Here is a 60,948-nt window from a genome sequence, read left to right on the forward strand (position 1 = left end):
TGGAAATCACCTCAGGCTTTCATCTGAGATGGCAATAATATGAGCAGAAACCATTTCATGAGCACCAAATGCTCACAGTTAAGTCCCTGACTCAGAGTGAACACTCAGGAAGTGCTAGCTGTATCTCACCCACATGCCTCACATTACAAATTGGGAAACTGAGGCCCAGAGAGGTAAAGTGTAAAGTTCTAAGTTGTGTAGCATTTTAGAAGCAGAGGTGAGACTGTACCCCAAATATCTAAAACTCTCCCATCCTGGGCTCTGTCTTCTCATTAACTTGGGTTCTATTTTTGAGATTTCCTCTGTACTGTGTGTTTACATACCAGTGGCTGGGGAAACAGATCAGTGTGTCCTTTACTCTGTGGGACCCCATGAGGCAGTCTGCCCCTCCTGCCTCTCCTTCTTCCACCTTCACTGTGTCACCAAAGCTTTCCTTCTGCTAAAGTACACATCTGTGCTGCCATTCAGGATGTGTCCTCCTATTTCCTGGTTCAGGTCTGTTTTAGAAATAGTTGCCAATTTTATACTCGTAACCTTTTCCTCCCTTTTTTCTCTCCTTATCGAGATGGCAAAACTTGTTCACTGGACCATTGGATCTTTGTTCCCCATGTTTCCCCCTGGATCCTGATGCTCTGGCCCAGCTCACCTGTGCATGGTGTCCACCAGTTGTTCTGCCTCTGAGTCTTCCCATGGGGCCCAGGACTTTTGTAGACTGAGAGGAAAGTCTGGGGCTCCGGCCACAATGCAAGGGAAACACATTTCGAGGCGGAGTTGCTGCCCAATCCCAGGTTTCCTTCTGTGTCCTGTCACAGTATAAAGGGAGAGACAAACAGGCAAACTCTCTAAGAACATCAAGCAGGATTTTCTTTCTAGAATTAATTGGAGGAAGTTCAGGGGCTATGAGCCTTTAAAGAGGAAAGAAAGCTCTGTTTGCTGTATGGACTGGAGATAAGTGGACAGCCTCCATCTCACCAGCCCTGTATTCCTGGTGGCAGAGGTGGCAGTGAAATCCCTGGGTCTTATAGAAGCAGGGGACCCCAAGGGGATTGAGGCCTTGGAGGGAAGTACTTTTTGGATTCTGGGCATAAAAAACTTGAGATAAAAAGAATTAAATAAATTATGTACTTTACTTGATCTCTGTAGAGAATGGATAGCTTTGAATACTATGATTTTTTTCCCCCACAGGTCATTCATTTTGGCTCAAGGTCCCATTTGCTCAATGAAATAAGGCAATATAACTCACTTTATCATTGGCCTCATAGATTCTGCATATAGATTAAGTGTTTTAAGGGATTACATAAATGCCTTCTTTGACAAATATCATAATTTCCTCCTTTTTCAAGTGTGCTTGTTGAATAAACCAGATAATTATTTTTCTGTATCTCTCCTGCTTCATGCATCTTTGCTATGCTTGCATTCCAAGGGGGCACAAATTCTAAACTTTTTGACATTTCTCTGTTAGATTCATCTTTTCACAGACATGTTTTAATTCAGATATTCAACTATGCATCTGTCAATTCATTAATTTAATCATTATGCATTAAGTACTAATGTCATTCCAGGCACTCTGGTGATTGTTTTGTGGGGAGGGCTTCGCAAAGAGGGAAATGACATAGCCCATGATGGTGGTGGTTCATGGGCCACATACACATGAGCTTCCTGCAGTTCATGGGAAGATGCCTGTCATTGGATTTACCCAGGATCTTCTGGGTAAGAAGTATTTGGGGTGGGGTTTGGGAATAGTTTGTACTTGGTTCAAGTGATTTCTTTTCCTCTTAGCATGTTTAGAACTACAGTCCTTTGTCTGAAAAGAATGTGATGTTTAGAAGGGGAGATGGAGAAATAAGGCAAAGAGGGCTAAGACTGAGGCCCACTGAGGATGCTGCAGCATTACCCATGCCCAGGGGCCAAACAGTGGGTCTCAAACTCCTCAAATTTCCCTTACACATCTCTCCCTTCCAATAGGATGCCTCTTCCTGCATGATTCAGGATTTTGGGGCTATGTAAGGAGGGAAGAAATCATAGATTTCTTTCTTGTTTTAATTTTTAATTTTGAGAAATATAAGGTTCTCATTGATAGACGTATTCTGTGGGCTAATAGAAATAAAGAGTCTTGTCAGTGTTGATCTGATTTCTGAGGAGGAGGACACAGGTACTTGAAAGAATTGTTTCAATTGATAGGTCATTTTAGAGAGGGGGCAAAGGACTGTACCATCAAGGTTTCCTTGCTTCTCACTTCCATACTGCAGCTCCGATATTAAGAGCAGCTTTGTGAGCAGCTACTAGGCACCATCCGTATCCATTCACTAGTGCATATAGGCTTGTGATAAGCTCATCGTTCAGACCACATTATGTGCACTTTCAGAAGGAACCCAAGGAGAGCACAGTGGTCCTGCTGAGCTGAGGAGTGTAAATCGGCCTAAAGTGAAAAAGCTTGAGGAGGTAAAGCAGCTGTACTCTGAAAGCAGAATATGAGGGAGGTGGGCCAATTTAGGGAGAGTGTAGTCACCTTCTCTCACCACACAAGATGATTACACTATTACTGACTCTATTCCCTATGCTGTGCTTTTCATCCTCATGACTTATTTATTTTGTAACGGGAAGTTTGTACCTCTTAAATCCCTTCACTGATTTTGTCACCACCCACCCTCTCCCCTCTGGCAACCACCAGTTTGTTGTCTGTATTTATGAGTCTGAATCTGTTTCTTTAGTTTGTTTGTTTGTTAGTTTTGGTTTTTAGATTCCACATTTGAAGTAATAATTAAAGAAAAAAACATCACACACAATAAGCACAATTTAGAAACAGGTGGACCAGATTATCAAGACATGCTATAGAGCAACACTGAGCCGGTAATAGTGGCATAAGACTAAGCACATGAATCAATGGGACAGGCTGAACAATATGGACATAATACCATGCATATATCCCCGAATGATTTTCAACAAAGATGGTAAGGTTTTTCAATGAAGAAAGGATAGTCCTTTCAACTTACTGTGATGGACATATTGGATGTATATATGAAAAAATACAAATCTTGACTTTTACCAAAAGTCACGCACAATTTAACTAAAAATGTCAAAAAGCTATAACTAATTTCAGGAAAAAAACCCAGAAAATCTGCAACTTGGAGTAGACAAATATTTATTAGGTAGGAGACAGAAAACATGAAATATATAAAGAAAGAGGTGATAAATTGAACTACATCAACATTAAAAATGTTGTTATTCTAAAGTTAGATATTGTTAATGGGTGCACAACTCTGATTATACAGACAACTATTGAATGATACACTTTAAAAGTGTAAATAAAATGTTTTGCAAGTTATGTTTCATTAAAACTATTATGACAAACACATAATTAATAAAATTAAAAGGAGTAGGAGAACATATTTGCAAAGTTTATATCTAGTAAAGAACTTTTATCCAGCATACAAAACTATCTCTTGCAAAGGAAAACAAGGAAGACAAACTTGTTAATGAAAATATTGTCAAAGCTTTGAACACATACTTCATTAACAAGAAACAACAAATAGCCAAAAGCACATGAAAGACTGCCTAACATACTAAGTCTTCAATAAATGCATAATAAAAGTACTGTGAAATGTCACTATCCATATGGGATGTTGAAAAGATGGACAGTAGGTGAAGAAGTGAGGATGTGAGAGAGCAGGATACCTCCTGCATTGCTGGTGGAAATTAGTCACCATACAGCCTTTCTGGAAAACAGTGCCAATTTATAAGCAGCTAAATTTACCTCTAGCAGATGGCACAGCCATTGCTCTCATAGATACTTACCCAAGATAAATGAACATATATATCTACACAATGAATTGGAGACTCATTTTATAAGAGTTTTACTCTGATTAGCCTCAAACTGGAAACAATCAAAATGTCCCCCAACAGTTCAACAGATGAATAAATTGTGGTATATTTGTAAAAGGAATGCTATTAAGCAATAAACAGAAAGTTGATGAATGCAACAACATGAGTGAGTCTCAAAAACTATGCTCAGTGAAAGAAATAAGACACAAAAATGAACATACTCTTTGATTTCACATATATGAAATTATGGGAAAGAGTAAGCCATTCAATAAAAAAGCAAGATTAGTATTTTTTTTTTAAGATTTTATTTATTTATTTGAGAGCGAGAGAATGAGAGACAGAGAGCATGAGAGGGAGGAGGGTCAGAGGGAGAAGCAGACTCCCTGCCGAGCAGGGAGCCCAATGCGGGACTCGATCCCGGGACTCCAGGATCATGACCTGAGCTGAAGGCAGTTGCTTAACCAACTGAGCCACGCAGGCGCCCCAAGATTAGTATTTTTCTAAGGACCAAGGCTGGGTGGGTTTGACCACAAAAGGATAGAAAGGAACTTTGGGGGGTTGTAGAAATGTTCTATAACTTGACTGGGTGGTTGTCACTTGGATGTATACATTTTTTTCCAAACTCAAAAACTGTAAATTTAAATTAGGAACATTTTATGGTACGTAAATTAAATCTCCATAAGGTTAGTTTTCAATGTAAAAAGTATTTTAATAAAAATAGAAGTGCAGGGACTCCTGGGAGGCTCAGTCGTTAAGTGTCTGCCTTCAGCTCAGGTCGTGGTCCCAGTGTCCTGGGACCGAGCCCCACATCAGGCTCCCTGCTAGGTGGGAAGCCTGCTTCTCCCTCTCCCACTCCCCCTGCTTGTGTTCCCTCTCTCGTTGTGTCTCTCTCCGTCAAATAAAATCTTAAAAAAAAATAGAAGTGCAAGGGGATCGCTTCATTTTTTAATTTTTTTAGAGAGCAAGACCACCAGTTGGGGCGGGAGGGGTGGGTAGGAGGAGAGAAATCATCTTAAACAGGCCCCATACTCAGTGCAGAGCCCCACACAGGGCTTGATCTATGACCCTGAGATCATGACTTGAACCAAAATCAAGAGTTGTATGCTTTACACCAGGCACCCTTAAATGGAACACTTTAATTCAAAGTCCAAATGCAGTTTTTTAAAGACTTATTTATTTATTTTAGAGAGAGAGCAGGAGGAAGAGGTAGAGGGTGAGAGAGAATCTCCAGCAGACTCTCAGCTAAGTGCAGAGTCTGATGCAGGGCTTGATCTCACAACCCAGAGATCATAACCTGAGCCAAAATCAAGAGCTGGACACTTAGCCAACTGAACCACTGGGGCACCCCTCAAATAAAATTTTTGAACCAAGTAGTTTTACAAATCTATAAAAAAAATGGGGGAGAAAGAAAAATAGGAAAATGTTATCAGCAGAAAATTTCCAAAAGTTGAATAAGAATAACTGATATATTTATGTAAAATGTTTTACCCTACTAATATGTAATCAAAGAAATATAAAAGGAGACAACATATAATTTTTATCTTTCATCTGCTATAACTGATCTTTTTTTAAAAAAAAAGCACTGTGTACGTCAAGGAGAAATTAACATGTCCACATGTAATTGGTGAAAGTATACATTTACATAGCCTTTGTAGAATTTGTCAATATGATGCATATGGAAATTTGAAATGCAAATAGATTTTGACTCAGTAATTTCATTCTGTGAATAATGTTAAGAAGATGGTTAACAATTGCTCCAAGGACAATTTCATTTTTTTGTTACAAGACCAAAAGTCTGGGAACTTTATTACATCAAATAAAAAGACATTTATAATATTACACATATAGATAAGAAAAACTCAAGCTCCTGTATCTATTACAAAGATTGAGGTAGAATTATACAGAGTTGTTTTCTGAGAATCAATCAGATTCTACTTGTGGTATTTAAAGTAATGAAAGGCTTGATAGAGGAATTAGAAACTTACACATTTATGTACTGAAGGCTGGGAGAGTGAATGTCAGGAGGCTTGTTCTTGACTTTCAGCATTGAAAGGATTGTAGGGAGCCTCTACCTATGGTCTTGGATGATGCAGCCCTGATGAGTGATGCTCAGGAAATCCAAAAGCCAAGGGTAAAAGCCTATATCTACCACCTGACAAGTGCTCACATAACATGTTCCCAGAAAAAAAACTAACTTTCTTTCTCTTCCATTATTTGTATACTTCTAAACATATCTGAAATTCTCCTGGCAAGTGACGGGGTTCAGGAGAGTTTCCACCTCCCACTCCCCCAGAATGTGACACTTTGGCATGTGGGTTATTTTGAGCTGAAGGCCCTTGAGACCCTGTGGGCTCAAGACAAACTTTGGTCCTCCCTTAACCACACAGAAGAATCTAAATTGGGGGTCTTTCCCAAAATATGAGTTATTAACAGATAAATTTTATCTGAATGACCCATCTACATGGTAGGGCAAACATCTAATTACCAAACATCTGCTCTTCTTATCACCCTATGAAGTGCATTCCTTTCCTCTGAAACCCAGAGCCCTACCCCTTCTCCTTAGGTCACAATGACATACATACCTCCTTTTGCCTGACTGTCTTTGGATTCCCATGTCTATGTGGATTTTCCACATGTATACCTATTAATTTTAATTGACTTTCTCCTGTTAATCTGTCTCATGTCAATTTCTTAATCCAGCTAGAAGGACCTTCCAGAGGACAGGAAGTGTTGGTCCCTGACCCCTGACACAAAGAACCAGGACAGACTCCAGGATTTTGATAGGAGAGTACAGCAAAGAGAATCAGAGAAGAATAAGTATGATATGAAGTATCAACAAAATATAACCAGCACAGTTTCCCATTTGGATATTCAACATCCATACATACCCTTCTTTTCATGTCTACCTTTTCAAACAGTAGTAACTAATATCATGCAAATATGTCTCACACAGAGAGTGGCCCCATTCATCTTCATAAAAGGGAGACACAGAGTGTCACAGGTTAAGTATTCCTTGATGGTCTTTCTTTAAAGTTTGAATTATGATGCTTACCACCAGCAACACACCTTATATATACCAGCATATTAAGAGAGGAGGGGAATGGTTAACATATACAAATATATACAAAAGTAAACAAGAAAATAAAACAGCTACTGTAATCCTCATTTCTGGAATTCATCACAAGATTCTCATAGTTATTTATGATTGTTTTCTTTCACCTATTGAACATTCTTTTGAGCTTAGCTAGCACCTTAACATTCCCTAAGGATCTGGTCATGGGTGGCTTTGCCTAAATGAGGTTGCTCCAATCAAAATTTGCCTTTGTATGTGAAGTAATAAAAGGTACCCTACCATCTCTCCTAGATTCTACACATGCTCTTCTCTACCCTAGGACTGTAGTAGTGACCCTATTTTCCTTAAAAAATAGTACCCACAAAGGAAGATAGCAAGAGAGGAAGAAAGGAAGGAAGAAACCAACTACAAAAAAGTAAAAAAACAATGAACCAAAGGGCAAGAGTCTTTCCCTAGTCACTTTAAATGTCAATGGAGTAAATACTCTAAAAATAAGACAGAGTGGCTGAATGAATAAAAAAACAAAACAAAACAAAACAAAAAAACAAGAACCAACAATATCCTGCCTACAAGAGACTTGCTTTAGCTTTTAGGACACACATGGGCTAAAAATGAAGGGATGGAAAAACATATTCCATGAAGGACAGGGGTGGCTCTCTTCATACCAGACAAAACAAGCTAGAAGTCAAAAACTGTCACAAGAGACAAACATCATTATATAATGATAAAAGTGTTGATTTAACAGGAAGATATAACAATTATAAATAATGCTCATCCTACATCAAAGCACCTAAATATATAAAACAAATATTGACATATCTGAAGGGAGAAAGAGACAACAATTCGATAATAGTAGATGTCAATACCCCACCCTCCATAAAAGGATCATTCAGACAGAAAGTTGGGAAAGAAATAGAAGAATAAAACAACAGAATAGAAAAAATAGATCTAACAGACACAGAACTTCACACCCAACTGCAGAAGAATATACTTTTTTTTTTCAAGTGTACATGGAAAATCCTCCCAGATAGATCACATGTTAGGTCACAAAACAAGTCTTAACAAATTAAAGAGCAAAATCATTCCAAGTATTTTTTCTGACTACAATGGAATGAAACCAGAAATCGGTAACAGTAAGAAAATGGGAAAATTCACCAATATCTGGAAACTAAACAATGCACACTTACAATCATTGGGTCAAGGAGGAAATCAAAAGGGAATTTAAAAAATATCTTGAGACAAACAAAAATGAAAATACGATATACTAAGATGTACGGGATGCAGCAAAAGCAGAATTAAGATGAAAGTTTATAGCCTCCACACTGTTTTCCAAATGGCTATATTGATTTGCATTCCCACCAACAGTGTAAGAGGTTTCCCCTTTCTCCACAACCTCTCCAACATTTGTTGTTTCTTTCCCTGTCCATTTTTGCCATTCTAACTGGTGTAAGGTGGTATCTCAATGTGGTTTTAATTTGAATTTCCCTGATGGCTAATGATGATGAACATTTTTTCATGTGTCTGTTAGCCATTTGTATGTCTTCTTTGGAGAAGTGTCTGTCCTCAAAAAGTTAAAAATAGAGCTACCCTATAACCCAGCAATTGCACTACTGGGAATTTACCCCAAAGATACAGATGTAGTGAAAAGAAGGGCCACATGCACCCCAATGTTCATAGAAACAATGTCCACAATAGCCAAACTTTGGAAAGAGCTGAGATGCCCTTCAACAGATGAATGGATAAAGAAGATGTGGTTCATATATACAATGGAATATTAGTCATCAGAAAGGATGAATACCCAACTTTTTCATCAACATGGATGGGACTGGAGGAGATTATGCTAAGTGAAATAAATCAAGCAGAGAAAGTCAATTATCATATGGTTTCACTTATTTGTGGAACATAAGGAATAGCATGGAGGATATTAGGTGAAGGAACGGAAAAATGAAGGGGCGGGGGGGAATGAAAGGGGAAGATGAACCAAGAGAGACTATGGACCCTGGGAAACAAACTGAGGGTTTTAGAGGGAAGGAGGGTGAGGGGATGGGTGAGCCCGGTGATGGGTATTAAGGAGGGCACATATTGCATGGAGCACTGCGTGTTATGCACAAACAATGAATCATGGAACACTACATGAAAAACTAATGATGTACTGTATGGTGACTAACATAATAAAAAAATTAAAAATTAAAAAAGATTTTAAAAAAGAATGTTTATAGTCATAAATGTCTAAAGAAGAAAGATCTCAAACAAACAACCTGACATTACACCTTCAGGAACGAGAACAAAAAGCACAAAAAACTAAGTCCAAAGTTAGCAGAGGGAGTAAAATAATAATAATTAGAGAAGTAAATACTAGCAAGAGAATATAAAAGAAAGATCAACAAAATTAAGAGCTACTTTTTTTGAAAACCAAAATAAAAAGAAAATCGACAAAACCTTCAACAAACTAATTGGAAAAAAAAAGAGAGAAGACTCAAATAAATAAAATAAAATAAAAGAAGAGACATTTCAATCTATGCCTCAGAATCAGAAAAGATAATAAAGGACTATTATGAACAACTATACAACTAAATTTGGATAGTCTAGAAAAATGGATAAATTCCTAGAAACATATAATCCAAAACTGTCTCAGGAAGAAATAGAAAGCTTGAGAAGACCTTACAAATAAAAGATTGGTCAATAATCAAAAAGTTCCAAACAAGAAAAACCCAGGACCAGATGGTTTCATGGGTGCATTCTAGCAAATATGCAAAGAAGAATTAACACCAATCCTTGTAAACTCTTCCAAAAAAAAAATAGAAGAGGGAAGATTTTCAAACTCATATCATGAAGGTAACATTACCCTAACACCAAAGCCAAAGACACCACAGAAATACTATGGACTAAAATCACTGATAAGCAAAATGCTGGGAAACTGAATTCAATAACACACTGAATTATTTTTTTTATTATGTTCAATTAGCCACCATATAGTACATCATTAGTTCTTGATGTAGTGTTCAACAATTCATTAGTTCTGAATAATATACAATGCTCATCACAGCACGTGCCTTCCTTAATACCCATCACCCAATTACTCCATCTCCCCACCCCTCTCCCCTCTGTACCCTCCATTTCTTTCCTGGAGTCCAGAGTCTCTCATGGTTTGTCTCCCTCTCTGATTTCCTCCCATCCAGTTTTCCCTCCCTTCCCCTCTGTTCCTCCATGCTATTCCTAATGTTCCACATATGAGTGAAACCATATGATAATTTGTCTTTCTCTATTTGACTTATTTCATTTAGCATAATCCCCTCCAATTCCATCCATGTCGATGCAAATAGTGGGTATTCATCCTTTCTAATTGCTGAGTAATATTCCATTGTATATATGGACCACATCTTCTTTTTCCATTCATCTGTTGAAGATCATTCCGGCTCCTAACTTACACATCTATAAGCTAAATTTAAATTTTTATATCAAGGAAATGTTTTCAGAAAAATAAAACCAATTCTGTAGCAATCACACACACAAAAATAGGAACAATTACCCTAGCTAGTGTAACAAGACCCTTTCTGCCTGCAGATCACTTGTACAGTAAAACAAAGTAGACTGAAGTGGCCAAGGGCACGTCTCAATTTTCAACTTTGTGTTTCCTACAGAGGCAACACTCCTTTGAGAAATAATGCTTCTAAACTACAAAGCTCAACCTTATGTGTGTCAGTCATTCAGGGTGTAATGGAAGGAGCTGTGTCCAACTCCTCCCACACTGATTCCCAGACTCACACATGCTTGGTGCTGGAGAGTGGGCACAGTACATTGTTTAGAGGATGCAGTAGATTCATGGGGCTCCATCAGGGGTGGTCACACACTTGGTGCTTCTACTGAGCCTTCAGGAAGCCATTTCCTTATTCTACCAGGACATCTCCTTTGTGTGATGGGGTACATAGAGGAGGTCTGTTTCCCAGTATTATTCACTAAATAATCACGGTTTTCTTATTGACATGTGAGGTCATTTCTGTTGTCAAAAAATGCACAGATGCATTTCTGAGCTCTCCTCTCTGTCTCTCTGTACTGTTTATCTCTCCTTGTTGCCACAGCATGCTCTTTTTTTTTTATTACTGAGGCATCTCACTCCTGGGAAGAGTGAGACTCTATATGACCCATCTTTTCAAAATTGTCTTATTATTCCATGTAAACCTTAGAAATTTGATTATCAGGTTGCCTTCGTGATTCATGCTGGGATTTGGACCAGACTTATACTCATTTTGGATTCTCTTGGATGAAAGTGAGAACTTTATGTTTCATCACTCTACTAAAAAACATTTCTAGGGGCGCCTGGGTGGCTCAGTTGTTAAGCATCTGCGTTCGGCTCAGGTCATGATCCCACGGTCCTGGGATCGAGCCCCACATCGGGCTCCCTGCTCTGTGGGGAGCCTGCTTCTCCCTCTCCCACTCCCCCTGCTTGTGTTCCCTCTCTCACTGTGTCTCTCTCTGTCAAATAAATAAATAAAATCTTAAAAAAAAAAACTTTAAAAAAAAACAACAAAAAAAACATTTCTAGACAACAAGCAATTTAATGATAGAACTCAACTAGAGTGATGATGCTTGTTAAAATTTAGCTTTTGGCAGAGTATCTCAATATCCCTAATGAGAATTTCTATGGACAAGAACCTGAGAAGATGAATTGTAATTAAGCCCTTTTTTGACTCTAAGAAACACTGAAGTTGAGAATCACTGGACAGATACACTATTTTCCTTACTTAAAACTCAATGAAAAATTCCCACTTGTTTTGTAGAATACAGTTTCAATTGTGGTGATTTCTCCTACAGAATCCACTATGCACGGACTCAATTTCCAATGCAGACTTGAGCTAATTATGCTCCTGGCTCCTTCTCCCCAGGTTCCTCAGAAAAGCCTACCTTTGAGAACCTGGTGACATTAATTCTCCAAAATAGACTTGATTTCTAATTAACCCCAAGACAACATCTCCAGTAATAGATCTAGCCTCAGGAGTCCAACGATCACAGTACATGCTTCTAATAACCACACTGTATGGTGGTCATCAGAACTTCACCAGACAGTGAGTTTGGCTGGAGAGGCCCCGGGTCCTGATGAGTGGCAGAGGCTTCCTCTATCGATGCAGATGAGAGCTTCTACTTCAGGGCAGATTCACTCTCTTCTGGCGTCATTTCTTCAGTTTCCGAACTCTGGCTTAGAATCTACTTGTCAAGTGGTCCCAGATACTGAATAGCTCCTTCTGTCTGAATTGAAAGGAGGAGAGCAATGTAGGTACTTTCTAAATAGCAGGAATATTGATGTAGTCTGGGGATTTGTGGGGTGTGAGCCTGATTGATGGGTAGGGCTTGTGAACATCAAGCTCCTCAAGGAGATCAGTGATGGCAGTTTCAGTAAGTGGCAGGGTTAAGAAGGAGAATCAGGGGCTACTTTTAACTTAAGGTCCTAAGAGTGATGAGGTGTGGTCCATAGAGTTCTATGAATTTTCACAATGTTTAGACTGGGTCAGTTTGGCTCCCAGTTAGATTTTCTTTTCTTTCTGACTAGTTGACTCATGGATTAAAAGAAACAGATCCTGAATCTCCACTTCTCTCTTTGACATGTACTCATGATGTCTCTTTTTAGCTATAATTGAAATCCGATACTCAGACTCCATTTTAATAGAGCAAGTTCAGGTTTTTCATGTGTATCTAAGAAGATAAAAATTTTACTTCTTTATTCTCTGATGCTGCCTATGTAACTTCGCTCAGATTATTGATTGATGCTTTCCCTAAGATAAATATCTGGATATCTCAAAAGTGTTGCATCTGAAAGATGTGTAGATTTGCCCCCTTTTGGAGGAACCCAGGACCCTCCTATTTTGAGTTACTACTTAAATCCTGATTACATAATATCCCAATGGTGTATCTAAGGAGTCAGAAAAATAAGGTATGCAAGTGTCATCTCCTAGAATTGTAACCTGAATGCTATCCATAGGTTCTAGAATATAAGGGCATGTCAGGGATCATCATTTAGAGCATCTTGGACTCCCCGAGTTGAAAAGACTCTTGGGGTCAGTACTCCACTCTCGCTCTAAGTCAAAACTCCTTCTGCAAGATAGTGCTCAAGGAGCTTCTGCCTAAGTACTTTTCCATGCATCTGGCCAGTTTATTACACTTATTGCTTACCCTAGCCCCTTTAATTTTAAAGTAAGGAGATGGAAAAAAAATAAAAAATAAAGTAAGGAGATGGAACATCCTTAGTTTATGTGTGTCTTAAATGAAGTGTCTTGCTCAAAGTTACACAAAGCGACTTAACCTAGAGATCTTCTCAGGTCAAATGGAGGGACCTTTTACCTTAATTTTATAGCCTGTGGGTATTTGGCTGGAAGATCTTTTTAATTTTTCTGCTCTTATATCTTTCTATGCACAGTACAGATTTAACATACTGTAGTGGTCTCTGATGTTTTCTTGAGCAGATGAGGGCCATTTCCTCAGATGGACTGTGCTTCTGAGTTCCCATATACCACAAAAGGGGTAAATATACCTGTAACACAGTCCATTTAGATGGTGGGGTTATATTAATAGTATGTGGAAAAAAGAGTCCACTTAACTGAAATCAGCTGTTCCATGGGTCTGAGTGACAAATAATTCAGACAATTATTTTGGATTTGGGTAGATACATGTCCTTCAGAATCGAGAGAATTCCAGGCTCTGTGGTCTACTCCATATGTTATACTCAGTGGAGTTAGGGTATGGTGGGAATTGGATGTGCATTAGGTGAATGGAGATCCAGAAAAATTTTGGGAAAGTTCTAAGGCAAGGACAAGCAATGAGTATACATTTAGATTTACCTCAGAGTCTTGAAATACAGAAATCCATTTGTCCCGGTGAGCGTGTTATGTATGCACACTCTCTCATTGATTTGTTTCTCTAAATATAGAAAATACACAGCTATTATACACATACATATTTATATAATGGGTATAGACATGGTAAATATATACTTTATATTTAACAGAACTAGATAGTTATGGCATGAAAAATCCCTATTATTTGTTAAAGAGCTTTAATATGAGCCAATGTGAGTACCTCATATTAACTTCAAATAAATGAATAATTATACCTATTTAAGTTTAGGACCAGTCTCTAGCCAGTAAGAAAAGATGAAAATTTATTATCTCCAAGTTCTAATGATAGATACAATGAGTTTCAGAAGTTTATCATCATTTACCTTAGAATCTAGAAATCTAGCATTTACTATTGTCTAGAAGAACCCAAAAACTCAAATTCTGGTAGCAGATGCAAATGATTCCTCAACAGAAATTGATGTATCTGTATATAAATATACTGAAAAATGTCTAAATAGAAACTGGATGCAACTGATAAATAAAGGCCAGGTGATTTTGCTTACAGAGAACACTTTCTTTACTTTCTAGTCTTGGACAATTGGGAAATACACCCATGAAAAAATTATCTGATATTAGTCCTAAAAATGACTTTAGAAATGATCCTTTCTAGCAGCTTGCAGACTGTGTTTAGTAGCAGAATATTCAAAACATATCTTATATTGTGGATATAATAATCTTGTTGACATAACAATATATAAAAGACATAAAGTCTGATTTATGGCATGGCACTGGTATCTGTAAAACTGACCAATTATCCCATTCTTTTTCATGCTCTATGACAAGCTCTGAGCCATTTCTGGAAAACTCTGTTCTCTGAGTTTCTCTGAGGCACAGAAAATGGGAAAACGGAGGTGAACTGCAAATGCCACAAAAGTAATGAATCTCTTTTTACCACCCTGGTGACTCTTCTCTTCCTGGAATAGGGGACATTCTTCTTTAAACCAGTGCTGTCTTCTGTTCCACTCTTGGCAAGGCTCCCAGTGTGGAGCCTCCAGGAATGTCCCTAATTACTCTGTTAGTCAGTCTGTCAGAAATAACACCAAAAGTTTTTTTTTTTTTCTTGTTGTTTTGGTTACTGCCATAAGATTGTTGCAATGAATAATTGACATGAGTATATGATGTTCTTACCACAGATCTTAGCATATAATAAGTCATCAACAAACACAATTCTCCTTACACATTTGCTAGGGAATTCTTCCTCTCCCTTTCCATTTTTTGGTTGGACAAACTGAGGTTCACATGTTGTGTCCAAACACAACTCATTCCTTCATTGTACATTCTGACCAAGTTCAGATGGCTAAAATTAAACACATTTTTTCACTTTTGGAAAGCTAGTTTCCTTGGGATGCTAGTAAAAAGACAAACACAGTAATCCCTAGGTAAGATACAGGTAAAACCAATGAGACAGATCCTTAATCCTTGGCTAGAAAGATACCATAGTCTTAGTCTTAGAGAAAGCCTCCTAATTGGCTCAGTTCCTCTGTTGTATATTCAGCCTTAATTCTTTTCTTAGCAGACCTTTCTGAGGAGGGGAATGAAGGACTTGACTGCCTACAGACTTTGTGCTGATTTTCCCATAATTTCTACTCTCCTTCCTGGAACCTGGTCTCTGTCTCTGTCTCTGTCCCTGACTCTCCTCTGTGGGGGTGCTCTGCATGGAGCAGGACAATGAGACCCTGGTGAGGGAGTTCATCTTCTTTGGCTTCTCTTCTCTGGCCGGGCTGCAGCGACTGCTCTTCATAGCCTTCCTGCCCCTCTACCTGTTCACTCTGGGCACCAATGCCATCATCATTGCCACTATCATGCTGGACAGAGCCCTTCACACCCCCATGTACTTCTTCCTTGCTGTCCTCTCCTGCTCTGAGACCTGCTACACCTTCGTTATTGTACCCAAGATGCTGGTGGACCTGCTGGCCCAGAAGAAGACCATCTCCTTCTTGGGCTGTGCCATCCAGATGTTCACCTTCCTCTTCCTTGGCTGCTCTCACTCCTTCCTGCTGGCAGCCATGGGTTATGACCGCTACGTGGCCATCTGTAACCCTCTGCGCTACACGGAGCTCATGGGACATCGGGTGTGTGTGGGACTAGTGGCTGCTGCCTGTGCCTGTGGCTTTACTATTGCACAGATTATCACCTCCATGGTATTTCACCTGCCCTTCCGCTCCTCCAGCCAGCTCCATCACTACTTCTGTGACATCGCCCCTGTCCTCAAGGTGGCATCCCATCACTCGCGCCTCAGTCAGTTGGTCATATTCATGATTGGTGTGTTTGTCTTGGTCATTCCCCTGCTACTTATCCTGGTCTCCTACATCCACATCATTTCTGCCATTTTGAAGATCCCATCCTCCACCGGCAGGTACAAGGCATTCTCCACCTGTGCCTCCCATCTCATTGTGGTAACTGTTCATTATGGTTGTGCCTCCTTCATCTACTTAAGGCCCAAGTCCAGCTACTCTTCAAGTCAGGACACCCTCATATCTGTGTCCTACACCATCCTCACTCCACTGTTCAATCCAATGATTTACAGTCTGAGGAATAAGGAGTTCAAGTCAGCCCTTCGAAGAGTAATGGGCCAGACTTCATATCCCTTTAATTAAATTAATTCACTAAAATTAAATTATAACTATTCAGTGAATTGTATGCCTTTTATGTGCTTTTATTTTATCAGTTCTATGCCTATATCCAGTTCCTACTTTAGAGTTTAGTTATTTTATCTTTCAGCTTGTCATAAGTTTTTATTAAGATTTCAGTAATTTTTTACGATTTAATTTATTTGAGAGAGAGAGAGAGAGAAGAAGCAGAGGGAGAGGGACAAGCAGACTCCATCCTGAGCCTGGAGTCTGATGTGGGGCTTGATTCCACAACCCTGAGATCATTACCTAATCCGAAACCAAGAGTCAGACACTCAACCGACTCAGCACCCAGGTGCCCCAACATTTTGATAGTTTTTGAGAAATTTTCCAATTGTTTCTTTTTTAATATCTTTACTTGTGCTTTTGTTGCAAGTAAATATTTCACTTTATACAGTCAAATTGTTAGTTATTACTACTCTGAGAATTTGTCATTATCTTTAAGCTTAGTTTCCAATTTTTTCATTCAGTGATATATTTTTTCCAAGTTTTTAAATTTTTTGCATTGTATTGACATATCCACAAGATTTTTTAACATTATGTGAGTTGAAGATTCAAATCGGTTTTTCTCTATATCTTGAAGAAGTATTTATTGCGTTACTATTGTATATTGGTTGAGATCATCTTATGTTTGAAGATTTATTGAAATTCTGTGAAATAATACAGACACAGTGTCTTCTGAGGCATGGCCCTGTGGTAATATCCTCTATTTCGTCTAAGAAAAGTGACTTCTAAGCCACTTTTATATTTAGTGGATCATATATGGAATTTAGTCTTCTACAAAATTATTCATTTCATCTAGACTTTCAAAATTCTTTGTAAAATTTGTATGAAATATTCCGACATTTGAAAATTTCTTAGAAATGATTATTTTCTGTGTCATTTTATACTAAGTATAATTGTGTTTACTTTTTTTTTTTTGGTTTGTTGTCAGAGAACTTAACATACATGTGAATGAACAGTTGCATTCTAGTGTTTTTTCCCCATAATATTGTTTTTAATTTTATTTGTATTATTTGTATTTATTTGTATTTTATTTGTATAATATTTCCTTTGACTTTTCCTTTAATTTGTTGTTCTATTTAACTTACTGATGCTTTCTACGTACTTTCATTTTTTATGTCATATGTATATACGTATGTGTTAATTATATATGTCTATATAATTAAGCTGTGAGATTTCCTCTCATCTCCACTTTAAACTTAACCCACATAATCTGCTACATGAAGTGTAATTGATATTATTTCCTGGAACTTCTTTCATTTTCCTTTGTATTTCCCTTTTGACCCAACAATTATTTCATAGATTTTTAAAATCTCAGGTGAAAAGCCTTTTTTCTTTGTTATTTATTGGATTGTTTCTTATGCTGGAAATTGGGAATATTGTTTGTATTCTTACCATTTTGTGACCTTGGTTCAAGTTTTTATTGTGACATAATACACAGCCAATATTCATTCTTCATTGTGCCTTGAAAAGAACATGTGTACTCTTTCATTATAATGCAAATTTGAATAAATACCGATCAGATATAGTTCACTATTTTGTTGCTTAGGTCTTCTAAATTCTTAGAGATATTTTTCCTTCTGATCTGTTTGAGCAGAGTGGTTATGGAAGCTACCCATTATTAGTGTATCTCCTTGTAAACATTTTATAGTTTCTTTCTTACGAAGGTTGCGCCTGTGTTTTTGAGGGGGACACAAATTCATATCTATTATAATTTCACTGTGAATTGTAGTTGTTAGCATTAAAAGTGTTTTTTATATTTTGCTACTGTCTTTTGTTGTTCATTGAATACTCCTGGTCTGAATGTTAAACTGTCAAATATCAAGATTCCTCCCTTGCTTGTTTGGTTTGTGAATGCTGGGCATGATTTCCCATCTCTATATTTTTAGTCTTTCCACATCATTTCCATCAGTGCCTAACATTTGCCCTATTTCCAGCCCAAGCGTCTGGACTTACTGGGAGAGGGAGTAAATATGCAATCTGGAAATAGGAGGACATTTTACCAAAGGACACCTCTCAGCTAAAACCCTACCCCCACATTTTTCCCCATAACCCAAATTTACCTTGTTTATTTGTTTATTGAACAAAGGGTGGGGGGCACAGCCAGCCTCCTGCTGACTGCCTGTGGTCTCTGCTGTAACCCCGGGGTGGCGGGGGAACAAGTTCTGTCCTAATCATGCTCACATTATATTCTAAGAACAAGTTTGTTTCCCATGAGTCTGAAACACTTATGCTGCCTCTCCCATTCTAATATTCTGTCCTTTGTCTGAACCTTTCTTCCCCTCTTAGAGATGTCAGAAATGAGAATGCAAGACGTACATTTTCCTCCAAACTGAGAATGAAAATTTAGATTCGTTAGGTAAGGAAACTCAAAGGAGCCCCTTCCATTGATGTTTGTTTTAACAAATGGTACCCAGAAAACTTTCAGCTTTCTATGAGTCCCCAGAGAATTTTAAAGAGGAAATCAACTAATCCCCATGGTGTATTAGAAAAGGACTTCTGCACCCAAAACCATAAGATACCTAGGAATAAATCTAACCAAAGAGCAAAGAATCTGTACTCAAAAAACTCTAAAATACTCATGAAAGAAATTGAGGAAGACACAAAGAAATGGAAAAACGTTCCATGCTCATGGATTGGAAGAACAAATATTGTGAAGATGTCAATGCTACCTAGAGCATTCTACACGTTCAATGCAATCCCCATCAAAATACCATCCACTTTTTTCAAAGAAATAGAACAAATAATCCTAAAATTTGTATGGAACCAGAAAAGACCTCGAATAGCCAGAGGAATGTTGAAAAAGAAAAGCATCACAATCCGGAATGGTGGCATCACAATTCCAGACTTCCAGCTCTATTACAAAGCGGTCATCATCAAGACAGTATGGTACTGGCACAAAAACAGACACATAGATCAATGGAACAGAACAGAGAGCCCAGAAACGGACCCTCAACTCTATGGGTCAACTAATCTTCGACAAAGCAGGGAAGAATGTACAATGGAAAAAAGACAGTCTCTTCAACAAATGGTGTTGGGAAAATTGGACAGCCACATGCAGAAGAATGAAACTGGACCATTTCCTTACACCACACACAAAAGTAGACTCAAAATGGTTGAAAGACCTCAATGTGAGTCAGGAGTCCATCAAAGTCCCAAAGGAGAACACAGGCAGCAACCTCTTTAACCTCAGCTGCAGCAACTTCTTCCTAGAAACATAGCCAAAGGCAAGGGAAGCAAGGGCAAAAATGAACTATTGGGACTTCATCAAGACCAAAAGCTTTTACACAGCAAAAGAAACAGTCAACAAAACCAAAAGACAACCGACAGAATGGGAGAAGATATTTGCAAATGACATATCAGATAAAGGGCTAGTATCCAAGATCTATAAAGAACTTATTAAACTCAACACCCAAAGAACAAATGATCCAATCAAGAAATGGGCAGAAGATATGAACAGACATTTTTCCAAAGAAGACGTCCAAATGGCCAACAGACACATGAAAAAGTGCTCAACATCACTTGGCATCAGGGAAATCCAGATCAAAACCTCAATGAGATACCACCTCACACCAGTCAGAATGGCTAAAATGAACAAGTCAGGAAATGACAGATGTTGGTGGGGATGTGGAGAAAGGGGAACCCTCCTACACTGCTGGTGGGAATGCAAGCTAGTGCAGCCACTCTGGAAAACAGCATGAAGGTTCCTCAAAAAGTTGAAAATAGAGCTACCAAACGACCCAGCAATTGCACTACTGGGTATTTACCCCAAAGATACAAATGTAGGGATCGAAGGGGTATGTGCACCCCGATGTTTATAGCAGCAATGTCCACAATAGCCAAACTTTGGAAAGAGCCAAGATGTCCATCAACAGATGAATGGATAAAGAAGAGGTGGTATATATATACAATGGGATATTATGCAGCTATCAAAAGGAATGAGATCTTGCCATTTGCAACGACGTGGATGGAACTGGAGGGTATTATGCTGAGCGAAATAAGTCGATCAGAGAAGGACATGTATCATATGACCTCACTGATATGAGGAATTTTTAATGTTAGAAAACAAACTGAGGGTTGCTGGAGTGGTGGGGGGTGGGAGGGATGAGGTGGCTGGGTGATAGACATTGGGGAGGGTATGTGCTATGGTGAGCACTGTGAATTGTGCAAGACTGTTGAATCACAGATCTGTACCTCTGAAACAAATAATACATTATATGTTTAAAAAAAAAAGAAGAAGGTAGCAGGAGGGGAAGAATGAAGTGGGGGAATCGGAGGGGGAGACGAGCCATGAGAGACGATGGACTCTGAAAAACAAACTGAGGGTTCTAGAGGGGAGGGGGTGGGAGGATGGGTTAGTCTGGTGATGGGTATTAAAGAGGGCATGTTCTGCATGGAGCACTGGGTGTTATACGCAAACAATGAATCATGGAACACTACATCAAAAACCCAATGATGTAATGTATGGTGATTAACATAACATAATAAAAAAGAAAAGAAAAGACCTTCTCTTTGACCAACAAATTCTCTTAGTGTATTACCATAGTTCTACTTGCTAATTGGGGAAATTATGGACAAGCATTGGGCATCATGTGGTAATTAACTCCCTATGGAGGAGGGGATCTCAGTTACCAAAAAGACATTGAGGCCATGCCAAAGCAGAAGGGACAAACACCCCTGGTGATGCTTACTGAGGCATTAGCTAAACTGCTCATGGAGAAGAGGCACAGGTGATATTTTCTGTGGAGTCATGTAGACAGTTTCCTTATATTGGTTCAGACAGTTGATGGAAAATGAAAGAAGAACTCTGGTACATTATGACAGGGAAGACAATTTTGGCAAATTTCACCTAGAAAAATTTCACAGAAGTTTCGAAGAAGTGTCTGAGAATGAAGAGGCCCACATGTCACCAGGCACTAGCACTCTGATTTGAAGGATTGTAAAATTTTTATTTTTATTTAGGGACTTGGGTTTCCTTATTGAGAAGAATAGTGACAATCAGTCATTTTTTGTATGTCAGAATTTAAATTGTAGAGTTTACTCATGAGCCAATGACTTACTTTGCCCCCGTGATCAGTAGTGGGAACTATGACTAAATGTCAGAAAGGACAACTGGATAGTGGAAACTGTGGGGGCAGAGATGGAGGACAACAAGAAGGCAGAGCCTCAGAATCAGTTTGATTGTTTCATAGGAGGGGTACAGCATTAGATTTAGAAAGAAAGAAAGTGAGGGGCACCTGGGTGGCTCAGTCAGTTAAGCATCTGACTCTTGATTTTGGCTCAGGTCATGATCTCAAGGGTGTGGGATTGAATCCTGTGTCAGGCTCCACACCGAGCAGGGAGTCTTCTTAAGATTCTCTCTCACTCTATCCCTCTGCCCCTCCCCCCTTTGAAATTAATAAATAAAAATAAAACAGAAAGGAAGAAAATGAAATTTATAGAGAACATGGAATGACAGAGAACATAAGCAGTGACTGTTCTCACTTAGGAGCACACGGTGGTGCACAGGGAACCCAGCTGCTGTAAAAAGAACTAATTAGGATCATTATTAATTCATTAATGGACTATTGAATGTATTTATTCATCAAGCACTTATATATCATTAATTTAAATATTGAGTTAAGGTTTGAGGATACATAGGGAATAAGGTATGGTCTTTATTCCTGAGGTTTTCAAGTCTACTGGAGAGACAATCAGGAAACCATAATTTGGACATAACAGGCTAAGTATTTTGATAAAGACACAGGAAACAATCTTGAAATATACTAAATGTTAAATATAGTAGAAACTGCAAAATCTTCCTGTACAGATTAGGGGAAGTTCAGTAACTGGTGTCTTTAAAAAAAGAATGTGACCAATGGGTGGGCCCCGAATAAAGGGAAGAGAATATTAGAGACTGAGAATCCCTTCTCCTTCTCTCCCTCTCCTTCTCCCTCCCCCTCTCTCTGTCTCTCTTTCTCTGCCTCCCCCTTTCTCCCTCCCTATCTTTTTCTCCCTCTCTCTCTCTGTCTCTCACTTTCTTTGTGTGTGTCTCTGTCTCTCACACATGCATTCTCTAAGCATAAAATCTTAAAAGGCAAAACATATATAGAAAACTGTATTTCAGTTAATTCCCGTGTGATGGCAATTTAGAGGAGGAGGCTGTAAAGGTAATTGGGGGTGAAGAATTAGCTGTCTTTTTAAACCAGCTTAAGGAACTGGCTTCACTTACACTGATGAAGTCATTGAGCCAGGTAATGAAAAATTAATTCACCTTTTCTTTTTGTTAAGAAGACAACTGAATAAAAAAAAAGAAGAAGGCAATTGAATTACCCAATTTTCCTTTTCATTTATTCCCCTTCATTTTCCCAAAGCTTTTCTCTGAATCTGTAGCATCTTCCCTTCCAAGATCTTCTATTCACCAAATATTGTATGTAGCTTCCTCAACCAGGTTAAAGAGAGCTAAAGCTTTCTGTTTTTTGTTAATAGGGAATTCATTTTCAAATTTCAGTTGCTTCATAGGTTCCAAGGATGACTCTGAAAAAGTAGATGATGTCTTGTGAGTACTGTGCGGGAGGGTCACAGAATGGTCAGCCAGTAACATGGCCTTTCTTTCCTTTCCAAACAAACCCCAACCCTCCCTGGATAACAGGTCACTGCTTTTTCTTGGGATGGTCCTATAAAAGAACAAACTCAAAGGATGTAGACCAGGACATTGGAAAGCTGGAGATGACATCTCAGGAAGAGCATCAGTGGAGACTGTTCCAGTCAAAAGCATGGTGTGTATTCCTTACTTATAAAGTTTAGAGATGGGCAATTCAAAGATACCAAAATAGGAGTGAAAGCTCCTGATTTTAGTCCCATTTAAAAATTTTGCTATACCTTTGTCTAAGCAAAAGAGCAAACAATGATAGAAGTTTTGTTATTTGCAAAGGTCTTTAAGACTAACAACATGCTATTTAGGGTGGTTCAGTCATTAAGGGTCTGCCTTCAGCTCAGCTCACGATCCCAGGGTCCTGGGATTGAGCCCTGCATCGGCTCCCTCCTCTGCGGGAAGCCTGCTTCTCCCTCTTTCATTCCCCCTGCTTGTGTTCCCTCTCTCACTGTGTCTCTCTCTGTCAAATAAATAAATAAAATCTTAAAAAAAAATAATACTAACAAAGTGCTATTTAAATTAAAATTTAAAAGTTTAGCTAGTTGAGATAATGGAGGAAACCACATGATAATTGGAAAAGCAGCAATTTTTAATGATTCTTTTGTCTGCATTTAGAGAATGACACTGGAGAGATTTTTTTTTTTATCCCAAAATGTTAAAGCAGAAGGTTAATATGTCAAATGAATATTAAGGGAACAAGTTTGGAAAACCCCTGGAATCATACCTCTTGGGTATTCTGAAATAATTTAGAAGAAGCCCTGGGATATGGGTCATCTATTTTTTCTTCAGCAAGCCTTCAAGCACCTGGTGCATACTAGACACTACTGTAAATCTGGTAATTGACACGTTGTGAAGTCAAAGACATCACATAATACGAGTGACAACTGAGATTCCAACAATTGCCAACAAAACCAAGAGAAAGTGACAATAAAGCCCAATTCGGAAGTTGTAGGGAGGAGTCAGTGTGTCAATGTTACTTTAACTGAGAATTTAAAGAAGTCACATTAAAAGAAGAAAAAACAACAACAACCACAAACATAAAGTATGGATGATTTCCAGATTTAGAAGGTAGGATAAAAAATGACATGGTTGTTCAAAGTTTTTCAACACTAAAGCATATGTGAAGGAATATACAGTGGCAGTTATGCGTGGAAAGTTATATTGGGGAAAAATATGAGACACAGAATGATTGCCTTAGCTTTGTAGACAATTAAGTGTTATTTAGTTCTGTTAATAGGATTAGGATTTGTCTTGTCAGAAGACAACTCTGAGGTCACAGTGGAAGATGGTTTAGAGTGGAATGAGATATAAACCAGGGGGTCTGTCTATCATGCTCTTGGAGTAGTCCAGACAAGAGCTAATTTCTTACAGAAAAGAAGAAATGATCCTAGAAGTATTGCAGAACAAAAATAGATTGCATTTGGAGGATGAGAAAAATCATGTATTTAAATATGTCTCAGAAATTCACAGCTTACACGATGAGGAGGATTTTGAACCGTTTTACTGAGACACAGAATCCTTGCGAAGAAACAGATCTGGGCAAGAGGGGGGAAAGGACAAGAATGTTTTGATTTAAAATATATATAATCTAGCACTAGGAACAATAACTTATCAGAAGCATTAAGGAAGGTATCTGAGCCTCCTTACCCAGGAATTCACAGACAGATCCTGGGAAAGATGGTCTAACGAGTCTCCAGGTCAGGTGTATCAGGGATAAGCCGTGCAACTCAATGGGCAACCAGCAAACGCTGAATCAAACTAAATTCTTCCAGCCATGGTTTTTCTGCAAGGGAAATCAGGCTTACTGTCCTTCAAGGGTGTGGAGAGGAATCATAAAACTAGTTCTAAGACAGAAGCAGTGGGTCTAAACCAAATTAACCTTTAATGAATGACTGCATGGAAATGGGGTAAACGGTTAATAATGAAAAGGAGCTGTATTCTTCAGAGGTCAGCAACACAAAGACAGATCAAGGGTGTTTCCCTAGATGATGAATGTATTAAAAGCAGGTGAGAGGTGGATCCTCAGACATTGGTGCTATTGCTTATGGAATATACATATTAGCAATGTGGATAAAGCTAAGACCACGGAAAATCATAATTAACATAAAGTTTCTTTTGAATATTAGATCATCAAATAATTAAGTGGAGAGTACATAAGTCTGCAAGAGTGGAGTGGGGGGTGAAAGGATAGGCTTTATTTGAGCAAATATTATGCCTTCGTGTGAACACTTACCCCAGATTCACTGCTAAAATCATTGGCAGAGAAACAGCACTGTGGATACATATTAATTTAGGATAATTTTTGGTTAATTTATAATCCTTTTTTTCTCTTTCTTTCCAGTTGTTTCTCATTCACACCAGACTGGTGCTGTCTACGTTATGAAGGGTAAGTCTCTCTATTCCTCCGTCCCAGAGGTCTCTGGACCTGATCACACTGGCTTTGTTCTGTGGCGTCCACTCTCCATGGCCAATTCTTCCCAGGTCACTGAGTTCCTCCTTCTGGGTTTCTCCAGCTTCGGTGAATTGCAGCCTGTCCTCTTTGTGTTCTTTCTCTGCCTCTATTTGATCATCCTGAGTGGAAACTTCACCATCATCTCCGTCATCCACCTGGACCGCAGCCTCCACACACCCATGTACTTCTTTCTTTGCGTCCTTTCAACCTCTGAAGTCTTCTACACAATTGTTATCCTGCCCAAGATGCTTATCAACCTGCTCTCTGTCCTCAGGACACTCTCCTTCATGGGCTGTGCCACCCAGATGTTCTTCTTCCTCGGCTTTGCTGTCACCAATTGCCTGCTTCTGGGAGTTATGGGTTACGACCGCTACACTGCCATCTGCCAGCCCTTGCGCTACCCCGTTCTCATGAACTGGAGGGTGTGTGGACGGCTGGCAGCAAGTTGCATTGTTAGTGGCTTCCTAATATCTCTGGTGGGAACAACTTTGGTCTTCAGCCTCCCTTTCTGTGGCTCCAACAAGGTCAACCACTACTTTTGTGACATCTCACCAGTTATCCGACTTGCCTGTGCTGAAACCTACGTCAATGAGCTGGTCATCTTCATCTGTGGCGTCCTGGTGCTTGTTGTGCCCTTGATATTCATCTGTATCTCATATGGCTTCATTGTCCATACCATCCTGAAGATCCCATCTGCTGAGGGCAAGCGAAAAGCCTTCTCCACTTGTGCCTCCCATCTTATTGTGGTCATTGTCCACTATGGCTGTGCTTCCTCTGTCTACCTTCGGCCCTCAGCCAAATACTCATCAGGAAAAGACAGGCTGGTGACAGTGACCTACACTATCATCACCCCCCTGTTGAACCCAATGGTATACAGCCTTAGGAACAAAGATGTACAGCTGGCCATTCGGAAAATGATTGGGAAGACTGGGGTTTCTCTTAAGACTTTATAGTTAAAACATTTTTAACAGTACACACATATTTGGGCCAAATGTGTCACTACGTGTTCAACTCATAACAGTTTCTGGTAATATCTGTCTGTATAAATGTGTGGCCTTAGACAAGTTGTTTGATGTTGCAGGGCCTAAATATTCTCTTAGTAAAGCAGGCATGATCATATGTTCCTCTCAAGGCTGTTGTAAAGATTAAAGGAGATAGCACAGTGTCTGTCACAAAGGTTTGCTCTCCTCCTCCTCCTTATCTCCTTATGATTTATAGTTCTCAAAAGGCTCTTAAAAACCTTTATCTCTTGCTCTATCTCTGGCTTGTTTGCCCCAAAGCCCTGATGGTACTCTTTGTTTAAGGTTACGTCCAGCTTAAAAGGAGGTGCTCGAGTCTGAAGGTGGCTTAGATGTGAGGGCCACATGGGGAAATCATTTACTGCACTAGAAATTAGAAGGTTTCAACCCGACACTGGTTAAGTCATGACTTTAAGAAAGTCACAATTGTTCTCTGAATCTGAATTTTAAAATATGGAAAATAAAGATAGTATAATTTTTCTTTTCTAATTCACAGGGTTTTTGTTTGTATCTAATGGATCAGATGAAAGAAAGCACATGTAAAATGTACAACTGCACAGAGTGGAAGCTCATATTAATTAAGGCTTTGAGCATCTTTGCAAGGACCTTTTATTTCTTCCAATTCTCTGAAAATGATATTTCTGGGTGCCTTTTCTGACTACCCCTTTGAACTGCCTGTTACATAACATAGAAGATATGCTACATAAATGAGTGGAAAAAATAATCCACCATCCAGTCCCCGGAAGAAGGCTGGAGGAGAGGTCTCCATGGCATTCCACACTGAATCCAGTAAGGAGAGGGGGCTACCCAGTTTCAAAGTTGTCATCAGACTCTGTACTTTGAGAGAGAAGGACTCTGGTGGCTCTCTTGTCCCACATGTCCCCTGTCCAGAAGGTCCTTCCTTAGTACCTCCCAGGGAACCCATCCTTCGCTGACCTGTTGCTTTCCCTTTGTTGTAGCAGATACTCACCTTTCTATGATTTTCACACTCTCTGTCTCTCATATCATACACTGACTCCAATCTTGGCTCACAGATGTTTGGGTGGTTATGACAGTTGGGACTTTTCCTATTACCTATATGACCTGAATTTCAGACACTCTGTCTTCTTGTGTACGGCTCTCTGGACATGCTGGAGCATATCAATATTTTCTTTGAAGCATAATGAATGAAAGTGAATTTCATATTTCACATATGACTCCATTTCCAGGTGAAATGTAACTGCATTCTCTCTTGTTAAGTTTATTTAGATTTTCAAATTAAAGTAGTATAATCGTCAATAATGCTCTTATATTTAAAAATTATTACCTCTATTTCTATTTTTGTTTCCCATTTTTTAGGTTTTGGATTAAGTCTTTTTATATTATTTTCATTCTTAGTCATTAAATAATTAAGACATTTAGAGCACTACATATCTCTATAAACATGGCATGGGCTATTTCCATTAATTCATTCTGTTCTTTTTTATTTCCTTCCTAACATGTTTGCAATTGTCATTTATTGCCCAAATATTTTTTAGGAACAAGTATTTGTTTATTTATAATAGATATTTCCTTGCTAATATTTAAATAACTTCTATTATTTACTTATATTTTGTGTGTGTGTGTTAGTGACAAAATGTGACTGGTACAAGTCCTATTTTTAGAATTTATTGCATTTTAAGTTTTTTCCAAATTTTTCTCTTTGAAATATTTTATTTAGATTAAAATAGTATCATATTATGGATATCATCTTAATTTTTTAATTAAGTCATTTTAGTATGAGAGATTATGATTTGTTTTGTGTGCACATGTTTTGTCATGGTTTCATTGTGCTCATTTCAAATACTTCACAATTATATTTCTAGCAATACTGACTTATGAATTTTGTTATGAAATCTATTTTTTATTTATTTATTTATTTATTTTAAAAGATTTTATTTATTTATTTGACAGAGACAGAGATAGCGAGAGCAGGAACACAAGCAGGGGGAGTGGGAGAGGGAGAAGCAGGCTTCCCCCAGAGGAGGGAGCCCGATGTGGGACTCGATCCCAGGACCCTGGGACCATGACCCGAGCCGAAGGCAGACGCTTAACGACTGAGCCACCCAGGCGCCCCTGAAATCTATTTTTTAAATGCTAAATAAACTTTTTGGGATTTCACACATATATTTTATTCCAAAACCCACTAAAATAATAAACACAAAAGCACTCATCAAGAAGCAAACAGGAGAGGATAATACACAGGAAGGATTAAAAAAAAGGTATAGAGGCAAAAAAAAAAAATGATTCTAAGCAGAAGGGACAAAGCTGAAAGGTAGGAAACCTGCACGAGGTGGGAAACCCACCAAAAGCAAACTGGGTCCCAGCACAGAACTGCATCTGGACATCCTCCTCACTCTCAAACCTCCCCAGTACTGTGGAAAAGAGCAAGATTGGTTAATGTCTCAGGAAGGAGGACAGCTTCTCGCTCGGTGCTGCTCAGATCACCTGCAGAAGGACAGATTTCTTTTCTTTGCCTGTTTCATCACAATACTTTGGTAAAACACAATAAAAATGCTAAGTGAAATAAGTCGGTCAGAGAAAGACAAATACCATATGATCTCACTCATATGTGGAATTTAAGAAAGAAAACAGATGAACATGTGGGAAGGGGGGAAAGAGAAAAAGGAGAGAGGGTAACAAGCCATAAGAGACTCCTAACGACAGGGAACAAACTGAGGGTTGATGGAGGGGAGGGGGGTGGGGGATGGGCTAGATGGGTGATGGGCATTAAGGAGGGCACTTGTTGTGACGAGCACTGGGTGTTGTATGTAAGTGACGAATCACTGGGTTCTACTCCAGAAACCCATATTGCACCACCTAAAATTTAAATTAAAAAAATAAATAAATAAAGTATTAGAGAAATGAAAGGAAAAGAACATCTGAGAGAGGTCCAGTACAAAAGGTGTGTGTGCACCGATGGGATGTCTCAGTAATGTCACATTCTGCAACCGTTGCTCACTGCATTGCATTTCATACCCGTCTCATCACAACTTGATAACAAAGAGCTCAGAGACCAGACCACAGACTCTCGTCTGATAGGGTTGCTTTCTAATTTCTTCCGTGCCAGGATGAGCCTGGGGGTTTCTTTTCCAGAGCAGGTGGCACAGCAGGAGCTGTGCTTGAAGCAGGGGTGAGTGTGAGCGTGAGCGTGCCTGTCGCCAGCTTCTCCCCACCTCGGCTCCCAGAAGGTGACAGCCCCGCTTAAACAAGTCCCTTGGGAAAGAGGATGATCTCTTTCTGCCAGAGTAACCTCAACAAAATGAGTGACTTTGCTCTGCCTGGCTCTCCTCCTACAGGGAGCCCACCAGTCTTAGGTACACCCACACACAGCTTCTAGCAAGTTTTCCAGTGCCACAGTCTGCAAAATATTTGAGCATCCAAGGCTTGCCAGACATCTGAAGAAGAACATGGAGGTCAAGACATAAGAGCAAAATATTTTCAGAGGAAATATAAAAATGCAGAGAACAGAAAATATTATCGTTAATTCCTTCATATAAAACATATTGCATTCATGAAAGAACCGTCTATCATGTTCACTTTAAGGAAGCAAAACAGCAACAGGAAAGCATACAAACATGAATGGCGCAGCAAAGAACTTTCACAGAGAGAACCTAAATAGCTCAAAACCTGGAATATCACTAACAGCTCATTACTCTCTCTGCTTTCTACAACAGAAACAGCTCTGGAGGCTTCTCATGTCATGTCTCGTGCTTGGCTGGCTTCAGACTTTGTAAGGTTAGAAATCTAGAGGATGCATTCTCCAGAATCACTTTCAGCCTTTCTCTAGTTCTCCCTCTTTCATATCTGCTTTTCCTGTTGATGGCCTTAGCCATTATGTTTATACAGGCATATTCTGATCTTTGCTAGTGTTTTGCACATTCTATTATTTCTATTATTATTCTATTATTTCTTTAATTCCTTTCAGCTTATTCTGAAATATTGGGTAGGGGTTTCCATCCGTTTCATGGATGACTCTTCCAGGCTCTTTCAAGGTGAGCTCTCCAGGAAGCCCACTCTGAGAGGGCGTGGCATGTAGGATGTTTATTAGTAAATGCATGGGATTCACCCTTGTGGGATGGCCATCCTGGGCAGAAAAGATGGTCCTGCTGAAGGGACTCCCATCTTGGAGGCAGCGTCAGCCCCCCTGGGGGTGAGTTCTGTAGAACAATGACTGTTCAGAGGGACCTTGTGTTGGGCCAAGATGGCCAGAACTTTAGGAACCCACATCAGTCAATGTTTGGGTGTGGGTCGCTGTGGGAGAGACTGTTACATAGGACGAGCTGTCTGTGTTGCTAATGAAACGCCTGGAGAGGTGGACAGCTGAAGCCTCCCCACCAAGCAAGGCCCCCACCGGGGCAGGAAGCCTTTATGTGGAGGAGGGTCTGCATCTGGATTGTCACTGTACAGGTACACGGCTAATTCCAACGGGGGTGTTGTTCCACTGGATGGTCCCTTGGAATAACTTTGTGGGCGATCTGACTGTGATCTTTGTCTGAGTTCATCTGTGTGAGACTGGTTTTCCTGCACTCCCAGAGGGGAGCCTGGACCACCTTCACACCGCCAGCCTTGCAGCGAGGTCCTCTTGTGCTGCCACCAGAAATTATCCAACCATTAACGGAGACCATAAGCTTTCCCTGTTTTGGATGATGTTCTCAAGTTGGCCAATTGATTTTTAGGTTCTTGCCACTGACAGTTGTTTTTTCTTCTTGTTCTCATGATACTAGGATTATCAGGAAAAAAATCAGTCTTTTCCTCTGCTTTCTCTTTCACAATTTTTAATACCATATTTTGAGTTTCTTGAGTATATTTTGTTGATTTGATTCTTAAAAATGTGGCCATGGGGATTTTAACTTCCCTTTTGCATTCACTTTTCCCTTATTTTTAAATTGAGAAACAATTTACATAAATAAAATTCAAGTATTTTAAGTGTAAGTTATTTATGAGTTTTTGCAAATACATTCACCTACTTAACCACCACAGCAATCACGAAATAAAACAGTTCTATCACCCTAAATATTATTCCATGCCACTTTCCAGCTGGCTTCCTGCCTTGAGACAACACACTATTGATTTCTCTTTTTTCTGGCTTTATTGAGATATACTGGCATATAACATTGTGTAAGATAACAGTGTGTAACGTAACCATGATACACGTGTATATTGTGAAGTGATCACCGCAGTCAGGTCAGCTCACACCTCCATCTCCTCACAAGTTACCTTTTCTGTGTGTGTGGTGAGAACATCTAAGATCTACTCTCTCAGCCACTTTCAAGTATATAACACAACGGTGTTGTTAACTAAGGTCATCATGCTGTACCTTAGACCCCAGCACTTACTCATCTTATAACTACAAGTGTGTGCCCTTTGACCAACATCTCCCATCCTCCTCATCCTCCTCCCCTGGCAACTACCATTCTACTCTCTGTGACTATGAGTTCAGCTTTCTGAGATTCCACATATAAGTGAGGTCATACAGTATTTATCTTTCTCTGTCTGACTTATTTTGTTAAGCATAATGTCCTCACGTTCCATCTATGTGGCAGAATTTCCTTCTTTTTTGTTGCTGAAAAAAAAAATCTCATGGCATTCTGTTCTTTCATAGCTGTGTAGGCTTCTCTTGTATAAATATGCAAAAATATACTTACCATTTATCTGTTTATATAGACATTTGGGTTGTTGCTTCTTATTGGCTATTATGAATAAACCTGCCATGAACATATTTTGCAAAGGTCTTTTGTGGACATTTGCTTTTATTCCTCTCTCTTATGTCTGGGTAGATATATATTTAATTCTATAAGATGTTGCCCACTGTTTTTTAAAGCGGGTGTGCCACATGAAACTCCTACCAGTTGCTTAATATTCTTTACAACTTTTGGTAAGGTCAGGTGTTTTGTTTTGCTTTTGTTTTCATTTTTCTAAATATATTAGTCATTCTAGTAGGGTAAGTAGCATCTCATTTAGTTTTATTTTGTATCACCCTGATATCTAATTGTGTTGAACGCTTTTTTAAAAATTTTCTTATTGTTAGTCATATGCCTTTTTAGCAAATTGTTCTAGTCTTCTACCTATTTTAATAAGACTGCTTGTTTAATTGTTGAATTTAGGACTTATTTATAAACACTGGATTAAAGTTGTTTGTAAGATACATGTATTGTGAATATTCTCCCCATCTGTAGCTTGCATCTCTGTTTTCTCAATAGTGTTTTTAATGAGAGTGAGCTTTTTAATTTTGATTAAATTTACTTATAAATTTATTCTTTTATGTTTAATGCTTCTTGGGTCTTGTCTAAGAAATATTTTCCTAAATCAAGCTGAAGGAAACCTCCTCTCACATTTGCTTCTAGCTGCTTTCCAGCATTAGCTTTTATATGCGGTGTTGGGTTCATTTATGTTTCATCTCTTAACGAAAGATATTGAGACATAGCTTATATGTAATAAAAGACACCCACTTTTAGTGTATGGTCTACTGTGTTTTGACAAATATTTATACCCATGTACTTACCACCATAATTGATATAAAACATTTCCAACACCCCGAAATTGTCCCACGTGCCCCCTCCCAATCAGTTCCCTAGATCACCACTGCATTTGACAATACTAGAATTTCATATGAATAGAATCAAATAGCATGTACTTTTTTGGTTTTTGGCCTTTTCCATTAGGCATATTTTTGAAGTTTATCCATGCCGTCTGTGACTTTGGAGTTCATTCTTTTTGTTGCATTGTATAAATAACACTGCAGTGTGTCTATGCAGGCACCCGATAATGGGCATGTAGTTCTTTCTCAGTTTTCAGCTCTTAGGGACAGAGCTGTACAAATATTTGTGTGCACATATTTCCATAATGCATAGAGTTTTTTTCATTCTGTTAAGCAAATATCTAGGTGTGGAATTGAGAAGTCATGTAGTAAATCTATGTTAACTTTATAAGAGATTGTCCGACAGTTAGGCAAAGCAGTTTGCCATCTGACACTCTCCACAGCAATGTGTGAGAGTTACCAGTTGCTTGTCATCCTCAACACAACCTATCAGTCTTAAATTCATCCATCACGTAGATGCGTAATGGGATCTGACTGTGGCTGAGCTGGAATGTCCTTCCTGACTAAAGATGTTGAATATCTTTTTGTGTGTCCATCGGCCATTTCTGTATTTTCTTTAGTTGAGTATTTCCAACACCTGTTATTCATTTCCCAATTGGAATGTAACTGCCTTTCCGATTTTTGGATTTGATTGTTTGTCCTCTTATTGGATTGTAGGAGTTCTTTATATTTTCTAAGTACTTTTTTGGGTCATATCTTTGTTATCAAAACACTTCCACCATGTTGTGATTTACTTTTAATTTTCTACCAGTGTCTTTGAAGAACAGAGTTTTCTTTCATTTCAATAAAGTCCAACTTATTGATTTTGAGTTGTATAGCTCATACATTTTGAGTCATATTTAAGAAATGTTTGCAAAACCCAAGCTCACTAAGATTTCATCCAGTGTGATTTTTTAGAAGTTTTATAATACCAGCTCTTCCAGGCAAGGTAATGATTCATTTCCAGTTTATTTTTATATGGTGAGAGAAAACAGCAAGATTCTTTTTTCCACCCAAATGCATCATTACTGGAAAGATTATTGAACTGAATTCCTCAGCAGCCTTGTAGAAAATTAATTGCCTATACACATGTGGATCTATTTCTGGACACCCTATTTGGATCTATTTGTCCACATTTATACTAATTCCAAACTGTCTTTTTAGAGGTAGCTTTGGAATCCGTGCAATTCCCTCTGGATTCCTCCCTCTAGGTTTCTCCCACAGCCATCTGTGGGAGGAGCTACACCTCAGAACTTGCTGGGGAGTCACCCTCTGAGGCACTGAAGAAGGCATCCATGGGAAGTGTATCAACATGGAAATTTCTGGGAGAATTGCCAGTGGGAACAGTGCAGCCATTGGGTGTCCCTTGCACTGATGGCCTCCAGCTGGAGGAGAGCACAGGAGACCCAGGAACAGGGTCCCCTTCTAGCTCTGCTGTCCCCTCAGCATCTTCTATTGACAAAGCTTACTGTCATGTCAGCTGGTAGGGGAGAAGTGTTCCAGTATCACGAGAGCAATTACAGAAAGGTTTAGAGCTGAAGTACAATTCCATCCATAATTTTTACAATCTACTCAGGGTTAATGTTGTGACTATACTTGAAATGTGGAAGCCTTGGAATTACATACATCGGTTTATCCTACCTTATCCTTTATGCTGAAGTACATTACATCTCTCTGCATTAAAAATCCATAGGCCCTCTGCCCCACCCCCATCAAAAAAAAAAAAAAGAATTGAAAAGGGGGCACCTGGGTGGCTCAGTCAGTTAAGCATCCATCTCTTGGTTTCAGCTCAGGTCATGATCTCAGGGCCATGAGATCGAGCTGTGTCAGGCTCTGCACAGGGCATGGAATCTGCTTGAGATTCTCTCCCTCTGCCCCTCCCCCCACTTTCTCATTCTCAAAAAAAAAAAAAAAGGAATAAAAACCCATAGGAAAATGTAGCATTTTTTTTGCTTTATTCATAAATATTCTAAAGAAATTAAGAAGAAAAAATATTTTTTATGTTTACTCAAATATTTATAATTTTAATGCTCATTTCTTCTTGATGATAGCTTTTTAAATATCTCCATTTGTTCATATTATCCTGGAAGTAAACATGAGGTTTTCAGAGGATGGATAAATTATTGTTACTTACAGCAATGACTGAATAGGTTCCTATTGACCTAATCCTTCTGGGTTGTGTGATGAGAGCCAGATGTCACCATACACACATGGAGGTCTGTACCGCAGATGAATAACCCTGAAATTAGGCATCTGGGAGCTTATCTAGGAGTGAAATAGTTACCTTCCCCTCCTGAGAGAGGGAGAGGGACATGTGCTCCCTTGTTATTTGCAATTCTTTGGAAGATAAACACCTGGTTCCAAGGTTCTAGGTTTCCTCCCCTTTGAGAGGGAACACATACTTCTCAGAAGGTCAATCTACCACTAAGTATTTAGCAGATTTTAGGTTTCAAGCCTTGTCCTTCAAGTTAGGTTATAGGTTTATTTACTTGGAAAGCCCTAGTTAGGAAGGAAAACGGAAATATATACTTTCTGACACCCAACTACTTGACTTTCTGTCTGGTATAATTTCTCTTTAGCTTGAAAACCTCCCTCCAGTATTTAAGGTAGTTCAAGTCTATTGAGACACATTTTCTTAGTTTCCTATTAGATAAACATGTCTTTACTTTACCTTCAATCCTAAAGAGTATTTTCAGTGGAAATAGAATTCCAAATTAGTAGTTTTATTAATTTATTTCCTTTTATCGTTTTTAGGTTTGTGTTCCACTGTTTTCTGGTCCTAATTTTTTTTTTTTTTTGGTCTGCTTTCAAGATTTTTTTTAAATTCAATCAGCCAATGTACAGTACATCATTAGTTTCAGGTGTAGAGTTCAGTAATTATTCAGTTGAATATAACGCCCAGTCCTCATCACATCATGTGCCCTCCTGAAAGCTGGTCACCCAGTTACCCCATCTCCTTACCCCCCTCCTCTCCAGCAACCCTCAGTTTGTTTCCTATGGTTAAGAGTCTCTCATGGTTTGTCTCCCTCTCTGATTTCTTCCCATTCAGTTTTTCCCTCCCTTCCCCAATGATCCTCTGTGTTGTTTCTTATATTCTACATATGAGTGAAACCATATGATAATTGTCTTTCTCTGATTGACTTATTTTGCTCAGCATAATACCCTTCAGTTCCATCTACATCCTTTTTTGATGGCTGCATAATATTGCATTGTATATATATACCACATCTTCTTTATCCAGTTATCTGTCAATGGACATCTGGGCTCCCTCCACAGTTTGACTATTGTGGACATTGCTGCTATAAACATTGGGGTGCAGGTGCCCCTTTGGATCACTACATTTGTATCCTTGGGGTAAATACCTAATAGTGCAATTGCTGGATCATACGATAGCTCTATTTTCAACTTTTTGAGGAACCTCCATACTGTTTTCCAGAGTGGCTGCACCAGCTTACATTCCCACCAACAATGTAAGAGTGTTCCAGCAATAGACAACAAAAAGAAATAAAAGGCATCCAAATAGACAAAGAAGTCAAACTCTCACTCTTCATAGATGACATGATACTTTATGTGGAAAACACAAAAGACTCTACCCAAAAATTGCGAGATCTCATACAGGAATTCAGCAATGTGGCAAGACATAAAATCAATGCCCAGAAATCAGTTGCATTTCTGTACATTAACAATGTGACAGAAGAAAGAGAAATTAAGGAATCAATCCCATTTACAATTGTACCAAAAACCATAAGATACCTAAGAATAAACCTAACAAAAGAGGTAAAGGATCTGTACTCTGAAAAGTAAAGAACACTCATAAAGAAATTGAGGAAGACAGAAAGAAATGGAAAAACATTCCATGTTCATGGATTGAAAGAACAAATATTGTTAAAATATCTATGCTACCCAGAGCAATCTACACATTCAGTGTAATCCCTATCAAAATACCATCAACATTTCTCACAAATTGTTCTTTTTATTTTATTTTTTTTATTTTTCAGTTTGGCTCTGATGTGCTGAGGTATGGATTTCTTCTTATTTATCCTGCTTGAGATAATGTTGGGATTCTTGAATTTGTAAATTCATGTCTTGAAGAACGTTTGTGAAATTTCTGGCCATTATTTTTTCAAATAATTTTTCTGCCTTATTCTCTATTTCATTCCTGTATAGAGCTCCAATTACACATGTGTCAAACTGATCAGTGTGGTTCCTCATGTGCTTGAGGTTCTGTTCATCTGTTTTCATAATTTTCCTGTCTTGTTCACACTGAGTCATTTCTATCGCTCTATCTTCACATTCACTGCTTCCTTCCTCTGTTACCTCCATTCTGATGCCAATCTCATCCATTGAAGTTCTGTGTGGTTTTGTTTTTGTTTTTGTTTTCATATAATGTATTTTCAGTTCTATCATTTTTTTCTTTTTTCTTTTCTTTTTTTTGGTTCTTTTTCTGCAGTTTCTATTTCTCCTCTGAGACTTGTTATATGTTCACCCATTATAAGTACATTTTACTTTATATCATTGGACACAGTTACCATAGCTGTTTTAAAATCTTGGCTTACTAATTTCAACATCAAATTACATCTCATCAGATCTCTATTGACTGCCTTCTTTCCTGAGAATGGCCATATTTTTCTGGTTCTGTTTATGTAAAATAATTTTGGATTTAAAGTGTGACTTGGTAAATATTGTGTTGTAGAGACTCTGTTAAAATAATTTAACAATTGTTGGTGTTTTTAGTTTCAGTAGGCAAGTAACTTGTTTGGACTAAAACTGAAAATTTGTTCCCTTGGGTGGTGGTTCAAATATCGGTTTAAGTCTTTCATATTCTGGGTTGCTTTGAGTCTTGACCACACAGATGTGCTTCGGGGATCAGCAGACATTTGGACAGAACATATATGTAGAATGACTCTCTCTCTCTGGCTCTCCCATTTCCAGGATTCTTTCCTTACCTCTCAGCATTCTGGTTACCCCAAACTCTATCTCCTGGTTCTTTGCGCCAGAAAACCTATTGGTTTCCTTTTTGGGTTTTAACCTTTTTACAAACAATGCTGACTCTGGCCTTCATTAAAACTGACGGCTATATCAAAGAGAAGCTTATGCTGTGTACTTACCTTCTTCCAGGTGTTTACTACACACTAGATCTGCCTGCTGTCATCCTATCTTTAGTGCTTTCATGTAGTTGCCCTTTGTGGGTTTTTTTTTTCCAGATTTTGTAACAGTTATCTTCAGGACGGTTGATTAAGTAGACACTCAGTGAGACCAGAAGCAGAATTTCTACTTCCTTTTACTTTTATGAAAGTTTTAACCCCATGATTTAAATAGAATACTTTTATTCAATAGTTCCCTAATTAACTACTTAATCATTGATTCAGTTGGAAATTATTGCAGGAAACAGGAAATTATATAAGTATTTTTCAAAGAAAATTTAATTCAAGTAACTACAAATTACTAGAAAGTTTGAAAGCGTCAAGATTCTGTGACTGGAATTATTGATTCAACACAGGACAATAGCTGAAATCTCTAGCCAAGGAAAGGTTACTGTTGTCACAGTTTTACTGTTTTCTCTCAGTACAACACTTGGGAGCAGAAACTGAGTCTAATCCCTACATTATACTCAAATTCTTGCTATTTTGTTTCTCTGTACAAGCAATATATTAAAAATATGACCTCAGTTTTGCTTCCCATTTTCAGTACCATGAAGAAAACCACAGGTAGAGGGTGAAACTGAAGGAGAGAAGAGAGGAGAGCTAGGAAAACAGACTGAGCTCTGATGATATCATTGTCCAATGACATCATGGTCTGATGACTTCAGGGTCTGATGACATCATGGGCTGATGACTTCATGGGCTGATGACATCACAGTCTATGACTCACAGTTTGCCTGCAGCTAATCTCTCTTTTTTTATTTTTTAAGATTTTATTTATTTTGGCAGAGAGAGACACAGTGAGAGAAAGAACACAAGCAGGGGGAGTGGAAGAGGGAGAAGCAGGTCTCCTGTGGAGCAGGGAGCCTGATGTGGGTCTCGATCCCAGGACCCTGGGATCATGACCTGAGCCGAAGGCAGACGTTTAACGACTGAGTCATCCAGGCGCCCCTGCAGCTAATCTCTTGATGTGCTGATGTATATTCAGATAAAAGGCTGATGGATTCATCTTCCGTTTTATGTACTGAATCCAGTGTAAGTTGGATTTTTTTTCACTTTTTGCCGTACAATAAGACATAATTTATCTAGGAACCATTTCAAGTGTTTCAGTTGGGATACAAACCCTACCCCCTCCATCCTTCAGGATAGGGCTGGGTGAAAAGGCCTGTGAAGTCAACCACATAGTGCTCCACCTTCTATACTATCTAGGAGGAATCTTGATTAAATTCCATATATAGCTGTGTAGACTGACTCTCTCAGCCTTTTGAATTGCATCACTAAGAATGGAGGTTTAGACTCTCATCTCCATTTTTATCCTGTTATTTGGATAAAGCCAGATGGTGGAGAAAGAAATCTAACACAAAGAGTGAAGCTAGGTCAAATTAAAGAGAGAAAGAGGAAAATACTTATTCAATAAACCTTCATTCACTCAACAAATAGTTATTGAATGTCTATTATGTATCAGGCAATATCCTAGAGATGGGGTTATACATTTAGCAAAATAGGGAGAAAGATCCCCATGGAGTAGAAAACAGACATGTAGAGGAAGAAATAATCATAACTGCACATAAAGTTGTGACACATATTAAAGAGAAGTAAATTATGGATGAGGACGCTTCTCAGAGATTGACCTGTGATTCAAGACTCCTGAATTGAGCCATATCTGATTAGATTTGTCCTGAACTTCCCAGTTGTTTAAGCTAACCGAGTCCCTTTTCTTATGCTAAATTGCACTGTATTTCTTTCACTTGAAAACCAAAGGTGCTAACATAACACAGTCATCTTTTGATAATGTAATTTTAACCAGTAGAATATCTATATATCTTATATAGGTAGATCATACAGATGCATCAGGTAGAGAGATACATGATAGACAGATAGATAGATGATAGACAGATAGATGATTATAAGGATTTGGCTCAAGCAAGCATGGAGGCTAACAAGCCCCAACATCTTCAGCTGGCAGACTGGAAATCCAGGAGAACCAGTGGTCTAACCCCAGTACAAGACTGAACACCTGAGAACCAGAAGAGCCAGTGTGTAAGTTCCAGTCCATGTGCAGATGCTAGGGCAGGAGAAGACAAACGTCCTAGCTCCAAGACAGGCTGAGAGAGAGAAACCTGTCCTACTCTGCCTTTTTGTTCTATTCAGATCTTCATCCGATTGGATGAGGCCCACTCACATAGGGGAATGCAATCTGCTTTTCTCAGTCTATTAATTCAAATATTAAGCTCATCCAGAAAACCCTCACAGACACACCCAGAACAATGTACAACCAAATACCTGGGCATTACATGGCCCAGTCAAGTTTATATGAAAAAAAAAATTAACCATCATATCTTGTTAGTTTTTATGTTAAATAGTAGTTTTAAGTTTAAGTATCTTCTAACAGCCACTTTCATTATATCAAATACAGAAATTTCTTTTTCAGCTCAAAACTGTTTATATTTTATGTATTAGAAATTTTTGTTTTCATTTTTCTTCTCAGGGATTCATTTTAAAAAATATTTTAAATTGTACCTTTGATATATACTACCTTATTTTTCTTCACCTAATATATATATTTTTACTTTAATATCATGCAATATTGTTTATTTTTTCTTCTCTTCCTCACTCTCTGGGGCAGAGAGAGGAGCAATGGAAACGAAGATTCAGGAGAGCTCTCATCTTACAGAATCCTAGAAAATGTAAATATAGAAAGTAGCATTAGTTTCCTATAGCAGTTGCTGGAAAATATAACTAGAACCTGTGCTTCATATGTTCACATTGTTCATACTTGGGAGTGGTGCCTAATTATAATGTCTACTGGGCAAGAAAGCCACCCTTACAGCTGTGTGGACCTGCTGCTTTGGGGATGACACATAGTATTTACAAACAAAACTTTACTCAAGACAAAGTGTCTGAATTTGAGTTTAGCTTACATACTTTTCTCTGAATGTGGGATTAAAGCATGTCCAGGGCTATTTCTTTGCTTGCACGCATGGACTATATTGAAATACTTGAGATGGAATTATGTTTCGTCTAAGTTTACTGGAAACCTGAGTTTAAACTCTACTAAAAAAAGAATGGTTATTTATAACTTCCTAGAAAGTATCCTCTCATGACTGAGAAGGAAATAAGAGGCAGGTCCTAGATCCATAACCGTGTCAAAATATGATTCTAGAAATGTGACTAACTGCAGTATTTTTCAGATTTCTTTCTACTTGGAAACCTTAGGGGTTTTTGAACAGGTGCTGGGCAGCAACAAGGCTGAGGGCAGGTCAGCGCCCTGGGCGGAAATGCTTACTCAGGAAGATGCACTGAGCAGACCAGATGTCGCAGAAACCCCGGGATCCAGCGGCTTTTTGGAAGGACTCACGTGCACATTTGACAATTGCTAGAAGCAGCTGTTGTCAGATCTCTGCTGGTAGCCTCCGAAAGGGATATAACTGCAAAGAAAAAGACTCTGAGTCAGGATGAGCTCATTTGGGAGTTTCTGCTGCTCTGCAGGCAGCTGCCAGGGATTGCCAATAGGAACATGTCTGCCTGGAGCCACTCCAGGGCCTGCAGCAGACAGGGCCGTGGGGGCGGACCTTGCTGCCAGGTGCCTTCACTCCCCTCTCACATCCTCGTGTGAGTCACTCATGACTCATGAGGGAAGGTACAGAGGGTGGAATTTTATATTATCTCACCAAAGAGGAAGCATAACAATTTCCGGGGAAGTTCTAGAAATTGCGTTGCCTGAGTCCAGCAGTAGAAGAGTGTGACTTTTACCCTCCTTTCCAATGCAGCATAGGGGATCAGTAGCACACAAATGCAGAGTGGGCACTTCATCGGTTTTTCTCCAGTGCCACAGCCATTCTTGTCTGTCTTGGGTCAGGCCCTCAGAGAATTGCAGGGATGAATGAGGATCACTGGGGGACTCGCCAAGCCCTGGAGGGTGCTACCCACCGGTTTTAGTCCTAAGCCCTACTCCTGGGCCAGACACTGATTGGAGACCTTGTCATCTCTAGGAAGCTAAGGAAAAGCAGAGAGTCAGGTCTGTGACCTGCATGCAAACACTCTACCCTTCCCTTCAGTCTTCAAATCTGCTCTTCGCTGCTGTTCTTCCAGGTCTCATAAGACATCACACTTTCCCCCCTCCCTCACATTATGCTCCCACGCCCTCTCCTCAGTGCAAAATTTATGGGGTTCAGAAGAACCTAGACTAACAGGGGGAACTTTGTTTCTTCTTTTGCAATGATAGAATGAGACTTGATTTGTCCTGAGGAAGCCCAAGGAAAGAAAAGGCTTCTTCCTCATATGAAAGACCTCGGAAGAGATGGCCCTGTGTCGCCTCCTGCAGGATGGGTTCTGACATTCATGCCCCTTTTCTTAATCTGCTCCTAATGAGCTACCAGGCAACCTGGGACTAATTGCCAATGCCAGTTTTGTTTTTGTTTTTTTTTTCCTCTTCCCTTTCTATCCAATTTGACCTGTGAGATTTGAGGTGGTGTTTCCTGCATCCTCTCTCCTCATTGAAAGGATTGGAACTGTGCCAAAAATAATATTGTAACAATGGCTCCCTGGAGTTTTGGGAAGTGTAAATATAAACCAGCATGTTGGCACCACAGCTAACAAGAGACCAAAGAAAAGTTTTTCAGTGATGCTTTAGGGGATACTTCTCAGAATTCTCAGCAGAGGGGGTAGGAATACACAATTTTGGGCATTGAAATGTCAGTCATAGAAAGGAATAGAATAAAGTCATTTCAGAACAGAAATGTTTGTAGTAACATTAATGTTTTAGTCTCATTTGATTAGAAGATCTCTGGGTGTTGCTGAATTCTAATAGCCGTGTGCTAAGGGTACGAAGGGAAATAGCCCCTGTTGGGTTATTTTATGTGGGAAATTAAGTGAAGATAGTGTTTGGGTCCAATGATAGACAAGTGCCAGTCATGAATGAAGTGAAGTTGGAAACTTCTGATTCCCAGTTATTTCTATGCCTCTCTAATATATCTCTGTTGGGCATAAGGGGATGGCCTTCATACCACCCCTTCACCGTAAGCAAGAAATCCAATCTACTGCATATGGAAAGGAGGCAAGAGACTCGAGTGACATAATTTGTATGACTCTGGAGAAGTCTTACGGCCCCACTTACCTGTAAGGAAAGATTTCTCCTGTTTTGTTTTGTTTCTTATTTAACAAAGTTGTAAAGCTTAAATGAAACAATACTGGAGCAAAAACACAGGGTTAATAGCAAATTTGATATATATATTCACCAGCTTCTTGGAGAATAGAATCAAATAGATAAAAGGCAATGTTTTCTTTCATCCAATCCATTGTAAGGAGTACTCAATTAGGAGTTTGGAAAAAGTAAATCAAATCCCACTTTTGTCTCACTCCAGCTAAGTGAGCACGGGACTTCATATTCAGAATACTAGTTCTTTTATTTTCAAGGTGGATATAATATAATTTCATCACATCTGTAAACATCTAATGAGCTTTAGGATTTTAATTAAATTCCTATGGACATTTGCTGTGACCTTTCCAGGATGCACTGCTAATTCTCCCATCACCCTGCCAAAAAATCAACACAGATCTACATGGTGGAAACCACAGCCATTTTTAATGAGAAAGGAGGAGACTGTGGGACCTTTCTGGGGGTATTGGATTAAAGGACACACAAGTCACTTGAAAATAGTATCAGGAAAAATGGAGAACCCCGATGCCTTCTGCCATCAGTGAGCCTCCTGTATCCCCCCCAGGGTGCAGTCTCCGTCCAGGCAGGAGATCACTCCGAATCTGAACCTCAAACCTCCCACCTCCCAGACTTTCTCTGGGTCCTGCAGCTGATTCCTCCCTCCCGTGCTTCTCCAGAGCCGGTCTCTCTTGTTCTCTACTTCTCAACAACTCTGCTTGTGTGCAGGACATGTGAGGAACAGCCGGGGAAGGCTGTCTGTTCTTCCTGACCTGGAAAATGGCTGCCCACCCCATCCACTTCCCTCTTGCTACTCAGACCTCGCTGTAGGACCCTAAAGAAAGATAGAAGAACCACCTCTTAGTGACCATGTTAGAGAGGAAAACAGACACAGATAAACAAAAAAAAAATGTCTAATAGTGCAAATTCAACAAACAAGTTTGTTTTCTGTTGGCACTCAGCCTTTAATTCACACACACACACACACACACACACACACACACACACGCACAGCACAAAACAGCCCCTGCTTGCCGTGGCCTAGGATTATGAGGCAGTGTGGGGATGGTGGAGCTTACAAACAAGGCAAGGTTTGTGGACCCCGAGCTCCCTCAGCTGCTTTCTACTCTTCTCTGAGTCTGAAGGTCCAACCAGCCTGAAACCTGTTAATGAACAGCTTAGGCCCACCTTCCAGCCAGGCTTTTCCTCAGCACACCTCTGTCCTGGCAAAAGGGTAGGGAGGGCGTTATACCCAGAAGTCCTTTCTTCCTGGAACCCTTCCCAGGGCCCCCCAGGAAATGGGACAATGCAATGTCTTGTCAGGACTTTAGCAACAGGCATGTCATTCTCAGAGGCGATGCCTCAGTCCTGAAGCTGGAAATGAAGGCAGCCCGTGGAATTTAAGACTAAGACTTCGCACATGCAGTGGGGGATGTTCTCACAGGAGTTGTGCATTCTTTCCTGTACTTCCCACAGGAATGTAAGACTCAGAGGCAGTATTGCTGGGGAAATGAGCACAACAAGATGAGGATAGGAAAAAATAAAGGGAAGAGAAGGAAGTATACAGAATTATACCAAAAACATCTGACTGAGCAGGTTTATCATTTAAGCATGCGATTAGCTTTGTCTTCCAATAGTCCAATAAAAGAGGAAAAGTCAAATAAAGTCAAATGAAAGAGGAAAAGAATTGAAAGTACAGTATGATCACATTTGAGCCTTGAAACTCTCCATGTATATAACACACACACACACATATATATGTATAGAGAGAGAGAGAGAGAGAGAGAGAGAGTATGCTTTGCCAATAGTCCCATGCAATGTAAATGTAGGAAGGAGTCTAGGTCTCAGATCTCCAGGACTAGGTGTCTTAGTCCCATTGGTGGCTTCCAAGGTCATTTGTCAAGTCCTTCTGGCAGACAGAGGAGGAAGAGGGCAAGGCCCAGAGAGCGACAGCCTTTCTCCAGCACCAGTTCGGCAGCGAGCGGATCCCTGAGCAGGACCTGCTGACTCTGGGGCAGACGATGCCTCGCATCTGCGTATCACTTCACAACATCTGAAGGCACGTTGCTTCACGTGAGCCTCACAATCAGGAGCTAGCCAGGACAAACATCAGGGCGCCCCGCTGACCCAGGGATGATCTTACCACCTTCCTGTTATGGTACTATGCACGAAGAGAAGTGAAATCTTCTACGGAGTTAGAAGTCGTCAAAACTACAACCACCAACAGCTTTGCCAGCCCCTGCCCTCGTTTAACGGAGGAACACACACACATACTCACACGCCCGTGTTTCCCCCTCCCTCCCCCCGCCCACATACCCATTTGTGTTCTCTCATACAGTCATTCTATTTTCTCTGCCACTTTCTCTGAGTCTGTTTCCTAGGTCAGAGCATGCCTGGACTCTGCACTTTGCGAGGCATACAGGTGGGCTGATGCATTAAACTGAGGTATCTTCAGGAGCACAGATCACTGGGCAATTGTAGAGACTCAGGCCTCTTTTATCTAGAGTGGGTAATTACAGTAGAGTTTTAAAATGACATGACGACCTATATTACACAATACTTCTTCATATGGCTTAATATACAAGGTGATAGAGAAATATTGTTGAAGCTACATGAATCTATATATGGACTAAGTTCACTCCCCAACTATATTGTGTACTTTCCACAATAAGCTCAAAAAAGACAACTATTTTTAAATATCAATGCAATGAAAGCTCCTAAGAATCAGTGATTGAACTAAAAATGATTTTCCATCATCCCCCGGAAATACCTGAGAGTCTTTTTTCAACCCACCATTTTCCCAGTCACGTAACTTAGGACTCTTCTCCCAGCCTTGTCAGGAATGACCCCCTTGAATTGAGAAAAGAGGAGAGATCATGTAGACCAGGAGGAAGAATTCAATATCCCCAAGCTCAAGAGGCACTGGGCGAGCCCGGTTGTGTCTCTGCTCGCTTGAAGAAGGCATAGAAAGAGCTGTTTGTGCTCTGCCTGCCTCCAAGCTGCTGGGGGAGGACACACCAACTCCCTCCCACCCACAGGGGACCTCCCAGCAGACACAGCCCTCAGGAAAGTACTTGGCCTTTCCAGGGCCCAAGGGGACCGGGGGAATACTGAGGGAAGAGCAGACAAGCTAAACGGCACAAGAGAGACCTTAGGCTTGAAGAGCGTTGCCTTCCTCCCCCCAGACTCTGGGGCAGAGGAAGGTGATGGAAAAGTCTGTGTGTGTGTGTGTGTGTGTCCTCTTCTCTTTCGGGAGAATGGTCTCACAAATCATAAGATGCTCTGGAGGAATATAGTGCTATAACCAAAGTCATTCCAGAAAATCAGAATGGCATTTACTCACTCTTATTTGGGGACCCAAGTACATGTACACACACGTATGCAAACTCCAAACACGCTTAGATGTTATACACACAAGTATCAGCTCTATACACCTACACAACTCTCATGCATCAGTAAGTCAGTACATAAAAACATATATATGTATTTCAAAGAGATTTATACACTCCCCTGTTCATTACAGTATTATTAACAGTAGCCAAGATATGGAAACAACCTAAATGCCCATTAGTGGGTGATTAGAAAAAAAGATGTGCCATGAGAATTAGGCCATGAGAAAGGAGGGAATCCCACCATTTGAGACAACATGGATGAACCTTGAGCACATATGCTGAGTGAGATAAGTCAGATAAAGACAAGTAATGTATGATATCACTTATATGTGGAATCTTAAAAAAAAGTCAAACTCATACTGAACAGATGGCAAGATGGTGGTTACTAGGGAATGGGGGTGGAGAGATAAGACTCAAGGTGTTTAAGGATACACACTTGCAATGAATAGCAAATAAGCCATAGTTTTCAATGCATGGTATAATAGATACATACAACAATAGGGGACTATAATTACGTAATGTGATAATTATCACTACAAAGACAATCATATTACAATATATAAATGTATCAAAGTAACATATTGTACACTTTCAATTCACACAATGTTATATGTCAAATATATTCAATAAAAAAAGAAAAACATGTTTTCATTGCTCTCTTTTAGTGCTGTGAGGCAAACAGATTCTCAAGTCTCTCCAAGTACCACGTTCCTCATCTTGAAAAGGCAATGCTAACATTAACCCAGAACTTAACAAAACAAAATACCATCTTTTCTTGTTATAACTGTTTACAATTATTCCTTGGTACAAAGAAAAAAGCTGTAGTTAAAACTCTGAGTGCTTAAAGCAAAAAAAGGAATTCTAAGCTCACTCTTTATTGTTTCCTGTCACAGAAGAAAAAAAACCGAGTTAATTAAAGGGTAATATTGAAAAAGTGGGCAGAGACTATAGCTTTGAGTTAAGTGAGAAAAAGCTCAGAGCTTATATATTGTAATATGTGTGACTCTGGAAACATATTTAGGATCATTGGGCATTTAGCTTTGGTAAGGAGAAATAGAGTAATTTTAAAATGTAAAAGTTGAAGTTTCCTGGGGAAACTCACATTTTTCCTTGTATTTTATAATCGCTTCTGAAAATTGTGTATTTTCTAATTCCTCTCATAAAAATTTTGAGGCAGATAACCACATTTTGTGCTTTCTATGCACTGTTTTATGAATAAAAATCACATAATTTATGTTTTCTTTTTAAATGCAAGAACATTCTTAGTTAATTGTGATGAATAGTGCCCCTGTTTTAAAATAAATTAAGTTTATTTAAAGAATCATGACACATGCCCCTCCCTTGTTCCCTTTCTGTTATCTCTCTCTGGTAAAAAAAAGTACATGTTCATAACCTAAAGAAAAAGAAATAAAACAAAATAAAATAAAGTGTGGCAAAATAAAGAATATAAAACTGACTTGTAGTAGCTATTGGAATGGTAGGTATGGTGTCTGGGAAATGACCCACCTCTCCCTGGCTAGCCTGTGAATTATAACTTTAAAGAGACAGTAAATCTCACACTTTATCGAATGACAAAACACGAGGTGTAGGGGGGAGGCGTCATGATCTTAATCTGGCAACTTAGAAGAATATATTTCATTTGAAAAATTAAAAAAAAACCCTAAAAGTAAAAATCATTTGAGAAATTCTAGGGACTCCTGGGTGGCTCAGTCGATTAAGCATCCACCTTTGGCTCATGTCATGATCCCAGAGTCCTGGGACTGAGTCCCACATCCGGCTCCCTGCTCAGTGGGGAGCCTGCTTCACCCTCTGCCTGCCATTCTCTCTCTCTGACAAATAAATAATTAAATCTTAAAAAAATGTCTAAAAGAATGCAAGGCAAAAAGCAGATAAGTATATTACATCAGGCATATAAGGTTGAAAATAAAAGAAAACACAAATTACAGTGACTCCAACAAATGGAAAATAGTTTTTATCATTTAATAAAAAAAACTTGGGGGGGTCCTTGGATGGCTCAGTCAGTTAAGCAGCCGACTCTTGGTTTCATCTCAGGGCATGATCTCAGGGTCCTGGGATCAAGCCCCCTGTCAGGCTCCATGCTCAGCGGGGAGGGAGGATGCTTGAGGATTCTCAAGCTCTCCCTATGCCCCTCCCCCCCACTCACCACGCATGCGCACGCTCTCTCGCTCTCTCGCTCTCTCTCTCTCTCTCTCTCTCTCTCAAATAAACAAATCTTTAAAAAACCAAACCCTTGGATACAGGTATTAGCTGGTGTTGGTTCCGCTTCTCCACCATGCGATCAAAGACCCACGATTTTCATTATTTCTGCAGCTACAGCTTCAGTGTGCTGACACTTCTTCCTCATGTTTGTTACCTTGTGGACTGCTGATGGAGCTCTGGGCATCAAACCCAAGTTCAACAGCAGGAAAGAGGAAGCACCCATGCCAGCTACAACTTTCTCTGAAAAGGAAAGCCTCTCCAGCTGAATTCACCTTCCATTTATTGGACAAAAATATAGGACCACTCTTAGATACAAGAAAAGCTGGTAAATCAAACACATGGCAAAGAGATGCAGACGCATTGCCTGGGTTGGGCATGTTTTCAGCTTGGGAAAAAATTGGGTTGTCACAGCAAAGGAAAACGAGCCATCTACACCAGTGACGGAAAGCAAATGAGAAGGGCTTACACCTGCCGCTGGGCAAGACCATGACACGATGAGAACCATACAAAAAGCCCAGCTGACCTTCTCTAGCTCCTCCTTCCGAGAAGGTTGGTATCAAGCACAAGATCCAAGACCGAAATGGCTAGGAAGAGATTAGTGTTCTATGTTGATATTCTAATAAAGAGTTCTCATACATCCTGATCATCTTTAAAAGGAGTGTGGGGGCACCTGGGTGGCTCAGATGGTTAAGCGTCTGCCTTCGGCTCAGGTCATGATCCCAGGGTCCTGGGATCGAGTCCCACATCGGGCTCCCTGCTCCTTGGGAGCCTGCTTCTCCCTCTGCCTCTCTCTCTGTCTCTCATGAATAAATAAAAATAAAAATCTTTAAAAGAAAAAAAAGGAGTGTGAACCTCACTGAGTCAACCCAATGACGTGCTGCCATATTTTTAGATCAGATCATTGGGAATGCTGAGTGTTCTAGTGAAGTTATCACCCTTTCCACAGAATTAAGGGTGCTCCGCGCTGAGCTTTCCACGTATGTTCCCGAGTACCTGTTCAGTCCTCCAATCTGTTTGAATAAGAGTGAGTTTGAGGTGTGGCTAGTAGAACAGGCACATCTGTTAGAAGCACATAATCATACGATTTATGACAAAATGATGATAAAGACGGGCCTTAGCATTTATTGAAGCGTTACTGTGAGTTAGCTATTATATGCCAGAAGACCTGAGGCTTCCCCAAGTAACCAAGCTCACACCCTACCAAAGACCACTCTTGGCATCAGCTTCACTCAGAGAAATACAGGACAGAGACACAGCATGCAGCCAAGCGGCATCAGGAACTTCTCTCCTGGGGAAGGAGTGCTGGAAGCAGACAGGGGCTCGTCTCTGGGATTCAAAGTCAGAGGGCAGGGGTGAGGCCATGAGATTCACACACAGGGGCACACCGTCTGCCTTGACTTGGAACTCTCAAGTCCCAAAAGAGACATTGTCTCTTCTAACTGTGATGTGGGGTCCACGGTTTCCAGGGCTCCCCCCAAAAGGCACGCCAAGTTACAAAGGCAGCCTGAAGCTGTGACTTACCCCCAGTTACTTATAATACTTTCATTATTCTCCCAGTGCAGAGGATTTTTACTCATCAGGGCTCATTTGTACAATAAGCAATGTTGCTTAGCAACATTATCAGGCTTCCAAGAGTCCCGAGCTAGAAAGTTAACGGAAGGTGAATTCTCTCACAGTGTATATGAATATCAAGTCGTCACATTATACACTTTCGATACCTTACAATTTTATTTGTCAGCTGTATTTCAATAAAGCTAGGGGAAGAAAAGTAAATTAATCCAAGGTGAAATTTATCTACAAAGAGAAAAGATGTTAACACTTCACTCCCATGTACATTATTTATTTGATATTTGCAGCAAGCATATGAGGTAGCTGATAATATTTTCATTGTAAGAGGGACTTAGAAGTAAAACTAAGATCAAAGTGAAATTTCTTGGTTTTAGGAGCAGAATTCTTGCATAAAACATCATGCCTTCCATAACTCCATGAAAGGAAAAGAGAACATAATGAGGGGAAGGTACATGGAGCCAATCTCAGAGATGTTTCCTTAAAAGGACATTTAAATTTCATGAAAATAAAGCAACTTACTCTTTTAAAAGTGTCCGATTTCTTTGTTGCTGTTGTTGTTACTTCATTTTAGATCCTGGAAAACCTAAAATGATTATTGATCAAGTAATTTTCTTTAATAAACAATCATCTCTTTTCCCCAAAGCCTTCAGAATGAGCGAATACATCAGTTATGACAATTTAAGTTTATGAGTATTTGTTCAATACCACTTTTTTTATTCTTCTACATATCCACAACTAAAGAAACATTAAATATGGTTCAAATGTGCGGAACAAAACCCTGAGTCAGGGTGTGCAAAATCACCCTAAGCAATTCAAACAGGTTTCCAAAAATCAAAGGAACCTGAAAGAATGTCTATAATTCAGGCTTTGAATCTGAGGCATCTCACTCACTTGAGAGATAGATATCTGCATCCTACCTCTCATTCCTTCATTCTGTCTCTTATTAAGACATTTTCTGTTCTTGTGCTCATTTGCCTCAGGAGCAAAACTTAAAATATTTAGCAGCTGGTATAACCCAGGTACCAGCTAATTAAAGCAGAAGCTGCCCATCGTGCTGGAGAAGATTCCGAGACCAACCTATATACACGTTTTCTACTGCATTTTACGTACTACGGAATCAACACTCATTAGGTCAATCCCACTGAGAGTCAAGGAAGGGAGATGCAGGTGAATATTTAGCCATGTTCACATTGGTGCACACATGGCTGAATATCAGCATTACGTTTTCCTCCTCTTTGACTTGCAGTGGGTATAAGAGGTGTAGAGGTACAGAGTATTGATTAGGTGACATGAGTTTCAGTTCTTGGGGTATAATAATCGTACTTTTGTGATTTCTCATGGAAGTGGGATTTGAGAATTTGGATCTTTGAAACTGCTGCAGTAAAGCCTATATCACTTTGACATATCCACCAGTAAGTCCCCTTTCTTATGTTTTCTCACTTATAAAATAAGAGGGTTGATCTAAAGTAGGGAATTTCAAACTGGCTATGAAACAAGTGTTGCTAGGAAGTTGGAAATTGTGCACGGCAGAGTTGCAACCTAGACATACTCTATCAGACCCTTTACAGATTTTTTTTTTCTGGGAATTTGCATCTTAACAAACCCCCGGGAGATTTGTATGCAACTAACTCAACCTTAGTTTGGAAACCCTGTACAAGATCAGTGATTCATAAACTTTTGTTTGTTTCAGGAGATTCCCAGATGCTATTTAGCAAAACTGCATACTAATTGATACTTATGTTCCCTTTGAGCCTATTTTATGATTCCTTGAGGTGGCACTATTAAGACCCCGTTCCTTCCTGCCTGCTAGGTTCCTCTGTACATCAATCTGGAACATTCCTAGAATAGTGGCATCTGCCCAGGACCAACTTTCTGAGAGCATCCTTCACCTCCCTGTTCCTCAGGCAGTAGATGGCTGGATTGAGGAATGGTACGATGACCGTATAGAGCACAGAAATGACCTTGCTGTGGTTGAAGGTGTACATGGCGCGGGGCCGCGCGTAGGTGAAGAGGGTGGAGGAATAGTAGATGACAACCACGGCCAGATGACAGGCGCAGGTGGAGAAGGCTTTGCAACGTCCCTGGGCAGTAGGAATCCTCACGATGGCGGCAATGATAGCGGTATATGATGAAACCACAGCCAACAGAGGGAGCAGGATCATCACCAGAGCCAAGAGGAAGTCTACTAGTTCTGCTTGCTCCTTGTCAGAGCAGGTGAGGTTGAGTAGGGGAGAGATATCACAGAAAAAGTGGTTGATGATGTTGGGTCCACAGTAGGACAGGCGGGAAATGAAAAGAAGCTTCATCATGGAGCTGAAGAAACCACTACCCCAAGAGGAAGCAGCAAGGCAAGAGGCCAGGCCGGAAGGCATGAGACTAGGATAACGGAGGGGCTCACAGATGGCCAGGTAGCGGTCATAGGCCATGACCGCGAGCAGGACACATTCAGTGCAGGCCAGGGCAATGAAGAAGTAGAGTTGGGTCATACAACCTACATAGGAAACCCTACAGTCCTGGGTAAGAAATGCCCCCAAAAGACGGGGAACTGTGACATTGATGTACCACAGCTCCAAGAAGGAGAGGTGGGCAAGGAAAAAGTACATCGGGCGGTGAAGGCTTGGAGTGAGCCAGATTGTGGAAATGAAGAGTGTGTTCTCCAACAGTATCAACAGGTAGATTGTGAGGAAGAGGACAAAGAGGAGTAACTGGAGGGGTGGAGAGGTAGGGAAGCCCACCAAAACAAACTCTGCTATGTGGCCTCCACTCAAATTTCCCATCTTCTCTGTCCACCTGCCTACCTGAAAAATAACAGGAAGAACAAGATGTTGAGAGACAGGAGGACCAAACTGCTCACCTGCCCCCAACCCCAGATCACAACCTTCTGAAGATGCTCAATAGTATGCTATCGATTAGTGGAACATCACTTAGCTCCCTCACTTTGCTGTTTCATCTCCCACCTCAAGGGAAAAGTTCTCAGACTTGAGGATTGTACTCGATAATTTAGCGATCTTAACTGCATTTGATAAATGCTTGCCGAACAGGTCTTAATATTTCAATTCTTGTTTTCTTATCCATGACATGCTCTTCCTTCACTTCCTGCAAAACTGTAAGCCCCATAGCATCTGGACTCAGTATTTGTTGAGTGAATGAAGAAAAGAAGGAGAGATAGCAAGCTGGAGCCTGAGGGATTCTTTCTCCAGGGAAAGAGGAAGTAGAAGCTCAAGGACATCACTGAGCTGTAGGCTAGGCAGCATGGGAGGAAGGAGGGTTGGTTTGGGAAATATCCACTCACAGCTAGTGAAATAATTCAGTACAGATGAGCTAAAAGAGTTCTTTTTTAAAAATATTGTTATTGTAAAATATTGTAAAAATATTGTTATTATTATTTAGAGAGAGTGCAAGTTGGGGAGTGGGGCAGAGGTAGAGAGAGAGAGAGAATCCTGAGCAGCCTACACATGGGGCTCGATCTCACAACCCTGAGATCATGACCTGAGCTGAAATCAAGAGTCAGATGCTCAAACAACTGAGCAACCGAGGTGCCCCATTTTTTAAAATATTTATTTATTTATTTATATTTATTATTTTGAGAGAGAGAGAGAGTGATCTAAAAGAGTTCTGCTCCAAAAAAAGAATTATTTTTCCATTCATTTTACAACTACTTTTTAGTACATTTTCTGTGCTAGAATTAGGTTGTCTCATTCCAGGACTGGTATAGTAGGTTGAAACATGGACCCCCAAGTGTGCCCACACCCAATCTCCAGAACCTGTAAATATTACATCCTCTGACAAAGTCTTCGCAGTGTGATTACTTTAAGGCTGTTGAGATGGTAGTCTATCCTGGATTATTCAGGTGGACCTTAAATACAATTTCAAGGGTCCTTATAAGAGAGGCGGAGAGAAACGTCAAGTAGACACAGGCACTGTAGAGAAGGCACTGCGGAGGTGGAGCAGAGAGAGTTGGAGACGCTGGCCCTGAGGACTGGAAGCCGTGGGACTGCAGTCCGAAGAATGCCAGCAGCAGCCAAGGGCAAGGAGTGGATTCTGCCCTGGAGCCTCCAGAGGGAATACAGCCTGGCCGCACCTTGCATGCTGATTTCACACTGCTGACCTCCAGAACGGAGAGAAAGAATAAATCTCTGTTGTTTTGAGCCCCCACGTGTGTGGAACTTGTTACAACGGGAACAGAAAACTCTTACAGCCGTTGAGGCATCAGATTGGAAGAGACCATCGTATGCCTCCCGACCTCCCTTCTGAGCCTGGCAGTCTCCTCTCCATATTGTCAGCGGAGGGCACCTGACAAACACGGAAATCGGACTTGAGATTGGATCGCGGGCTACATATCATCACGCTTTCTCACTTTTGGTGGGACTTAACATTTTTATCTTTAAGCAACATAAAAAATATATCATCGTGATAGGGCTGCCTGGAGACGGAGGGCAGCTGCATGTGTGGGGAGCACAGACGTACAGAGAAGCTGAGTCAGGATGCTGTGTACCTGGAAGCAACGTAACACTCACTGTGTGTCAACTATACTCAAGTAAAAAAAAATTAAAACGAAAACAACAGCAACAACTAAAACCCCATTCCCAACCACAAAAGACAAAACAAAATAACAACATATCAGCTTGCAAATTGTAAACTTGACATCAATTTTTTTTTGTCATGCATTTAAATTGTTGCATGGACTCTAATGTCCACTGCATGTGAGTATTGACATTTTAAATTAAATTATCATATCACTCCTTTCTATGTTCGGTGAAATCTAAATATTGGTTCTATAATACCTGTGGAAACTTGTTTCAATTACGTGAGTGCATGTGTCTTTAAAAAATGGAAATTTTATATTATTTTTCTCACTGAACTCATAATTCAAAGTATTGTAATGTATTTTTATAATTACAAGCCTTTTACTGATTTCTTTATACCTATCTGCCTATCTTTATACCTATCTGTTTTTTTGTTTCTTGTACTCTGGAGGCTATAAATGTTTTGAAAAGATTTTCTATTAGATTTTATTCTGTAATCAGCATACATTTCACCAAAACAATAAAAATATATGATAAATTTTAATTTTTTATTGGCATATCATTTTATAATAACATGGACTGCACTTTTTCTCAATTCTTGTGTGTATCCGGGAAAACCACTTATCATCAGAATGAGAGCAGTTTCAGAATCCATTCCGTTCTTATTTTTCATTTTGGAGATATCAACACTGCAGAAGTAATTCACAGGAATAAATGGCATTGATACACCACAGTCGGAGGATGGAAGTCATTTTGTTATAGTAATAACACTAAATTATTTGAACTTTCTATTAGTTATGTGCCAGACATTACACAGTCATCTATCAGCAAAATGGTTTCTATTGATCTATTAGCTGACAACTCAATCAGCTTCCATTCAGTTGTGTTGAAAGAAATAGACTGGAAACGGCGGACTTGCGAAAGGACGTGCTGCCCCGAACTGTCCTTTCCCTCCCCCGCACTAACCTTCCGCTGCCCCACTTCCACACGGTGGGTTGGTTACGCCTTCCTTTGTACCGAGGGAGAACAGGTCTTGAAAGGCAAAGAGGGAAAGGAGAAGAAATACTTTCTCTAGCAGACCAATTCTAAAAGAGCCGATAAGACATTTGAAGACCAGGTAATAATTCCCTTGGAATGATTCATACCTGGATCTTGGAAAGCCTTTTTGCACCCTCCACTGTGCATAAACCCGGGTTTGGAAAACTGACTTAATGCATCAGATACTTTTCTGAGAGCAAGTTTGGAGAGGAGGACCAGGCAGCAAGCGGGGGGACAGGATATGAAGGAAGCACAGCACGCCCTGGGGTGAAATATAATAGAGGATGGGAACAACTCTAAAAGGATGGCTGGAAATGCCCAAAGCCAAGTTAAGGGCATTTGATGGTGCCAGAGACTGAGAAATGATGACACAAAGTCTGAGAAGGGACCTGCCCTCACCCTCTATTCTCGGTATACAGAGCAGTGCCTAGAACAGGGCAGACAACTAAAACATTAGTGGGCTGAGTTTCAGCCTTGATTTGTATTATCTTGAATCCTTTACTTCATTTGGATACATATTTTGTAACATACAATTACTGAATACAAACTAGAGTTCTTTCCAGCTGCAGCGCTGCATGAGATTTGTTTGAAGGTCCTGAGGGTGGTCGGGGGGAAGGGGGGCAGAAGCCGTTAGAAAGGAGGTAGAGAGTGGGAAGCAGCCTGGAAGATACACGGTCTGGTTTCAAGTGTGTTTGAGGCCAGTCTTGCTCTGTAGCCCCCTGTGCCTTAAGTTGTCTGCTCGTTCCATCGCAAGCCTGCAAAACGGGTCCCTTGCACCCAGAGGTGCCCAAGACCCTAGCTCCTGCCCACTCCTCAATATCACTTCCCATCACCATCGTCCTCGGTTTCCAGCTAAGTCATTGAAAACAAAATTCTCTTTGCGGCTCAGACTGGCCTGCTCTTGCCAAGGACTTTCCCCTCCAGCCGGAGCAACTCTGGCCCCTCGCCCCTATGACCCCATCTCTCCCTGCTTTCTGCTCCTGACTCCAGACCCACCCCCCCCCCTTTCCGAGGAGGCCCCTCCTAGACAGAGTGCTTCTGACTCGGGCACTCAGATGCCTCAGGGAGCTCTGAGTTACCCATGCGCTGTGTGCACTGATCCTTTGTGTTGTTTGTTCCTTGTTTTTCCTTGTTTAACTTCTGGGCCACGTCTTGTCCCCCTTGTCGGTCTTGGAACAACAGCCTTCCTCTGCTGCAAGGGAGATACTTTTTGGAGGTCAAGGCAGCATTCTACCATGAAGGCAGCTCGGGACAGGTGAGCCTGAATTTCAACATTCACAGTGATAAACTCTTTAAAAACATCCTTCTGGTTTGACAGCTTAGGTTCCAGAGAACAATTAACGAGGAAGATCTCTAGGATTATGCCATTGCCTTTCCCTGTAGAACCAAGAGCAGCTCCTTATGCATACTCAGGACTGTGAGAGGCTGTCGGATTCATTTTGCCAGAGCTCCCCTGCTCCCTTCCAGGTCCCCTCCCCCATCTATCACCTGCCACCCCTCCAGGCGAGCCAGAACTCTGTAAGACACCTCTGTGCTCTACCTCTGGTCTTCTGCACATGAGTAGACATCATGAACATCAGTTCTTCTGCGAAGACTTTGCCCAGGAGTCCCTTACATCTGCTCTTGAGACTAGGACTCTATTAACAGATCTACAGATTGGGGTAATTATGCATTGACGTGCATTTTCCCTCCTCAAGAGCAGAAACTTCACTGGTTTCTCTAGCCTCATTAAGTGCAGTGCTTTGCATATAATAGGTAAAAAATAAACCTCTGTTGAATGAGCTAGTAGATAAATAATGTAATAATCTAGGAGCTTGGGAAATTGATGCCCCGTCTCTATTTCAGAGGGAGAAGGCTGAACTTGTTTTCTTATCTATCGAACAGGGATACTGACATCTGCCATCCTTACTTTATTATGCTGTGACAAAGACATGATCTATGTGAGGATGATTTGCCCACAGTGTGAGACATACTTACTATTTTAAAATGCATTGGTGATTCCAGAGGTCTGTGGGCTTGAAACTGGGCAGACATCACTGGGGTCACCCTGCTTGCTATTTATAGCAACACACCTGCCTGGACTCCTGGCTGCGCCTCTCCAAACATACCACCTCCTCCACGCCATGGATGTGGAGCCTGACCGGCACTTGCCGGCCCCCGGTGGCCCCCACAGGAAGCCACACAAACCTTCGTCCAGAGACACATAGGGCAGGGCTCTGCACACAACCATCTCCCGTGTTCAAAGAAAATGTTTTGTTTTGTTTCCCTTGAATTCTTCATTTGATTATCACAAATTGAATAATTGTAACTCAGTAAACAATTTGGTGAATCAAAAGTTGAGTTCTGGGGGCGCCTGTGTGGCTCAGTCGTTAAGCGTCTGCCTTCGGCTCAGGTCATGGTCCCGGGGTCCTGGGACCGAGCCCCGCATCGGGCTCCCTGCTCAGCGGGAAGCCTGCTTCTCCCTCTCCCACTTCCCCTGCTTGTGTTCCCTCTCTCGCTCTGTCTCTCTCTGTCAAATGGATAAAATCTTTAAAAAAAAAAGTTGAGTTCTGTCTGGAAACGTAATTACTGTCCTAGCCTGTGTCCGCGTGGCACATTGAGAAGACATGACAAAACTGACACGATGTGCAAGGTACTGAGAGCTTTTCACATGCTAGCTTAATCCCCCCAACAGCCCCATGAGTCCAAGCACCTTTGTCCCTTTTTAAAGATGATACAGAGATAAGAGTGATTTTTTTCTTCAAGACCACACAATCAGGAAGTTGTGGAGCTGGATATACCCGGAAAATCTGGCCATGGAGATACGACAACAAACTTTGTCACCACCCCATACATGCTCTCGGGCCTAAGCAGCTGTCCATTGGTGCAGCCAGATGGACTCAGGTAAAAACAGAGGTTTGTTGTTGGCTCATCTGTGTTCAGCAGACAAATTCAATCAATAGTTTTTTAACATCTCATTTGAATTTGGGCTATGAAGCTATGGACTGAACTTGGTAGATACGGCTTTGGTCCTGCATATGGCAAGGAGGGCGCTACTCTCCAAACATGCCAAGCTAGGTCCCCACCTGTCCTACCATCAACCTCTGCTCTCAGGATCTCCCCTTTCCATACACAATCCTGTCCTCTCCAACAAGTTCACAGATCTCCAGCACTTCGCTTACGGAGCTGAGAAACACCCCTTATACCTGTGGACATTTTAATGTACCGCTCAGGCATCAACTCCATAACTGTACACATCTGAATATTAGTAAAATAGCAGGGTTCTCAGTATGAGATGTTTGCATGACTAAGCTTGTTCAGATTTTAAGCCAATCGAGCATCTGGAGAAATTCAAGAGATTTTCAGGATTATGAGGGATCTGGAAGCCATAGGGGATGAATGAGGCTCTCATGCATCAAACCTGAGTGAGGCAAAAGTTTCTCACAGAGGTTTGCCTAGTTCTTTGCTTGCCTGACCTCTGCATTCATTCACGTGCCCTATCTTTGGATGTTTGTCAGTAGGCTGGTTACCTGTTGCTTCTGGACAGGTGCAGTCAGCCCCAGCTCGTCAGTAAAGCTGCCTTTTCATGTTGGTCTCTGCATCATCTGCGGTATGGCAGGACAGACGCTTGGCAGATGAGCCCTGAAGCAGACAGGGACAGCGGTAGCCAGCTCTTGTCACCTCATCATCGGGGACATAGTCCCTTAGGACACATTGTCATGGTGACCTACCTCTCCCCGACAAGACTGGGTCCAAGTCACTCAGAGGCCATTCTACAACGAAAGAGCGAAATCTGGAGGGAAGCAGAATAAAGCTGTTGACTTCACTGCCTGTCCTAAGACAGACTTAATGACAATTCGAGTTAAAGTCCATCTGGCGTCCTTAAGATTGAGGAATTAGAACAATAAAGTAAGAGAGTTCCAGATAAATTAATTGACTGGTGTTTTAGATCATTACATTTTTTTGAGAAAATATCTGTCAAACTCGGACCACCTTGCATCAGTATTATTTGTCTGTTCACCAGTGAGGAAGAGATGCTTCATCTCCTGTTCATACATTGACAGGATCGAATGGGGGAAGTGTCTTTCCCTTCTCTCCCCTTTTCATGTCCCTTCGTGAATAGCACTGGGCTAGGAGGGGGCCCAGGGGGGCCCAGGGACTGAGGCTGGGCAGGGAAGTCATTTCAGGTGCCAGATTCCTGGCTCAAATCTGAATCTGCTTCTCACAATGAGGGTTTTTTTCTTATCCCACACCTCTGGGTACCTGCCTGCATTTCATGCCCAGGCAGTTTCTGCACTTCTCTGTCTACTGGAGCAAATGAGGCAGATTACCTCCTCCGGTATGTGCTGATCTCCCCGTCACTGGAAGTGTTCAAGCAGAGGTCGAATTGATGTGGGAAACAAAGGCAGAAGGAAATGTAGATACAATTAAACATCCTTATAACCTGCAGCCCATTGACAAATACTTGAGACAGGCAGAGTATAACCTTCCTCCAGGAAGCTCCCAGCTGTCGTGCTGTCCTTAATGCTTTGCTAGAGGGAAAAACCACCTTAGCTTGACAGTAGCAAGGCCTCCAGGGTCCTGGGACTCTTCTTTAGTGTATGAAAGTCCTTGGGGCAACCCCCCTTTGTCTTCACTTCCCCCAACTCACAAGTAATCTGCCTTTCCTCCAACCCTGGTGTAGCAGCTCTTTCTGCCCAAGGGTCCTGTCCCCAAGCTTTAATGAAGTCACCATTTTGCGCCAAAGAGGTCTCAAGAATTCTCTCTTGGCCCTCGGCTCTGGACCCCAACCCACCAGACCACATCAAAA

General features: G+C 40.4%; 3 protein-coding genes across 3 annotated transcripts; 2 read left to right on the forward strand and 1 right to left on the reverse strand.

Moving 5' to 3' along the window:
• Window positions 1-15,437: 15,437 nt before the first annotated feature.
• On the forward strand, window positions 15,438-16,379 carry LOC123842318 (olfactory receptor 10K1). Its single transcript, XM_045871680.2, has one exon. The coding sequence runs from the start codon at window positions 15,438-15,440 to the stop codon at window positions 16,377-16,379; it is 942 nt and encodes a 313-aa protein (XP_045727636.2).
• A 9,133-nt stretch (window positions 16,380-25,512) lies between these two features.
• LOC123845278 (olfactory receptor 10R2-like) lies at window positions 25,513-26,454 on the forward strand. Its single transcript, XM_045876052.1, has one exon. The coding sequence runs from the start codon at window positions 25,513-25,515 to the stop codon at window positions 26,452-26,454; it is 942 nt and encodes a 313-aa protein (XP_045732008.1).
• A 25,881-nt stretch (window positions 26,455-52,335) lies between these two features.
• On the reverse strand, window positions 52,336-53,372 carry LOC123845279 (olfactory receptor 6P1). Its single transcript, XM_045876053.2, has one exon. The coding sequence runs from the start codon at window positions 53,370-53,372 to the stop codon at window positions 52,419-52,421; it is 954 nt and encodes a 317-aa protein (XP_045732009.1). The 3' UTR covers window positions 52,336-52,418.
• Window positions 53,373-60,948: the final 7,576 nt, after the last annotated feature.

Source organism: Mirounga angustirostris, unplaced genomic scaffold (genome assembly GCF_029215605.1).
Source record: "Mirounga angustirostris isolate CCGP_5_RB_7025 unplaced genomic scaffold, mMirAng1.0.hap1 SCAF_6, whole genome shotgun sequence".
Lineage (NCBI taxonomy): Eukaryota > Metazoa > Chordata > Mammalia > Carnivora > Phocidae > Mirounga > Mirounga angustirostris.

Excerpts from the sequence above, each read along its gene's own strand:
- LOC123842318 (XM_045871680.2), top strand. The coding sequence starts at position 15,438 with ATGGAGCAGGACAATGAGACCCTGGTGAGGGAGTTCATCTTCTTTGGC.
- LOC123845278 (XM_045876052.1), top strand. The coding sequence starts at position 25,513 with ATGGCCAATTCTTCCCAGGTCACTGAGTTCCTCCTTCTGGGTTTCTCC.
- LOC123845279 (XM_045876053.2), bottom strand. The coding sequence starts at position 53,372 with ATGGGAAATTTGAGTGGAGGCCACATAGCAGAGTTTGTTTTGGTGGGC.